Source organism: Haliotis asinina, chromosome 13 (assembly GCF_037392515.1).
Source record: "Haliotis asinina isolate JCU_RB_2024 chromosome 13, JCU_Hal_asi_v2, whole genome shotgun sequence".
Classification (NCBI taxonomy): Eukaryota; Metazoa; Mollusca; class Gastropoda; order Lepetellida; family Haliotidae; genus Haliotis; species Haliotis asinina.
This window is the reverse complement of record NC_090292.1, coordinates 15,303,414-15,375,502: the sequence shown is the minus strand read 5'-3', so window position 1 is coordinate 15,375,502 and position 72,089 is coordinate 15,303,414. Positions and strand designations below refer to the sequence as shown.

Below are 72,089 nucleotides of genomic sequence, written 5' to 3'. Positions count from 1 at the left end.
TTGTGTAGCTTCAGGTTAAAAGCATCCTCTGGAATTATAAATTTACAGGTAAACATGAGTGTTACAACTTCATCCATGGATCAAAATGTCATTTCCAATGACCCGTGAAGACTCTGGTTAGAGGTGGTCCTTAGCAACCCACGCTTGAAGAGGTGACTAACAGCTGACTCGACTGATGCATGTTATCGTATCCCAATACATCCTACAGATCGATGCTTATGATGCTCATCACTGGATTGTCTGGTATGGCTGAACCAGTGGGTTTGTCAGTTTAGTTATTGCACACAGTAATGCTCCAGCTATATGGGTGGTCTGTAAATAATCGAGTCTGGACCGGACAATCCAGTGATCAACAGCATGAGTATCGATTTGCGTAACTGGGAACCGGTGACATGTGTTAACGTAGCCAGAGAGCCTGACCATCCGATGCCGTTAGTCGCCTCTATCTCAGTTAACTACTATCTTGGGTTACTGAAGATCAATTGCTGTCTGTTTTGTTTTGATTTTGCTCACATAAGGACAGTAGTGCATTATAAAGGAATCAGCTTACTGTTTATAGCTCTCTCGCATCAGTCAGTTGTTGGTTGTTGGATATTGAATACTACATGCCTCTTGAATTCTATGAGTGTCATTTAGAAGTTGGTGTTTTGAACGAGGAGCGTTCTGTGGATATACAAATTTATTATTAATAATAAAACAGTAACTGTTGTTTATTTATAGGTTTCTCCTCGGTCACTTTAAACTCAGTAATGTCAAATTGTTATCAAATGGCCGTTCACACGACAATGAAGTCCGTTTGTATTATCAGTTCAGTTGTGCAAGGTCATTGTAATAATAAGTAAAGAATATTCCATAATGTAACAGAAAGTACATAATTTCAAATATAGGTTTTTTTCTAAATGTTTGCGCCCTGCAAGGCCTCACAACTGTTCGCATATATGGCGGCGTTTGAACACCATGCTCGTTGTTTCAAGATTATGTTCCAAGGCATCTCTTTTCTCATGTTTCTGCATGCATGTCAGAAACTTATTCTCCTTGTCTACATTTGCAAGTATAAAAGATATCATAACATGTCAAGTACACCAGGTTTAAATTCATACCTTATACATCCCTGGACGTTGACAGAAGTGTAATGCTGTTCCCGAACCATGATACCAGTGTCCCAAACACCCCTGTCGCGTCTGGCAGAAAACCCATGCAGTCGAAGTTTGCAAAGCGACAGGTAGGTGAGTGAGTGAGTGAGTGAGTGAGTGAGTGAGTTTTACGCCGCACTCAGCAATATTCCAGCTATATGGCGGTGGTCTGTAAATAATTGAGTCTGGACCAGACAATCCAGTGATCAACAACATGAGCATCGATCTGCACAAATGGGAACCGATGACATGTGTCAACCAAGTCAGCGAGGCTGACCACCCGATCCCGTTAGTCCCCGCTTACGACAAGCATAGTCGCCTTTTGTGGCAAGTATTACAGTGCATATATTTCCTCATATATTTTTATATTTTTCAAAAATAATTCTTAACTAAGGAAATCCGTATAGGAGCAATTACTGTGCATAGTGTATCTTGTTTATGACACAACTTATCAAGCAAAGCGTCAGGCAATTAGCAAACGCGTCCATGCCAGCCTTAACTAATTAATCACATATGAAATTAGTGAGCTGTGTCGGCACTGGCCTTTCTTCTCGGCTACATCCCATGGTCAAGCGCAGATAGGTAGGCCCATCTCAGCAGGAGCATCTATACCACCAACTAGGCCGTAATCGAAAATCAACTTTACCATCGTACCACTCTCTTTGTCTTGTCGTAAATGCCATGACTACGTACTGCCAGATACTCGGATTAACAGCTGACACAAACCGGCCATGCCTATACCATAAAGAAAATCAAGTCTTGTTAGGTAATCATCTCCTTACAACCTACCTCGTATAGTAAACTGTGTCAGCATAGGGTAGATAATGCATATGGAAAACTCCAACATCGGAGAAACTTGATAACAACAAACGGGTAGAGCTGTGGGTTATAAAATCCTGGGTTCTTCCATCTCAGGCACACTTGCTTGAATAAACCCAAGGAACTCACAACTCTCTCCTTTCTTGTTTCAAGGTTCGCTCCCAATAGCTAATTCCCCAGATCGAGGCTTGACAGCCCCTTTAGCCTAGTAAAGTTAAAGGTTGCCCTAACCGGCACAAACAAGCTGTCTTACAAGCATGGGTTGCTGAAGGCCTATTCTAGGTGCTCGGCCTAAAACAAAGAAATTCTGTTTTCGGCTGTCTGCCCTGTTTCATTATTTCCTATAAATCATTTTTACCAGAACTATTAAAGACTGAGTGATTCTGTTACTGAAACAGAGCAACAGAAGCTTGGTACAATACAAAATTCTACATGTATGGGGCTGCGAGTGGCGACTCACTTAATGAGATAGTGGGGCTGGGAAATCCATGTAGTGTGCCCCCAAGGATATGGGTGTGCCGTGTCCGTGGGGCTGCTGAGCGTGTGAGATGGACGGGGTGCGCAGTGTGGAGGACTGGAGGATTTGGTGAGCTACCCACTCGGGTGGGGAATACTTCATTACACGGAGCGTTGTGGTCACTTTGTGGAACCCAGGGGCAGTGTATTTACTTGCAGTTGGAGGTCATTATGGTTGTTCGGCTGACCTACACCTCCTGACATTACTGTTTGAATCAACAGATTAAACCAACACAAATTAGTTGCCAAGCTGAGTCACTTGTGGTACTGTAGGTGGCTGTATACAGAGAGTCCCAATAGTAAACACCCTCCCCAAGTTGTTATACATATACGTGGGCACCGCTAAGCAACGCTTTGGCCACCATGTTCATCTAAATTCATTTATTTCTTATTTCTAAAGATTTAGTTTTTAAGACCGAAAAACAAATAATATTTTCTTCATGGAAACAAATGAGCGCCAACTTCTTGTGTAAAGTCGGGTGAATTCAGCTGACCAATCAGTGATGACCATGGCATATATTTCTGTCACGTGTGTCTATCAATCGGTGCAGTTTTTAGCGGGACTACGAAAGAAAGCGCCTGCGTAAATGTGCCATTCTGCTCTTTCTTTCGGAGGCACAAGCATCATATCTCGAAGGTGAAATGACCTCTCAGTGGATCGGTCTACACAGTGCAAATGTCAATTCCTGTCCTGGTTTGCCAATCTGTTCGCTCTAAGCCCGGACGACAGTGTATCCCAGCCTTGGATCTCTTCACAAAGTACAAGGCGAAGGTGGCAGAATGGACTGAAGACAAGAATCTCCGGGATCTCGCCAACAGACGCCAAGCCTTCACTTGCCAGTTCCGGGTGGTCGCCATCAACTCAGACTTTGATAAGGTGATGTATGGTCGTCGTGGATATAGGATTAGACGGATAAAGATAGGTCGAACATTGGGGGGTTGGGGGGGTGGGGGTGGGGTGTGTTTGGGGATTCTTTACGGTATTCTCTGAGGGATTACAATTGTCGTAGGTCAGTGCAGGTGACGGAGAGAAGGGGGATATGTTTTCGGCACCGATTGTTGCACCTGTCTGCACGGAAACGGTGAAGGGTGTTTTTGCCTGCCAGAATTATAAAAAGGGGGAGAGGGTGAGTGTGTACTTGGGACAACTTGAGGTTGGAGGAATACGATAGACTGAATTCAACTTACAGATTTATGTACGTAGCTGGGGCTCATGGTTTTGAGGCACCTCTTTTGAATGGCCATAGAAGTAAACAGGGCGATCGAACCTAACTCAAATTTGAGCGCTACCTTGAACCACGCTTGAGATAACGCCAACTGTAAGTTTACCCAGGTAGTGGGGAGGAGGGGTGAGGGACGGCCGAGTTTCTGGGTGGTGACCAAAATGGGGTAAGTGCTGGTGCGGAGATGCGGTGAGAGAACGGGGACTTCTGGCGAGGAGTAGAGGACTTCATCAACCACTGGTATTTCGGCCACCCTTAACAACACGTGTCAGGAACCTAGCTACTTCGACTTTCAAGGCCACAAATCTCCCAAAAGAAAACTCTAGCATGAAAATGAAAACTTCAACATCAAAAACAGCTTGATCAAGAATGCGTAATTTGGTGAAAGGAATGGCCCCAAATCTCTTAAAATATATTTTGTAACTAAAAAACTCGCAGAAAGATAACAAAACAAGAACACATTTTTTCTTATAATGGTCTTGTATTGGGTTTCATGACAGCAAATTTATAGAATGAAAAATAAATGTAAACATTTATCAAATATCAAAACCGAAATTGTATGTGGACAGAGTGTTCTGGTTTGAAAAGTCGTCTCTGATGCACTAATTTCACCAGGAAAAATATGACATAAGTGACATCATTACTAATTGCTACTGAATTATGCTCCAGTAAAAACAAAAAACGATATTTCTTTTCAGTTAAGGTGAACACGGCAACTCGCAAGCTGGGTTCTGTCTTTACATGTAGCAAGTTGTCGCAGCGCACAATGACTCGGGAACCTGACCGGAAGAGAGAAGTTGGACCGTCGCTTATATCATTTTAAAAGGAGAGTTATCGCCCCTCGAAACAAAATGATCGCCCATTGTAATATTGCGAAACAAAAAAAGACCGTGTGCATATTTGGTGAGGGACTCTAAGGGCAGCTGTATAAAAAAACATTATACAGACGTATTTTACTTCAAGTGATCCAGAAGTGTACACGTTTAGTAATTCTGTACTCTCTTAATATTTGATTCCTTGCAACATTTCAGTCATTTTCATATATCAATTATTGCACAGTTTATATAATTCTTGATGTAAGTTTATTGTATATAGTATTTGTGTAAATTAGTAAATAAATTCCACAGGGGGAATAACAAGACGCAAATAAATATCCCGCCATAGCCCAAGCTCAGGGGACTTTTGAGCCATTGAGACGTCTCCATGGAGATGACCTACAAAAAGCCATCCGGTCGACAGCTGCACAAACCAGCCAGGAACTTGGAAAGAGATAACATGTTGTGGCCACAAGGTATGGAATTTATTTATTTACTTTGATAGTCTTGTCAGCAGTTGTAATTTGCTGGCTTCTCATGATGGCATTTCTGTCTGGTCCATACTTGATTATCTACAAACCACCATCAACAAAGGGTCGCTACGCAAATCAAAATAGTGTTACAAGTTTTAGGATACTCTCTCAGTGAAAATGAACCATTTTAAGACAGATGTTTAATCAGATGTTTAGACTCATAAAAAATAAACTTATGAAATCTGTACTTTGTGTTGACTGAACTGAGTAAGATGTGACGAATCGTCACATCTTTCTGGCCTGTGTCAGACGCTGTGCTGGCTCGCCGCATGGAACTCTGGGTAGGAGAGTGCTGTACGTGTTACCATTCCACTTAGCACAGGCAAACTGTAGCGCAAGTGCAGTTGCGCAGCGTAGAGAATATGACCAGTCTTCATATATGCGAGCGAAGCGAGCAAAGGTTGGCAACACACTTCCCTCGCTTCGGTTCAAAATATATTTTTCGTGTCAAAATAAAATATCGCCACCATCAAAGGTACACTCCCATTTCCTCACAAGGTTGTGCTCTCCGATTTCCAACCCCATATTTAATAATTACTCACGTGAAATATGTTTTATTCAACATTTTAAGCGCCACTCGTGGTATTCAGTTCGTTCTTCGCCTCCATTACCCCAGCCAGCTTCCGGCTCAACGGAGTGAAGGAACAAGAAAAAGCAGAAATTATAAAGATATACCATCTTGCCTAATTTTATCATGATTCTGTAGGAATGTATTTGTCTGAAGTGTCGGCGTTGTCGTTAGATTTTTTGTAACATTTATTCTACAATAAACACACTTCTGGCGTAGGGGGAGTATGAAGCATGGGAGGTTCTTTCTTTATGCATTCCATACGGAAAAATAACTTGTTCCTTCACCGCTTTGAACCGGAAGCTGGCTGGGGTAATGGAGGTGAAGAACGGTCTGAAGTACCACGAGTGGCGCTTAAAATGTTGAATAAAACATATTTCACGTGAGTAATTGTTAAATATGGGGTTGGAAATCTGCGAGGAGTGTACCTTTGATGGTGGCGATATTTTATTTTGACACGAAAAATACTTTTTGAACCGAAGCGAGGAAAGTGTGTTGCCAACCTTTGCTCGCTTCGCTCGCATATATGAAGACTGGTCATTTTCTCTACCCCACTTGCGCTACAGTTTGCCTGTGCACTTAGAGACAGTTAACCAGTATAACCTTCACCCTCACCGGTAACGTTCACGCCGGTGCATGGACAGAACATCCTTTCTCTTTCTCGGTGATATATCAAGTGTTATGTCTTAAAATATTTATTCCATGATTCTATGATAGACCTGGGATAAGCATGACAGCTTACTTTGCAAGTATGAATCGCGAAATGGCAGTTCCAAGCGGGGCGGTGGAATCAGCTGATAGTTTTCAAGTCATGTTTTGTCGTTTTGTTGACGTTTTGCAATCAGTTATTTCAGTCTGGCAATAGATGTCTCAGTATCCCACATGTAAACCTGCAGTGTATTTTCACTGTATATGTACTCAAATCGTTTTAGCATTATGGAGGATATGGCTTTTGTCATGGAATTCACAACGGTGGGGAGTTAATACGGTGCGCGAAATGTGAAACACTCAAAGTCTTTTTATGTAGATTTCATGGGGTCGTTAATGATGGGATTAAGATTTTGGACAACACACATATTTAGCAGGTACAGAGGAAAGTAAGAAACAATGGTCAAGTTATTGTGAAATAACAGTAGCGGGCGAATTATGTCAAACATCACCTACATGTAGCCAACTTTCAAATTCGATAAACATGGGTTAAAATCTAATTTTTCATGTCTGTAACGGTTTGTGACGCATGAAATATAGATTCACTGTATAGGCAAATAATACATAAAACTATTGCAAATTACTACAATGACTGAACATTAATTATCAATCAAGGGTATGCTTTAACATGTTTTGTTTTTCTTAAGTTTTAATAAAAGAAATAAAATTTAAATATTAATTTATTCAGACACAAAGGAAGCAAAACTACCATTTGGTTAAGTACATATTCAAGGGCACTTTCCAAATTCTATTTTTCATTACACAACTAAACAATACATACGTTGTCAACAGCGGATGTATTTTATGAGAAGGCTCAGATCTTTTAACATTGACAACACCATTTTGAATATCTTCTATAACTGCTGTATCCAATCTATTTTATTGTTCTCTATTCAGTGTTGGTTCGGTGCCCTCTCTCTTCAAAACCAAAACAAACTGCAAAAAGTTGTAACCACCTGTTCAAAAAATGTCGGCACGAATTTGCACCCCCTTTGTTATATGTATGAGAAGCGTGTTTTAATGTCTGCGAACAAAATCTTATCCGACCCGTCTCATGACCTACATTCTTGTTTTAAGCTTTACCTTCTGGACGTAGATTCCTCGTCCCTAAAGTGCGCACAAAGACGTCCCAATCATCTTTTATACCCGCTAGCATTAAACTTTTAAGTGAAGGTTACACCTAGCCACAACGTTAAAGACATCTGCCTACCAGTCTCTTACAATATACACTGGTTATCTTTCTCATGCCGTTTATTCATTTGTTTTTTTCTGTTTTTTTTAATGTGATCGAGTCTCTTTGCTTGAATTGTTTTAACCATGCTGTATGCCTCACTGTTGTGAAAAAATTCCCTTGTCGGGCAATAAAGTATTATTATTATCATCATATATTCATATTGATAATAAATTCCAATCTCTAATAAAATACATGGTACTGTTACTGTTGTCAAAATCAAATAGTTTACATTTTCCTACAGTGTCTACATCGTCTTGTCTTCACAATAATCAGATTATCATAAAAGTCATGAAAAAGCTCATATTTTATTTTTTAGACCTCGCTCTTTATGTTTTGTTGCATCGTATTGATTTTTCAAATTCTAACACAAATATATCAATAAAGTCAATCTTTTCCCACTTTACATTGTATCTGCACTGTTCAATCTTGTAATTCCATCTGATTCTTTGTATGCTGGTGCGTGTGTACTTTTATAGTACATTACACATGCACGATCTTATTCAGTCATTGTACATTGTAATGTTAAATTTGTAATAATATACATAAATACATAAACATATCTTCATATAATAATTGTGGGGGTTAAATTCGATTTTATATCATCTAAAACACATATTTGATAATAAACACACTTTCTGTGTTAATCCCTAACAGACACAACCTAAAATTTTCTTTAACAACTGTTGAATGAAAATCAGAGAGTTAGATAGTTAAAGTTGGATAGTAAATGGTCTGTCATGGGAAATATTTTGTCAACTTAATGTTACCAAAACAAGAAACACATGAAATATATTTCTATCATACACATCCGCTTGGGCTGTCAGAATCATATGTTGTTCGTTGACAGAAATCTATGTAAATGACTATTTATTTTAAGAGCTTTAAGTGGTGGTAAACTTTTGTAAGAAATGAATCAATAAATTCACATAATATAACATGACTCACATTACTGACTGGTGGACATATTTTGCAAGGCAGAAATATGTTATTTCAAGCTATGATGACTGGTGTTTCTGGTGCAACCGACTAATTGCTTGGATAATAACTAAACATAAAAGATATACAGTAGTGTCAGAATTTAAAACCAAAATGGATTCAGATGAGCGAGGAACTGCTGTTCAAAACGTAATATATATGTTTCTAAGTAACTGTTATATTCTATACAGAATTTCTTCAATTGTCAACGATGTGTAATAATCATAAATTCTCGGTAAAGAACTTCCAGGGTATGCAACATATGTCATATTTGGGATTTCACTTTCTTAGTAATTCTGTACTCTCTTAATATTTGATTCCTTGCAACATTTCAGTCATTTTCATATATCAATTATTGCACAGTTTATATAATTCTTGATGTAAGTTTATTGTATATAGTATTTGTGTAAATTAGTAAATAAATTCCACAGGGGGAATAACAAGACGCAAATAAATATCCCGCCATAGCCCAAGCTCAGGGGACTTTTGAGCCATTGAGACGTCTCCATGGAGATGACCTACAAAGAGCCATCCCGTCGACAGCTGCACAAACCAGCCAGGAACTTGGAAAGAGATAACATGTTGTGGCCACAAGGTATGGAATTTATTTATTTACTTTGATAGTCTTGTCAGCAGTTGTAATTTGCTGGCTTCTCATGATGGCATTTCTGTCTGGTCCATACTTGATTATCTACAAACCACCATCATATGTTGCTTGAATTTAACTGGGTGCAGCGTAGAACAAGTCAAAGTGAGTGAGTATAGTTTTACGCCGTTTTCACCACTATTCCAATGATATGACGGAAATGGGCTTCAGACATTGTACCCACGTGAGGAATCGAACCCGGGCCTTCGGTGTGACGAACCATTGGGCTACCCCACCGCTCCTAAGAGTGAAAGAATTGTGAGGGCAAATCTATAAAGCAGCTTTACTGACATCTGCCAAACATCACTCTCACTTTAAACTCAATAATTTTACAAAGTTTTAAACTACAGAATATTTTAGAAAATAGAAAGTGTTTTTAAAAAATCTGCAATCAGTGCAGTGGAAATGTTTCATGAAAATGTCCACACGTTACAGTGCTCAAAGGGCCTTGATTGTTTCCCTTGTGTGTCAAATAATGCTTTTCTAATGTTTTCAGTAAAATATTTGATAAATTTTGAATACTTGAATTGTATTGAATTTTGTGCGATGGTACTGAGATTACTGGTGGCAGTTCCACTCAAGGGGTTAAAGTAAAAGTATTGTCCCCCTGACGTGAGTCCAACTTACAAGACGTATGAAACATGAACTAGGTTTGTAATTACTCAGTTACACCTTTTTAAAAATATTGCTTAGCTCTGCATACAACTACTAGGGGTCAAAGTAATGATGTAAATCGTACTGGGAATAATGTAGGAGTGAGTGAGAGAGTTTAGTTTTACACCGCACTTAGCAATATTCCAGCTGTATGGCTGCGGTCTGTAAATAATCGAGTCTGGACCAGGCAGTCCAGTGATCAACAGCACGAGCATCGATCTGCGCAACTGGGAACCGGTGACATGTGTCAAGCAAGTCAGTGAGCCTGACCACCCGATCCGGTTAGTCGCTTCTTACGACAAGCATAGTCACCTTTTATGGCAAGCATGGGTTGCTGAAGGCCTTGTCTGCCCCGGACCTTCACGGGTCGGATCATGCACGAAGCAGAGTGAGTGAGTGAGTGAGTTGGGTTTTACGCCACTTTTAGTAATGTTCCAACAACATCACGGCAACAGGAAATGGGCTTCATACAACGTACCTATTTGGGAATGGAACCTTCCGCGTGATGAGCCAACGCTATAACTGGTGCGCAGCCCCACCGAATCAATCGTGAAGGCAGCAGAAGTATTGTGGGCAGAAGAACGGGGCTACATTCGTAAAACAAAACATACGATTCTATTTAAATTGAACCGGAACCAAGCGAGATGAGAGGAAATATTAAATTGCTTCGTTTAGGTCTCTAACATGGCAAGAACAGGAAATAATGCGATTCAGGGACTGCTCGATGGCAGCACGCCAGGATACACCCTTCACTCTACGTACATGGGGTGTGGTTCATGGTGGTCGGAAGTGATTGATTTAGTAACATGTACCACCCTGTACCTTTTTCATATGATCTTGAAATTAAACATTACAAATGTTTTCTACAAAATTAAACCTTTCGATTGATAGAGTATATAGCTACATGCATCAAAACTTATCAATTACTATTGTTTCCTTTAAAAACTTCTAAATTAACAAGAACGTATACTAATTCATAGACCCGGTATAGATGGTGATTTGAAATCAGGGTGAAATACTGAGCGAGTGAGTGTGACGAGTTTCATCTGTCATGTGTGTCTTATTCATAAATTTAATATCAGGTTTAAATTACATCTAGTTGCCTTGTATTTTAGTTTAATCATTGTTTAATTATTTCATTTTGTCTTAAAATATTTTATTTAAACCCAATAAAATTTCTAAAATTTGACAGATTCAAAACACAAACGCGCTGCAGTTGTAACCCGAATGCCTGGCCTGCTTGACAACGGTGCAAGAATCTGTACCGAAACGTCGCACAATCGTAATAAGAAGTTTTTATCCATAAAGTTTGTCAATCTTGTACCGAATGCCAGTGTATAAAATGGGGAGAGAACAGTGATGTTCAAAATCACTCCTTCCATTTCAGCGGCATGCTGGAGATTGACTTCGCGAGTGTCGGCTCTCTTGTACTATATGTTCCACGTTGTAGCGTTAGTTTCAGCTACGACCATTTCGTGCGACACAGTCGCTCCCACTCACGGGAGACGAGCAGCCTATGATGAAGCGGCCTTAGCCAGGTTATAACACTTGGACAGACGGTAGATACACGACTCAAGGTTTTGGTTCTGACCCCAATATGGTATTGAAACTTTGAGAAGCAGTGCGTTAATCAAATCGTCAGGCCTGTGATCAGACATGGCCAAGAAAGCCCATACAAATGTATATAATATGTTGCAATTCTAGATTACTGCCTGTTCTGGAAACAAAGAGAGTTTCTTGTCTTTTTTATTAAGTTAATTTACGGACTGTAGGTTATTCAGTAAATTATTGAACTTTTAGATACTACAAGTTTGTCTGTGCCAAAGGGAACGCCACTGCTCCCATTTGTTCAGGGACAGAGTGAGTGAGTGAGTGAGTTTAGTTTTACTCTGATTTTAGCAATATTCCAGCAATATCACGGCTTGGGGGGGGGGGGGGGGGGGGGGGGCGCTTTAACCACCAGGCTAATTCTCTTTTCTGGAAGTACAGATAGATGTCTCCAGAGCGAGTGTATGTCAACAGGTACATTTGGAAACGATTTCAATCAAAGACTGTTTGACACAGGTTTATTCATATAAGTGGATATGATAATCACTGTATATGACATGAATGAATCTTTGGCTAAAAGGTGGAAAACACTGAAACTGTTTCACCAAAATGTTTAACAACTGGTAATCCGTCAGTTTCGAATTTAGGTGCCTGGGGATATGCGACTGTTATACGTGGCGGGTAGATAATTGTACCCTAGTTGAATAACTGGTTAGATCGATGGTCCAGATGCTAATGACTGAGTTGTCTGGTCCGTTCCAGAACACTTACAGACGACACGAACGTTGCATAGATAAGTTCTTAGCTTAAGGTGAAATGTGGCGCGAGTGGGTGTGACTGTATTTTTCTTCCACCATGCGGGAACTGTGCCATGCACCCGTGATATGTAGGGTGGGTGAGCGAGTTTAGTTTTACGCCGCACTCAGCAATATTCCAGCTATATGGCGGCGGTCTGTAAATAATCGAGTCTGGAACAGACAATCCAGTGACCAACAGCATGAGCATCGGTCTGCGCTATTGGGAACCGATGACGTGTCAACCAAGTCAGCGATCCCGTTAGCAGAGTCGCCTTTTGTGGCAAGCATGGGTTGCTGAAGGCCTATTAAACCCCAGGACCTTCACAGGTCGTGATATGTAGGGGTCCTGGCAGAAGTAAAAATCTCTACCCAGATGGACTTATCAGAAATGTACCTGCCTTCTGACGGCCATTTACGTTGAGACTAACTTTTATTACTAATGTCACGCTCTCGCGATCTCCGTTAAAATGACGCAAATAGATATGAATATATCAGTGTCGGTGACTTTTCTGAGACGTGAATTTGCAACATGCATTGGCTTCAGGGGGCCTCAAGACCCGGTCGTGGAGAATGGCCCTGGGAGCATGGCGTCTCAAGCTGTTTTCTCGGCGTGAGAGTTCGGCGTGAGAGGCTGCTAAATGAATCGAGAGGCTGAGTGAGTTGATCGTGGTGTTGATCACAGGAATATCTGGTCTATACTCGAATATTTACACAAGACCGCTGGATGGAGCCTCAAATTCAGTATGTTAGTTTGATATGAAAGTTAAAATGATATAGATAGGTGGACGTTTAATTTTGTTTGGCTGGACATGTTTTGCGTCTATAGGTACAGATGTGTAGCGTTATATTGCCACGTCAAATGGATGCCTAAACTCTACTCTGAGACCGAGTTGTATGTATCTATAAACTACAGGGTCTCCCCTTGGAGATCTGGGTTATGATGAAAGGCGATTAAAGTATGGTGTGATCAGGTCCGATGCTCGTAATCACTGGTGTGTCTGGCCTAGAGTTGATTATTTTACAGACCGCGCTATATAGCTGGAATAGTGCTTGGTGCGACCTTAACCAATAACCTGGTAACTAATTAGAAGGTGACAGCTTCATGTTGTGTTGAGACAGCCAGTTTCCCTTCACTGGAGACATATGTTATTTACTGACCCGTCAAGACTTGGGTTAGAATTGATGTTGAACACCTCATACTTGCAGTAACCATATCCCGTGTTCAAATGTCAATCACCGGTTTGTCCGGTCCAGACTTTGTAATTTGCACATATCATGTGCAGTGCCATTACACTAGATTATTGCCGAGAGCGGCGCTAAAGAAATAACAACAGATCAATAAAGGACGCGGTGAAATTTTGTAGTGTTTAGTGAGTGAGTGAGTTAGTTTAAGTTTTCTTCTATTGCTCCCGTCACATTGCTTCCTAACAGAAACAGCTTGCTCACACAGTGGCCATACGAGCTTTATTGGTCATGTCTTGCTTATTCCATCTTGGGGTCAAAGTGGATAAAGTGCGGGATAATAAATATTGAACTTATATTAGCCAAACTCAATGAACCTGCATGTAGAATATGACGTAATTATTTCAGTATCGTTGGTTGCATGCAAGTTTCAATGTGTCTGCAGTTATGATATTCTAGTTATTTTACTCTCCTTTATTGACAGGTTTTCATATCTTTAAAGACTGAGTTTCTTATTAGTCTATAGGTTTCACATTCTGAAATATTGCCTATGTGACTTTGACTGTTCACTCACTTGTTCAAAACATAGTCTCTATAAATATATAGTTGCCAAAGATAAATATGTTTTTAGATTTAATAGACAGACGTCGGGTGGTCAGGCTCGCTGACTTGGTTAACACATGTTATCGTATCCCAATTGCGTAGACCGATGCTCATGCTGTTGAACACTGGATTGATTGGTCGATTATATATTTATAGGCAATAAGATTATAGCTTACCGCGGCTTGTATAGTTTTATTAGATTACTTAACATCAAAGCTTGGCAGGATTTGATCAGATTTTGTTGAGACCATGGTTAAATATTTCATTCTGCCTTACTTATTTAAGATCAACAAGAATACCTATGGGCGCATTGCAGGGGTATGAAACAGTGAGGATTCAAAAGTTTGATAATGTTCCAAGTGATTGCCAGAGTATACGATGGGGAGAGTACAATGTATGCAACTGTGCCCCTACCGTTTCTGCGGCTTGGTGCGCATTGTACTCAGACCACACTAGCATACAATTTAAGGCTTTATCTCTCCAATGCTCTCTGTCCCGGTGTGTCGTGTCAATTTCAGTCACGTGAATTTCGTGTAACACAGTCACACCTACTCAGGGCGGACGAGAACTCCTATGTTGAGGAGGCGTTAGCCAGGTTATAGAACTTGGACAGACTGTAGACAAAAGCTGTTTGGCTCCGATACCAATGTTGAGGTGGCCTCAGCCACGTAATGGAACTTGAGCAGTTTGTAGCAATTGGTGAATGCAAGTCCTCAAGCAAATATATCAACGAAAGCCCATGCATGTTCATAATATATGACAAGTCTAGATTGCTACAGTTTCTGAAAATGAACTAAGTCTCTTTATTAGCTATTTTTTACTCTATATTATTTAGTTAGTTTAATTAACGATAAATTCACAGACTCGCTAAAACTGCACGTTTAATCGAAGCTGACTATATTTTATATCATCACTATCGGCCCGTAAAGACAACGGAAAGAATTGATCTTTAGCAGCCAATTTGTGTCATGGAGGCGACAAACAAAACGTGTGTTCTCGCTCGCTGACTTGGGCACGGCGCTGACCAACGAGCTTAAGGCTGCATCACACTGCAGCAACCACACAGTTTTCAAACCACATTGAAGCAGTCTAGGCCGATGCTCATTGGATTGTCTGGTCCAGACTCGATAATAGAGCACCACCATAAACGTGCTGAGTGCCATATAAACAACAAACAAACTTTAATGACACGGAAGAGATGTTACATTTCCCAATGCGACGGGACAGCAAGCAGCAAACAATCAGTTATTTCACTTTTTTAGCTGTTGCGTGGTGCCTTTGAGGGTTACTTCCAAAAATATAAGAGGGCCGGACTTTTTTAACTGCTACCGTCCCACGCAGCTTCTGTGTGGCTGCGCTTTCTTGTGGTACTGCAGTAGAGTCATGCGGGATTTGTGTTTAAGATGTAGCACTGCAGATTGTACAAGTTTGAAAGTCCGATAGTTAGCCGTCAACTCTGGTGGTCACAGCACAGATGACTAACTGACAAGGTTGGTAAGCCACTTCCCCAGGACGAGGTAATGTTGCCTGGTCATTCGAGCATGACCCCTATTAGGAATGTTCTGGTGCAAGTTGAACACCAGAGTTTCAGAAGGGGTGTGCCCCTGAGTTGGTGAGAGTGGGTTTGAGTGAGTGAGTGAGTTTAGTATTACGCCGCACTCAGCAATATTCCAGCAATATGGGGGCGGCCTGTAAATAATCGAGTCTGGACCAGACAATGCAGTGATCAATCTAAGTATGAATCTTCGCAACTGGGATACGGTGACACCTGTCAACCAAGTCAGCGAGTCTGACCACCAGATCCCGTTAGCGTATCACTGAAGTTTGTAAACTCAATTTCATGATGAAGAACGAGGACTATAGAATAAATTTTAGAACTTGCACAATTTGTAAGTTTGTGCTCAGTCTTAATAGTTATTTTTATAAACTTGACATGATGAACGTTCTCCAAAATTAGGCATTGTTAGAGAAAAATAACATCTCCTGACAACAGCTCACTGAAACATTGAAACCCCACCACCACCCTCCTTTCACACCTTGTCCAGTCAAAGGAAAGATCTTCAGTCCAATACATTGCTTACTGTGTTCTGCAACTGTAGATCTTCATACTGACATCATTGTGTTTTCATTAGGTCACTCGACCCATATCGTGTCCAGCCCCATGAGATAGTTTATCTTCATTGATAAAACACTATACTGCAGAGCCGCCAACAAATTTACTTAAAAATTCAGATCAGGGACCATCAGTATATCGGGAATTATATTTTAATTCTGTTTTTCATTTCATTGTTCATTTTTAATATTCAATATCCTAACTCTATTTTTAACACGTGAAACAATATTGGTGCACAAAGCGGTAACGTCGGCATGAGACACTACATGTGTATGTATATTTCTGAGGAATGTTTACTCCGAACCAGACAATCCAGTGACAATGTCATTAACAGCTAGCTCTATCTATGCTTCTACAAAGATCTATCCAGGAACATTAAATTTATAAAGTTGCGATACACGTAAAGCTGCTTCATTTCATGTACAGGATATGTTTAAATGTGTTAGCGCCTCTACATATGCAACAGTATTAATCGCTTGATTGTCGCAAACATAAAGTTTCATTTTAAGTTTAGGGTCAATAAATTTTCAGTTGACATTCTGATGGCTGTTCATCTTGCTCTTCGACAGCACCCGGCTGGCATTATAAAGGTTCGTGACATCGCATGTATTTCTTTTTCTACATAGTGCAGAATCCAGTTGGCGTGTTAAAGGTCAAATTTGCTAGTTAAAAAATTCGTAGATTTCACTGAAAGGAATCTATGGTATTACTGCAAATCCAAAACCAGTCTTTGAAACAGTCACCCTTTAGAAAACACGATTTCAAAAATGTCCCGATTTTCAGGCCACATTGAGATTTGACGTCTGCCACAGTCAGCTGAGTCACTGCCAAGTTTACAACATGTGAGGACAAAGGTAATGACGTCATGTTTATATATCTGACGTCACCGACTTCAGGCTGCCTGTCGAAGGTTAGTTATGCCAGAGACAGATTTTCATGTCTTGTTCAACTGGCCAGAAAACAAATGATGACTCTGACTACTAACGACCTGTGTAAAGGTTTGATACTATACCACAGTTAGACTAACATCAAGTCTCTGAAATGGGTGCACTCAGCAATATTACAGCTATAATTATGTCGCCGGTCTGTAAATAATCGAGTCTGCACCAAACAGTCCAGTGATCAACAGAATGGGCATCGATCTGCGCAAATGGCAACCGATGACACGCGTCAACCAAGTTAGCGAGCCTGGCCACCCGGTCCCGTTAGAGTAGAGTCTCCTTTTATGGCAAGCGTGTGGTTGCTGAAGGCCTATTCAAACCTAGATCTTCACAGGTCGGGGAGGATGGGTCACCTTATGGGGATCTGCCGTCTGGGGTAGGCTGTGCCATCTGGGGGAGGGTGTGTCACCTGAGTATAACTACATGGGTCACCTTATGGATCCGGAGGTATGTCGTCTAAGGGAGGGTGTGTCACCTGGGGCTCTGTCATCTGTGTGAGGGTGTTTCTCCTGTGGGTATATATCTACGTGGCCTGTTCTACCCGGAACCTTTAGGGATCATCTCGTATGTGTATAAAGAGTTTATTCCTTCAGTATAACAAGAGCCCTAAGACTTCCTAATCTAGACTTGCTACAGCACATATTTTTAACCTGCATGGACTGCACTGGTTCAGGGTTTTTACGCATGCCAGACTATACCGGGGAAGTGATTTTCATAAACATTGCCGATGTCATAGCATATTATTGAATCTACAGCATGAATCTCATTCCATAAATTATATATGTAAATGATGAACACATATGTTTTACAATATCATGTTAATTGTGCCGTGCAACCCTGACAGGCACTGGAAGTAAATGCTGATAAACATTATTTTTAAAAAAGAAAGAAAAGGAAGCATGTATGTTCTACCCAAAATATACGATAAGTGACGCTCACCTCGATTCGACCAATCAGAATATTAATGGATTTTTTTTATCCGTGGTACGCTTCCTGTCTGGCACGACCTTGAACTTTCTAGAAATAGAAAATGGCGGCAAGGAAGAGAGTTCTGGAAATGATCGCGTCGATTTTTGCAGTTTATGAACAAAATCCGATATGTCATGAGATATCCTCGCAACATGTGGATACATAAGGTAGTGTTTTAACTGTTTATACCTTTCAGATATATTTATTTATGTTTTCATTACGTTGTAGAGAGATATAGCACAAGAGGCACGTGACTGCGCCATCATCCACTGTTGCCAGTGTTCAGAGCGGCAAAGCGTCAACAGGTCCCAACTCCTCTCGCGAAAAAGGCAGTGGTTGCTTTTTAATATGACAGCAAAATCTGACCTATCAAAAGTCTTTCATCCATTTATACATCGTAAGTGTACGCGATGTAAATTTGTTATTTGTTTTTAATTTTCTTTAGTAAATGCTGTGAAAATTGGGAATTTCTTCTGCAATTTGTTGCTGACTTGGGGCTGAATATTGGCCTCTGAACAGGTCTGAACATCAGCATTCAGTATTGTTATGTTTGTTGACAATGTTAAAGTGTTAGGCAGTGTTTGAAAATAAGGGGACACTGGAGTCCTTGGGTTATGGGTGAAATGATGACTGCCAAGCCAATGGTTTGCTGTGATAACCACCTGCAGGGGACCTTGAAGTGGTTTTTAAAGCGAATCACAAGCATAGGTTATGATTTTGCATATACCACAATGTCAAAAACATGTGTATTTTAGTTGTCAGTCACTATTAAGGACAGTGTGCAGATGTACTAATATTTTTTTTAAAAAAGTTGAATGGTTCTGTATTTATTGAAGATATTTCCAGTAAAACATTGAGATAGAGGCATATGAGTGGCAAACTTGATATGCCAAGGGAAGTGTTCTTCTCTAGGTGCGATACCATGAATAAGGTAAAGCGAAGTTGAGCCTTGGTCCGGTATCTCACAGAGAGATGGTCAAATAACCGCTCCAGGGGTTTATCATTGTTATTTCACATGTCATAAGTTCTAAAAAATACATGTTTCACTTGAATTATTGTATATTGTTCTAGCCATGATTATATATATTACTCTACAATGATATTACACTCAGTAACTCAAAACTAACAACTAAATTCTGTGTTAATAGCGTACAAGAAGAAGAATTGTCTTTATCAACAACACAGAACACAATATACAGAAAATACGCTTTTGGCGTATTTTGTTCAGAATTTCTAATTTTGTCCCCCAAATTTGACATATACTGTAAACAATGACATGTGAACACTATATGTTTCCTACATACGATACAGTATATGGAAAATACACTGTTGGTCAAATGTGTAATGAAATGTTAATTTTGTATCGTTGAGTACAGATATTTTAACATGTGGATTAATTTCTAAACCTAACAGATGAGAGACGACAGACCCCCAGGTGATCACCATTCACACAGATGACAGACCCTCCAGGTGAACACAGTCCCTGCAGATGACAGACCTCACAGGTAAACATTGTCCCCTCAGGTAAACATTTTGCCCCCAGGTGTCAGACCCCCATAAGGTGACCCAAGTAGATAACCCCAGGTGACATACTCTTTCCCATGTGACAGACCCCTATAAGGTAATACACTCTGTTCCAGATGACACACCCTCCCAGTTGACAGACCCCCATAAGGTGACCCATGTAGATAACTCCAGTTGGCAGACAAAAGAGATATCACACCCAAAGATAGTAGATCCTGATGTAAACATCATTCCCTAAGTCGACAGACAAACTATGAGGTGACCCATGTAGAAAACACCAGATGAAACACCCTCCCCTTGATAACAGACACCTAGAAAGGCGTCCATGTAGATATCCCAGGTGACACTGACCTCCCATAATGTGACCCATGTTGATCCCCAAGGTGGAACAGCCTTCCCAAGGTGACAGACCCCATAAGGTGATCCATGCAGATAACCCAGGTGACACACCCTGCCACAGATGACAGATCCTCCAGTGATACACCCTCCCCTAGGTGACAAACCCCCATGAGGTGACCCATGTAGATCCCCCAGGTAAAACACCCTTCCCCAGGTGACAGCCTCCCCCTTCCCCTGATTATAAACTGTCCCAAATGACACACCCTCCCCCAGCCTGCAGACCCTAATAATATGACCCATGTAGATAACCCCAGGTGACTAACCCTCCCCCAGATGGCAGACCCCCATAAGGTGACCAGTGTAGATACTAGGGCTGGGTATTGCTCCTCATTTGCATATTGCGATATATTGTGATACAGAAAGGCGTATTGCGATACGGATTGCGATATATTGTCAATTTGAAACATGGCTATTTTGCAAGCAAAGCCTGGCAAAAATCAGCTATTAATAAATGATAATGAAACAGAGTTTCAATTTAATGGTTTATTAACAAGAAATAACAAATGTAAAAAGAACAGCACCTGGCATAAAAAAATAAATGAGGTTTTTGGAGATGACATGGTTCATCTTCATCACCATGAGCATGGACATTGGACAGTCAGGTAAGTATCATCACCATCTTATTCAAAATTCTTGTACCTACTATTTAATACTAAAACTATTACCAGATTTGGTATAACTCTAAACTCTGTATTTTTGTTATAAGATATTGGTTGTGAGCTTGTTATGTAACGTTAATGTCAAATAATACATTTTGGTTGTTCAAAGTTAGTTGTTATGAAAGATTTGTGAAAGCTAAATAAAAGTCAAAGTGTTTTACTAATAGCACAGTTTTACTAAAAACACTTATTCAATATTCAACCAACTAACTGTTGGGGAAAGTGAAGTTCCATAAGTAATTATTGTCTCATTTAAATCAAAAGATACCATAACTTTTGAAACAGCTACATTTCTCAAAATGCAGTCACTGACAGTCTGACACTGAATGACATCAATATCACTTAAAAATTCACTTTAAGAAAAAGGAAATCAGACATGTGTCTATGATGTTAGAAGCACAGTTCAACACACTATCACAACTTTGGTTCCAACACAGAAAACTGTTTCAACTTTCAACCAGTAAATGAGATGTCTGTTATGTAACTTCAACGGTCACGCTCAAAACACTTAAACAACTTGCCGGTTGCCATAACTGTGGATAAGTTGATGTCAGCTGTCAAGCATAAAACACCTCTAATGTAAGGGAACCAAAAAAGGCATTTTCCTTGAAAAGAAATAAATAACAGTTTCAACTAACTCTGAACTTTGGCACATATTTATGAAAAGGGCTTGTGCTTGATAAAACTTCAAACAGTCATTTTCAGATTTTTCTTCAAAAACACCAACATGTCAACATGTTCTGGCTTAAGACTTGCTCTTTGCTGTGTAACAATATCACCAGCAGTTGAAAAAACCCTTTCAGAGGGCACACTTGTAGCTGGCACACAAAAAACACACTTTGCAAATCTAGCCAAGAGAGGATATTTTTTATCTCGTATCTTCCACCAGTTACGGGGATTTTCCCTCAAAGGGACAGGCAACTCACTCTTGTATTGCTCTGTTTCAGCCTGTGCAAGTTCAAGGGATGATTTTGCAGGCTCTGACCTAATGTAAAAGACATCTCCCAAGAAATCCTCCAATAAAGAATCCTTGGTTTCATTCTTTGCAGGAGGGCTGGACTCTGTTTTCACTGTGACTTTGTGATCATCCTCTGGCATGTCACTTGTATCAGTCTCACTTTGAAGCTGAGGAAGAGCTGGTTCAGCGTCTGGTTCAGTCTTCACCTTTACACCTTGTGGAACACTATCCCACATGGCTGCAACCTGCGTTGTGAGCTTGCTGTACACATCAAACCTCTCTTCTGCATTGAAGTAGGGTAAGATCTTGAATCTTGGATCAATAGCTGAGGCAAGGGACAGCATGTCCTTCTGCACAGTATACCTGTTGCTCAAGTCATCCATCATGATCTTTTTCATGTCCCTGATAGGAGGTGAGTCATCTTCCTTTTGGATGAGGACAGACTGCAGCAGCCGATGCTGGATGGGTTGAATGATTGAAATGATAGGGCAACTCTCATAGCACATCAAGACCGTTATTTCCTTGATTGGCTGAAGGAAATTCACAAGCTCCTCCATCAACGTCAGATCCTCATCACTGATTGTGTTCAGATCCTTTGGGGGCCCCAGCTCCTTGGACCGCAACGTTGTTATCACAGCCAGCTGCATTTCCAGGTATCTTTGCAGCATATCATAGGAGGAGTTCCATCGTGTCACAACATCAATCACCAGCTTGTGCGAAGGCAATCCAAGCATATGAGCTTTGCTTTGTAGAAGTGAGGAAGCTTTTGCACTTCTGTGAAAAAACGCTGCAAGTTTTCGAACTTTTGCCAGGACATGGGAAGTCCTCTTCACCTTAAGTGCCTTTTGTATGCTGATGTTAAGGGTATGCGCGAAGCAAGGCATGTGTGGCGCCTCAACAAGCTGTACAGCTTTTACAATGTTGGCGGCGTTGTCAGTGACAATTGTAGGGGGGTATTTGTATCTCCAACTTTCCATTCACTCATAACTTCCTTCAGTAAGTCAGCCAAGTTGTCAGCTGTAAAGAAGTAGAAAGAATAAAAAGTGTGCATCTAACATTTTCTATCAAGTAAAGGAAATATTTCAAATGAGTGAGTGAGTGAGTTATTGTTTAACGCCGCTTGGGCAATATTGCAGCCATTAACGGCAAAATATTTCAAATGAAGGTGGAATTTAAAATTCAAGGGCTTTCGCTTGAAACTAACTGAAAATAAATTTAAAGGTTAAAATTAAAAACTACTTTGATTTGTTTAAATAAAGAATACACTAACTGTCAGTGACTGGAATTATTTGAAAAATGTTGTGAGGTTTTCAAATAACAAAGCAATTAATATTTAAGCAGTAACTAAGTTTACAGGAAATAAATTAATTCAAATAATACATATAAAAATTATTTAGAAATTAAATCACCTGTGTGGCTCTCTCCTAGTGACCTTGTTTGGAGTACAAACGTTTCCAGTTTCCAATCATCGTTGACCAAGGATGCTGTTAGTGTAACATAGTCATCAGCTGCGCGGGAGGTCCAGCCATCAGTAGTCAATGAGACCTACAAATAAAAGAAAAACAAGTTGGTTTAAGCCTTACGATGAGAGAATATTTCAATGGAAAAATGGAAACTCTACAGAATTTAAAAATTAAATATGTATTCTCAGTTTTTCATCATCATATAAACTTTCTGCTTGAATCTGTAATGTAATTTTCATTTCAAATAAAATAGCTTTAATTTGGAACACAGCTCTTCAATATTTTTGAATTGTATTGTTTTTAACAAAAAACATAAATTCTTTGGAAGATTTGCTGATAAAATTCTGAACCTAACTCAAATAATGTTTTTGTGATTATTGACCATATTTCATTACTATTTTACTTTATTTTTGAGTGTTAATATTGAAAACTGAATATATTTGAAAACATCAAAAGCTAAAAAGCTGAAAATTTGAAATTATTAATTGATTTATCTAATATTTATTAATTCATTGCTAGTTCATTATTCTAGTTACAAAATAAGTGATATTAGCCTTACCTTTACTGCTTTCTGCATTTTACTTGCTATTTCACTTCTAACTTCATGGTAGAGTTTTGGGACAATCACTTCAGCAAACTGTTTTCTCAATGGGACAGAATCGCCTTGTTGGAGTAAAGACAGAAGGGAGCGAAATTCGCTACTGTCAATGAAGGAAAAGGGGTGCAGTCCTTTGACTAGAAGCAATGCCATTTGATGTGTTATTTGTTGTGCTTCGGTCGAATTCGATTTACACTGTTTATTCCTGTTGGTAAACACATGAAGACTTTGTTGACTCGTAGAAGATGTAGTTAAAGAGAAGTCCTCAACGCTTCAATCACCAACGCTGGCTACAGGCAGCTTGCTCGTTTTCGTTGCTATGGCCATGGGGTGATGTCGGCGAAGATGTGTGGTTAAATTTGTCGTACCCCCACTTGTTTTCACAATAGATTTGCATTCATAACAAACGGCATAGCTGGAATCAACCTTTCCGTCGACAGATTTTAGACCAAAATATTTCCAAACACTTGATTTACTATGCCAATTCGGCACAGCAACCCACTGTTTATCCGCCATTTTGGAAAGGGATGTAAGTTACTTTGACTAGTTACGAGGCTGTTCATATTTGCGCTACTTTGATTTTAGGACATCCTGGTTTATTTACACTTTTCACATAGTTTTTGCAGGTGTTTTTAGACTGAAATGGTTACAGTAGAAACGTCCAATATATTGGAAAATTACACACGTATGTACCGGTACATATTGTGTTGTTTCTGTATTGCGATATACCGATATACCGATAATACCGCCCACCCTTAGTAGATACCCTAAGATGACACACCCCTATGAGGTGACCCATGTAGGTATCCCCAGGTGACAGCCCCCCATAAGGTGACCCATGTAGATACCCCCAGGTGACATCCCCTCAACCAGGAAACAGATCCCTATGAGGTGACCCATGTATGATACACCCAGATGACACACCCTCCCCGAGACGACAGCCCCCAATAAGGTGACTCATGTAGATAACCCCTGATGACACAGCCTCCCCCAGGTGACAGACCCCATAAGGTATTATTGATAGATAACCCAGGTGACACACCCTCCCAGACAGCAGACCTCCATAATCTGACCCGTGTAGATACCCCCAGGTGACACACCCTCCCAGTTGACAGACCTCCATAAGGGGACCCATGTAGATACAGCAGCACTGAGGTGACCCACCCTCCCAGTTGACAGACCTCGATAAGGTGGCCTGTGTAGGTAATCCCAGATGACACACCCTTTCCCCAATGACTGATCCCCAGAAAGGTATCCGTGTAGATACCCCAGGTGACACATTTCCCAGGTGATAGATTCCCCACAAGGTGACCCATGTAGATAACCCCAGATGACAGATCCCAAGAAGGTAACCCATGCACATACGCATAGGTGACACGCCCTCAGCTGGACGGCAGACCCCCATGAGGTGACCCATGTGGATACCCCCAGGTGACACACCCTGCCCCAGACGGCAGACCCCTATGAGGTGACCCATGTAGATACCCCCAGGTGACACACCCTCCCCCAGACAGCAGACCCCCATGAGGTGACCCATGTAGATACTCCCAGGTGACACACCCTGCCCCAGACAGCAGACCCCCATGAGGTGACCCATGTAGATACCCCCAAGTGACACACCCTCCCCCAAACAGCAGACCCCCATGAGGTGACCCATGTAGATGCCCCCAGGTGACACACCCTGCCCCAGACGGCAGACCCCCCATGAGGTGACCCATGTAGATACTCCCAGGTGACACACCCTGCCCCAGACGGCAGACCCCCATGAAGTGACCCATGTAGATACCCCCAGGTGACACACCCTGCCCCAGACAGCAGACCCCCATGAGGTGACCCATGTGGATACCCCCAAGTGACACACCCTGCCCCACATGGCAGACCCCCATGAGGTGACCCATGTAGATACCCCCAGGTGACACATCCTGCCCCAGACAGCAGACCCCCATGAGGTGACCCATGTAGATACCCCCAGGTGACACACCCTGCCCCAGACGGCAGACCCCCATGAGGTGACCCATGTGGATACCCCCAAGTGACACACCCTGCCCCAGACAGCAGACCCCCATGAGGTGACCCATGTAGATACCCCCAGGTGACACACCCTACCCAGACGGCAGACCCCCATGAGGTGACCCATGTAGATGCTCCCAGGTGACACACCCTGCCCAAGACGGCAGACCCCCATGAGGTGACCCATGTAGATACCCCCAGGTGACACACCCTGCCCCAGATGGCGGACCCCCATGAGGTGACCCATGTGGATACCCCCAGGTGACACACCCTGCCCCAGACGGCAGACCCCCATGAGGTGACCCATGTAGATACCCCCAGGTGACACACCCTGCCCCACCCCAAACGGCAGACCCCCATGAGGTGACCCATGTGGATACCCCCAGGTGACACACCCTGCCCCAGACAGCAGACCCATATGAGGTGACCCATGTAGATACCCCCAGGTGACACACCCTCCCCCAGATGGCAGACCCCCATGAGGTGACCCATGTGGATACCCCCAGGTGACACACCCTCAGCTGAACGGGAGACCCCCATGAGGTGACCCATGTAGATACCCCCAGGTGACACACCCTCCCCCAGACGGCAGACCCCCATGAGGTGACCCATGTGGATACCCCCAGGTGACACACCCTGCCCCAGACAGCAGACCCCCATGAGGTGACCCATGTGGATGCCCCCAGGTGACACACCCTCAGCTGAATGGCAGACCCCCATGAGGTGACCCATGTGGATACCCCCAGGTGACACACCCTGCCCAGACGGCAGACCCCCATGAGGTGACCCATGTGGATACCCCCAGGTGACACACCCTGCCCCAGACAGCAGACCCCCATGAGGTGACCCATGTGGATACCCCCAAGTGACACACCCTGCCCCACATGGCAGACCCCCATGAGGTGACCCATGTAGATACCCTCAAATGACACACCCTGCCCCAGACAGCAGACCCCCATGAGGTGACCCATGTGGATACCCCCAGGTGACACACCCTCCCCCAGACAGCAGACCCCCATGAGGTGACCCATGTAGATACTCCCAGGTGACACACCCTGCCCCAGACGGCAGACCCCCCATGAGGTGACCCATGTAGATACTCCCAGGTGACACCCACTCCCCCAGATCATGTTTCCTGAATCCTGAATCCTGATGGCATCATCCGCAAAAACATAAACAAAAAGTCAAATGTGTATTGTTACAAAATACTATCTAAATTGTAAGCAAAAACAGCGTCATTGGTATATACCTTGGTGGCAGTGAAAAAAACAAATAAGCAAAATTATAAGCGTACAATTGGGAATCAAATGTGCAATACTTTTTACTTGGATTTACTTCCCTCGAAACCAAGCCCCCGGGAGACTGAACCCAGTCAGAGCGAGTGGGTGTGCATTCAAGGGTAGTGAATACTTTCCAGTGGCTGGTTCATTTGCAGATACACTGAGGGTTTATTGTGTGTTTATAGAGATGACCTGTTTGGTTGACAAGTTAGAAATATGTTGAGTAATAAGAAGGTAAGATTCTTTATGGATAACAAATTCTTGTATTGTATGCAATGCACGTTTTGGTATGGATTCATATACAGTTGTTAAGCAAGAGTGATAATGGTATAAGAATCCATACCAAAATGTTGCATTACATAAAGTGGAAGAGGGTGTCATCCATAAAGAATGCATATATAGAAAAACTGAGAATCTGAGTTTGCACCGGTTTCCATTGGATCAAGTCATCTGAGAAAAATAGATGCTGTTCGTTCGCAACCCACCGATGTAATAACATGTCATGTGTACAAGTATCACACCTGCCTGTCTCTGTAATTACATAACGAGACAGAGACTCAGGTACACAAGCCATAAGTCAATGTATCTGTTTATGGTGTATAGCCTGATAGGTGTTCAGTTGAAATTGCATGTGGTCAAGGATTGAAGTTGTGTATTGTATATTGTCAATAGCAGGCAGGCAGACAGACAGACAGACAGACACAATGAGCTTTGTCTGTGACAGAGACTGCTTGTTACACTTAACATATTTTTCTATGCTTCCCCCCTTCCAGCACCCCCCCCCCCCTCCCACCCTCCCAAAAAAAATAGATAAATAATAAATAAAGTACAAGGTAAGTGATGTCACTGCTTGTCATACTTGTCATATACTATAGTGTGACCCCACCCCCAACACCCTCCATCGCCATAAATTATGAATGGTCACTTGTAATCACAAGAAATATCCCTGCATGCATCACTTGCTGTGTTTTTATAAGTCACCTTTCCAGTTCAAGCTGCGTGAACCTAATCCCTACACATGCACTACGTGTGCACTGCAGCACAGCTATTGAAACCACTTTTCATGTCGGTGCTGTGGTGAAGTTGGGGGATATTACTTTTAAGGTTGAATTTTAATTATTGATAAATTGTTAGTGTATATCCAAACAAAAGGTGTCAGAATCTGCAAAGTTGTGTTTTGCGTTACATGTGATTTTTAAGATAATTTAATATGAAGATATTTATCACTGGCATTGTGTTTTGCGATATTAAAATGGACTCAGTCTGTGCATGTTTGACTATTGCCGAGCAGGGCCCTTATTCTCAAAATGTTCATAGGCCCAAGAATTCTGAACTTTGATCGTAGCCAGTGTGTTATGAATTGGCATAAGAAGTTTGTTGGGCTTTGAACGTTTCAAGACTAGCTAGCTTGATCTTCCAATATTTCCATACCAAACTTGGCACATAGATAGGTCAGGTGGTGTACTGTTGCATTTTGGTAGATTGAGCATTCTGAATTGAATATTTAAAGCGTTCCCATGGCAACAGATTTGCCTTTGACTCAAATTGGTTCATTCATTGTTTCTTTACCAAATGTCAAACTTACACATATGAACATATGCACGGTGAACTAGTGCCTTTTGGCAGTTTTTGAATTCTGATTAAAATAATGTTTGTGTTTCTATGGCAACAATCCTGGCTTCAACTGAAGTTTGTGGTATTGCTCCTTTATGGAGTAGAACTTAAAAACCTTCACTACTCTCCGTCCACTTATCCAAAATACGTGCCAGAACAGCTGACTTAATCATGGCTTGTATACATATTCATGAAGAGTATTTTGCCATTGAGTGTGATGTTGATATTGTCCTCTTCTTTGAAAATGTATGGATATTCATAGAGTATATCCCACCAATGGCAGAGGCACAGAGTTGACAGTTTGAAATGATTAATTTGTGACATGAATACTCTACCTTTTCTTGTATCCGCTGTTTTGTTGTCTAAAAGTTATCATGAATTATTCGGGCTAGTAACGTGTCTGATGGGCCCGTGACATCCTTGGGTCACTAGCCTGCCTGCCTGCCTGGCTAGTGACAGTTTGAATCTATTTCTAATGCTGCCCATGTATAAACCAGGTGACATACCCTCCCCCAGATGACAGACACCCATGAGGTGATCCTCATGGATATTAACATGGGTAGATCACAGGATGTCTTGAGGGTTGTTTGTGCATCTTTAGTACAGATGCTCTTCTTTAAGTGATCAAGTGGTGTTTCGTTAAACTGTACAGCCACCAGATGGATACTAACACGGGTAGATTACAGGGTGTCTTCAGGAGAGTTTGTGTACCTTCAGTATATGAGCTCTTCTTTAAGCGATCAAGTGGTGGTTAAGTAGACTGTGTATAGACAGCAAATGGATACTAACATTGGTAGAGTACAGGGTGTGTTGAGGGTGGTTTATGTACCTATAGAATAGATGATCATCTTTAAGTGGTCAAGTGGTGGTCAAATATACTGTGTACAGCCAGCAGATGAATACTAACATAGGTATGTTACAGGGTGTCTTCAGGGTGGTTTGTACATCTTCAGTTTAAAGCCTGTTTTGGAAATAACTGAGTGAGTGAAGAAATGGCGTACCATCACCAGATTACAGAGTATCTTCAGGGTGGATGGGTTGCACAGCCTCCGGTTAAAGGTATTCCCTGAAAGTTGTGGTCACCCAGACTGTATACAGGTGAGATAGATTGTAGTTTGAGTAGTTTTGGATAACAGAGGCAAGAAATGGATGCTAGCTTGGGTAGAGTTTTATTACAGGTTGTCTTTAAGGTGGTTTCTGGAAGTCATCAAGTATAAAGGCCAGATATATGTACGCTTGGGTAGATTTTGGATTCTAGGGTGTGTTCAGGGTGGTTTGTGTAGCTTCACGTTAAAGGTATTTTGTGAAAGTCATTAAGTAGACTGAGTGTAGATTCCACATACATGCTAGCTTGGGTAGATTTAGACTACAGGGTGTGTTGAGGGTGGTTTTTGTAGCTTCAGGTTAAAGGTATTCTCTGAAAGTCAATAAGTAGACTGAGTGTAGAGGCCAGAAACATGCTGCTTGGGTAGATGTAGACTACAGGGTGTGTTGAGGGTGGTTTTTGTTGCTTCAGGTTAAAGGTATTCTCTGAAAGTCATTAAGTAGACTTGAGTGTAGAGGCCAGATACATGCTAGCTTGGGTAGATGTAGACCACAGGATGTGTTCAGGATGGTTTGTGTAGCTTCAGGTTAAAGGTATTCTCTGAAAGTCAATAAGTAGACTGAATGTAGAGGCCAGAAACATGCTAGCTTGGGTAGATTTAGATTCCAGGATGTGTTGATTGTGGTTTGTGTAGCTTTAGGTTAAAGGTATTCTCTGTAAGTCATTACGTTGACTGAGTATAGAGGCCAGATGCGTGCTAGCTTGGGTAGAGTTAGATTCCATGGTGTGTTCAGAGTGGTTTGTGTAGCTTTAGGTTAAAGGTATTCTCTGTAAGTCATTACGTTGACTGAGTATAGAGGCCAGATGCGTGCTAGCTTGGGTAGAGTTAGATTCCATGGTGTGTTCAGAGTGGTTTGTGTAGCTTTAGGTTAAAGGTATTCTCTGTAAGTCATTACGTTGACTGAGTTTAGAGGCCAGATGCGTGCTAGCTTGGGTAGAGTTAGATTCCATGGTGTGTTCAGAGTGGTTTGTGTAGCTTTAGGTTAAAGGTATTCTCTGTAAGTCATTACGTTGACTGAGTATAGAGGCCAGATGCGTGCTAGCTTGGGTAGAGTTAGATTCCATGGTGTGTTCAGAGTGGTTTGTGTAGCTTTAGGTTAAAGGTATTCTCTGTAAGTCATTACGTTGACTGAGTTTAGAGGCCAGATGCGTGCTAGCTTGGGTAGAGTTAGATTCCATGGTGTGTTCAGAGTGGTTTGTGTAGCTTTAGGTTAAAGGTATTCTCTGTAAGTCATTACGTTGACTGAGTATAGAGGCCAGATGCGTGCTAGCTTGGGTAGAGTTAGATTCCATGGTGTGTTCAGAGTGGTTTGTGTAGCTTTAGGTTAAAGGTATTCTCTGTAAGTCATTACGTTGACTGAGTATAGAGGCCAGATGCGTGCTAGCTTGGGTAGAGTTAGATTCCATGGTGTGTTCAGAGTGGTTTGTGTAGCTTCATGTTAAATGTATTGTCTTAAGGGTGGCGTTTTTCGATTAACACCAGTAAGAGAAAGGTTGTTCATTTTAGACCTGCAAATGTGCCTTTAAACCTTTAGATTATTGCCATGCCTTACAGTTTACTGCATCTGAGCTGGTTAAGTCGGCCAGCTGAGCCCTAGGAGTTATCATTTGTAAATGTATAGTTGTGAGAGGATTTGCTTTTATTGTTTATAAAACACTGTATGATAATCTAGTTCAACCAATTCTTTCTTATGGCAGTGCCATATCGGGTACGCAGGAATTTAGTTGCATCAATGCAATACAGAACCGCGCCTGTCGCTTACTTATATCGGTTGGGAGTAAAACCCCAAACTTAGCAGTGTGGGATGGACGTCTCTCTCCGTTAAATAACCACTTGTTTGAAATTTTACAAGTTTGGTGTAAGATACTTGTTAGGTGATGTTGGACCATCAAGAATGTCTTACTCAATTATGGAACAATAGAGGCCATCTAAATGGCAATAAACTTTGTACATATCGTCTATTTGAGCATTAATTCAGTACTGAGCCATATATAAGTACTATCATGGATAGATATCAACTGAGTGAACTGCGGTGTGGGACCCTCCCCTTACTGGTGGAGTTAGAAGGTTTGCTCTCCTCAAGGTTGCATCAAGCGATGTATGCAAACCGCTTGCCACTCATATAGCTCACATGTTCCGGTGCAGACAAAGCATAAAAACCTAATTAAGTTCTGGTGTCTCTCCATGTCACCTTCTTCCGCTCCCCCAGATCCCCCCTCCAGAATTCACCATTTTCAGTAACTTTTGTTTTTCCGGATTCACATTCATCAATACATGTTACTATTACACCTTGTTGAGACGCATTAGCTGATTTATTTTCATCACGATATGGCTGAGATATTGCCAATGTGATGTTAAATATCAACTCACTCACAATTTATTGAGACATAACATTTTCAACATAGTCACATTTGCTACCAGTTTCATGAATGTAGATAATTACCCTTAGTTTGAGACAAAATGTAAAAGTCCAGCGATCTATTGATAAAAGTCACCTTTTAGTGGCAGGCAAATCTTTTTGCAATTATATGAATATTCAAGTTACTATTTCTACAAACTGTAATAAAGTCTTTTGATACTTGTATACGTTCGTATGTTTTTGTATTGCCATGTCAAAGGGAAGTAACCCTACTGTAGCTGTGTTCATAAAAGTTCGTTTCAGTAGTCCGTACGTTTCACTATCCGAGCATTTTTGATGAAAAACAGAAGTGTCTGGATTAACGCGGTCTGACAGTAGATATATTTAGATTACAGGGTGTGTTCAGGGTGGTTAGTGAAGCTTCAGCTTGAAGGTATTCTCCAGAAGTCACATGCAGTCACATAGACTCTGTACAGAGGCAACATACATGCTATTTTAGGTAGAATTTTAATACGGGGTGCTTTCAGGGTGGTTTGTGTAGCCTCAGATGCATGGCTTTCTCTGGATGTCATCAAGTAGTCACATACACTGTGTATAGAGGCCAGGCACTTGCAAGCTGTGGTAGATTTGGGTTACAGGGTGTCTTAGGGCTAACTGTACTTTTGGTAGTCATCTAGTAGTCTACATAGAGCCCAGATACTTGCAAGGTTGAAAGATGTGTGTTGATTATCAGGTAAATACTGGAGTTATTAATTTTTGTGAACGACCTCTCCAGGGGTTGGTTATCAGATAACTAACCCACTCAAGAGGTTGGTTACCATATAACCCCCCTAAGGTGCTTATCCCAACAAATCCCGGTTGAGAGAAACTTTTCCCTCGGCAGATCGGTTATGATAACCCTATGCCTGTACGTCCGTGGTTTTGTCTGAAACATCTTTAATACATAAATAAGTTCAAAACCATTCAAGCAAGTTTATTTTCTGCAGTATCTGCACATTGCAGTTAATAAATTGGAACCCTCGAGACCTTCCCCTTTTCCCATTTTTTCAGGTTCATTTGAATCACCTGAAATATAAAATAGTTATTTAGAGTTGTCAATATCACACATATTTTACTCAAGTCTAAAATAAATTAAAGACTTAGGGGGTAGCAGAAAGTCATGAGCAATTGAATGAGAGGTCGGTTGGCTCCGGACCAATAATTTTAAATGTGATTATCAACGGGAATGTTCAAAGGTTTTCCTTGAAATTTTGATTCAGCTGGGACAAAGAAAACATACCAGGTGTCTCCTCAGAAGATGCTTTTTCTGGAGCTGAAGTCTTGGGATCAGCTCTACATAGTACTTACTCTAGTTTTGACTTCTTACTGAGGATACTGCTGACCATCTTCATTTGTTCTCATTAACTCTTTTATACATCCGCACACCTGCAATAGTTGTGTATTAGTCCATGGTCCATGTCAATGGTCCATGTACTATTCAGATAGATAACAAAAAGTATGTTGTGTAAATTTTCTTTTTTCATATATCAGCTGTGGTATTGCTTGAATTATTGCTAAAAAAGGTGTAAACCACACTCACTTATTGAGTGTAATAAATCATAGAATATATAATTATTGTTATAACAATATACAATAATTCATCTGACTAACACTCGGTGCGATACCGGGAACAAGGCTCGGCTTCGCCTTATTTTTTCCCAGTATCCCACCTGGAGAAAAACTTTCCCTTGTCATATCGGGTTTCACAACCCTGTGCCTCCACCTCAATGTTTGTATTTCAGTTATTTTCAATAAATAAATACAGTACCATTTCCACCTCAACCCCCGCCCCTTACACCCTCTCCCCCAGAAAAATAGAATTGTAACACCTGTGTAAAATGTAATTTCATTTTTAACATCTATTCATTGCAGTTAATGATCATTAAGTTTAATTCAGTATGTAGTTGACCGTGTGGTATATGCGAAATAACAACATTAAGCTTGTGATTTGCTTTGATAACCACTCGCTTGGCAGTTATTATTTCACCCATAGTGGTCAGATATATACAAGTGTGGATATATCGTGAATACATTGTGTCTTGTGGATGGCTCTTGTAACTTCAGATTATGGATATGTCTCTTGCAGTATTTACTGAGTCTAGAGCAGTTTGTGGGTATTTCCCCTGAATAGCTCCAGCTGCTCAGTTAGCATGGTGTTTTACATGTGAATTGTGTAGTTTGGGTCAGTCAAATGGTGAAACCAGATATACGTTACATGAATATTGCACAAAGAGTTTAGATGTTTTCAGTTTCGATTGAGGTTATCCCCTTACCTCATGACCATACCCACCAACATGACAAGATTCACCCAGATGGCCAGGGATACTCTGATATTGAAATCCACCCAGAGATCAACCCCATGACCAGATCCATCCCCCATGACCAGATCCAGATCCACTACCCCCCCATGACCAGATCCAGATTCACTACCCCTCCATGACCAGATCCAGATCCACCAGCCCCATGACCAGATCCAGATCCACCCCACCCTATCCCCCATGATCAGATCCACACCCATGACCAGATCCACCCCACCCCACCCCACCCCATCCCATCCCATCCCCCATGACCAGATGCAGCTAGCTCTACTTAGTTGTACCAGATAGTCAGGTTTTTTGATGATTACATGGCCAAGATCATTGCTCTTGATGTCATTCACTGGATTAACTTTGAAATTCAACAAAATAAAATCAATTAGGAAATCATTATTTCATTACAGCTTACAGTCACCATGTCAGTGAATCACATGATGTAAGGTCAAGGTTAAATTTAGAGATAAGATGTCAGGTTAGTTTTTTGTAATTCTAAGAGATGATAATTGTGGAAGTTGTAAAATTACTTTTTATACTGTCTGAGTATTTCATCTTGTATGAGTGATGATATATTCTCTGGATGATGTTTGACAGACCGAAGATTCCGGCATCTATTCAAGATTTATTCCAATAGAATATATCAAGACCAAGATGGATCCAGGGTGCTGATTTCAAGTGTTCAAGTGTTTCAATAGTGTTATGTATAAAATAATAAAGTTTTTCAGTGTGGATGTTTGAGACTGTTGTCAGATTGTCATCATGGGCTAGGTGGCTGAGGATTTTCTGACTGGAATGCTGTCTTTATTGAGCTGTGCAGTCAGTGACGATTGTGTTCCAATGCTGTTTGGATTCACATAGAATTAAGGTCTGTGGATTAGCCTAGTGGTTAAAGGGTCTGCTTGTTTCACCAAAGTCAAAGGCTCAAGACATAAGACAACGTCCCACATGGGTACAATTTCTGGTATCCCCTTGCTCTGGTATTGCTGGAATGTTGCTAAAAGCAGTGTAAATCTAAATTTACTCACTCACGTCAAATTTTGGCTACATTTGCATGCTTTCATCAGTATTTGGTTTGGTCCAGACTTCATCACATAGTGAAAACTTTGCATTCAACAGGATTCCAGGTTTAAGACAGCAGTGAATAAATAATGGAATTTGCACCACACAATGCAGTGATTGACATCTACATGTTTGGGTTCAGCAATGTCAATGGATAAAGTGAGCAAGGGTGACCACATGACTCATGTGGTATTTGTTATCCCCCCGGCATGTAATGTGGGGGTATATAGTCGACGCCTCGTCTGTCCGTCCGTCCATCCGTCCATCCGTCCTTAATCATTTTGTTTCTGGAGCATAACTCCGAAACCGTTAAATATTTTTAGACCAAACTTGTTAGATATAGTAATCTCACCCTATGGTTGTGCCTTTTGCTATTTACAGATTTTTGGCATTGATATTTTTTTTGTTTTCCATGGAACATGTTGGTGTTAGTCTTATGGTGGGGTGGGCTTCATTTCCGGAGCAGAACTCAAAAGCTGTTCAATATTTTTCTGCAAAACTTGGTAGATACATCAGTCATAAGCAGAAGTGGTGCCTTATGCTATAAACAGGGGTTTTTGTGACTTATTGTTTTCTCGGTTTCCATGGAAATGTTTCGGACATAGTCTAAAAATGGAGGTAGGGGCATCGTTTCCGTAGCAGAACTCAAAAACCATTCAATATTTTTGTACAAAACTTGGTAGATATATCAGTCAGATGTTGAAGTGCATTTTGCTATGTACAGGTTTTTGTGATTTCTTATTTTTTTTCGGTTTCCACGGAAATGTTTCGGACCTAGTCTGAACAGTGAGAGGTTTGTTTGGTTTCCAGAGCAGAACTCAAAAACCATTTAGTGATTTTCTACAAAGCGTGGTAGATATATCAAGCAGAACCTATAGTGGTGCCTTTTGCTATTTCCAGGTTTTTGTGAGTTATTATTTTCTCGGTTTCCATGGAAACGGTTTGACCTAGTCTGAAAAGAGAGAGGTGTGTTTCGTTTCCTGAGTAGAACTCAAAAACTTAATATCTGTCAGTAAAACTTTCTAGATATGAGTGGCAGACCCCAAAGTGGTACCTTTTGGTTTTTAAAGGTTTTTGTGATGTATTATTTTCTTGGTTTCCATGGAAACATTTCGGACTTAGTCTCAAAATGGGGGGATGAGCTTCGTTCCCAGAGAACAACTCGAAAACTATTTCATATCTCTCAACAGATCTTGGAAGATATATGAGACAGATCTTGAAATTGTGGCTTTCTTGGTTACAGATATATGACATTTATAGGTTTCATGAATTCCATGGAAACAATTCAAACGTGGTCTAAAAAATCAATGAATAACTGTCAGATGATTTGTCCTTTCAAACATGAGGGGGCCGGGTTGATATGTCATCTTCAGATGATTCTTGTTTTATATACACATAATTTGCTCCATGTGTGTTAAGGTGACATTCAGATCACAGCAAACAGCTTTCAGTGCTCTGATTTTCCATGCCACCCATCGGGGGAATGGTGTGCGAGCTGGCTAAGGCGCCAGGCTAGTGAATCTTAATGCTTGCAATGGAGGTTCACATGTTTTGGGGGTGAACATTTCTAGGGAGAATAACGTCTTGGTCTGCCACTGATGAATCTGTACTTGAATCAGCCATTACTGACACAAATCTACATTGTGAAACAGTGTTTTTCACTTCATATCTTATGACATCAGAGATTGCCTTAATGAAATCAACACAAGCATCTCTGCCTTGGTGGTCATTACCAAGATCTACACCAATTTTTTTTTCTGAACCTGACAAAGAAAGTGGTAATCAGCAAATGATCTGCTGTGGTTTGCAACTGCAAACGCTGTTTTTTCATAATGTTCCACCTCACAGGAACCAACATTAGCGAATGCTTTATCTAAGCCCCAAACTACTTTTTTTGGGCGTAAACTTCATATAGCATGCCATATGTTTTGCTGATGTTTCATGTGAAGTTAAGGTTTACCTGCGATCAACAACTTTTCCAAGAAACAGACTTGATGTTTTATCAGCCAACTGTGGGTAGAGCGGACACGTCTTGCAGTAACATGAGTCATTGTTGTCTGCTGCTAACCACGGAAAACACTTACATTTTTTATTCATAGTCCTTATCCTTTTCTTCTTGAGTTTTCTTCTGTTTAACGTTATCAGAATGTTTAGTTACAGTGATGAATTTCTCCATTTTTATTGATTTGTGATCATCTTGTAACGATACCCACAATCGGTACGAACATGCAAGGGAGAAAGCCTAGCAGCCTATACTACATGTAACGTGATTGGCTGAGCAGAGCATGTGTCAACCCCTGGCAGTGTGTGTAACAGATGCAAAATGTCGGAGTGGGGCGCTGTGGCTATATACACAACGTCGTGTATATATTATGATCTTATATATATCCGACAATACAATGTCGTGTATATAAATCATTTACTGTAAACTGTCTTATTTCCGCGTGTTTGAATTTTCATGAGTGACGGTCACTAAATCTTTTCGCGCCTTCTTATTTTCGCGAGGTGCTAGTTGACAAATATATTGACAAATGCAATAGAGTATAAATACCTGAGATGTAGGCCTACACAGTGGTATGCAGAGAAGGTGACCGTCAGTTGCAAGACAAACACCAATGAAACAATAGACTTGTGAATCAGTGTTATGAAGCCTGTACATGCACGGTGGATAGTGAAATGTCTGGACAAGCTCTCCAGACAGAAAGACATTGTTCTGAGGGGTTGGCAAAAAGCTAATCTCTTGTGAAAACATTTAGTAAGAGGATCAGTAAGTGACATGTTAATTAAACGGTCGCGAAAATTTGGCTGTTTACAGTATATGCACAACGGTCCTTTTATCGTTTATATAATGCTGTCATTCACACAAAAAGTAATTTAAGTTTATGTTAACCTTAGGATATATTTATAACTGGTGAAATAATTCCATAATGACATATTTACAATAGAGAACTTTTTTGCGCAACACCCAGTGCGGATTCAAAATTTGTATCTTAAAAAAACGTTATGCAACAAATGTTATTTGTAGATCTATTTGTAATATATTTTCATTCTTTCTAAAGCAGTCGTTACAGTTTATACATAATACGAGGGAACAGGTCAAGATGGCCAAAATGTACCAGTTTTATTTTCAATGTGTTTGTACAATCGCATACATTTATGGGAATATGTCTTTGTAGCAAATAATATTTTTTTCTCGTAAATATTTAATGTTGTATTTGTCTTTAGAAAGACAAAGCTGTGCAGGGTAGCAGGTGATCAGTAATGTGTTTGGAGAGAGCAGTGGCTACCTCGATATATATGTGTTACAAAATCACCCTTTACAAAGCAGTGTGTCAGTGTGTATTAAGAGATGAAACTCAACAAAGCAGCGGGTACTTCTATCATGTGTTAAGAAATACAACTCCACAAGGTAACAGTTAGTGTGAACAGGGAGACTATATATGTTGTAGATTATCCCTGGTGTGAAGAGTCTGTACATTTTTAGTGTATCGTATGTAAATAAACTGGGTGGCCGTCAAATCACCTGAGTTACAAAATGCCCCTCCAAAGTGGGTCAAAATCCCCGTTTTTGGTCAAATTTCCCAAAGGGGTTGTCATAATGCTCAACTTTATTTGAAATGATTAAATATATGCCACAAATACATAGTTTCTGTCAATTATGTTATTCATATAATATTATACAGTAATGTTTCTGATTATTGCTCCATCAGTAAACTGATAAGAGGAAAAGTAATATTCCGGTGTAAACAACACTGTAATTCCATTACAGAAGAAGTGACCGACGTACCCGACGACGATTTTAGATATTTAAAGTCGGCTTCTGCCTGTGCCAATTTCGCCGACGGGGTAGGTGCACCTATGGGTAATTTATTAATGATAATGTGATAGGTAATAAACCACCGTGATGATGTTCTTATGGGAGTAAACCGATAGCGGATGCCTATGATTGTATATTTGAGTGCGTGATTACCTGATTGATAATATGTGTAAATGCTTGATTGCATGTATGGGTGAGAGAGTGTTTGGGTGAGAGAATGTATGCATGGGAGAGCGTATGGGTGAGAGAGGGTGTAGGTGAGAGTGTGACAGCAAGAGAGTGTGAGAGAGAGTGCATTGGTGAAAGCGTGTGTAGGTGAGAGAGCCTATGTGTGAGAGTGTGCATGGATGCGAAAGCGTGCAGGTGAGCGTGTGTAGCTAAGAGAATGTATGTGTGAGAGAGTGTGTGTGTGAGAGAGTGCATGATTGTGTGCATGCATGGGCCAATGTGGTTAAAACTTCTGTGTGATTGTTTTCTCTTATTTTACTGTACTGCTGTGATATGCTGTGATTTTAGTATCTCATATGCCAATGTGTTTGGAGATAAAACTACCAAAACAATGGGTAAATGCGTGTGTTAGGAGATAAAACCGTTCGAAGCAATGGATACCTCCATATGTATCGCGCAATAAAACTCTACAAGGCAGCGGGTACCTATGAGTGCATTAGGAGATAAACTCTACAAAATAGTGGGTACCTACATGTGTATTCGGAGAGAAGCTCTTCAATGTAAGTGACCGACGTGGGTATTAGTGGATATACATTCTTCAACGCAGTGGGTACGTGTGTAGGAGCAGGGACACTATATACGGATTGTTGTTGATTATGCTCCTCAGTACATCTTATTTTTATCCCACGGGCATGTAATGCCTCGTCTGTCCATCCGTAATCATTTTGTTTCCAGAGCATCACTCAGAAACCGTTCAATATTTTTATACCAAACTTGATAGATGTAGTAATCTCAATCTATAGTTGTGCCTTTTGCTATTTACAGAGTTTTGGCATTTTTTTTTTTGTTTTGTTTTTCCATGGAACATTTTGGTGTTAGTCTAATGGTGCAGTGAACTTTGTTTCCGGAGCAGACCTCAGAATCTGTTCAATATTTTTCTGCAAAACTTGGTAGATATATGTGGTAGACCCCAAAGTGGTGCCTTTTGGTATGTACAGGTATTTGTGATTTGTTATTTTCTTGGTTTCCATGGAAATGTTTCGGACTTAGTTTCAAAATGGAAGGATTGGCTTCATTTCCGGAAGTAGAACTCAAAAACCGTCCAAAATGTTTCTGCAAAACTTGGTAGATATGTGTTGCAGACCCAAAAGTGGTGCCTTTTGGTATGTACAGGTATTTGTGGCATATTATTTTCTCGGTTTATATGAAAATGTTTCGGACTTAGTCTCACAATGGAGGGATGGGCTTTGTTTCCGGAGCATAACTCGAAAACCGTTCAGTATTTTTCTACAAACTTGTTACATACGTCAGTCAGAATCTAAAGTGGTGCCTTTTGGTATTTACAGTTTTTTGTGTTATATTGTTTTCTCGGTTTCAGTGGAAATGTTTCGGACTTTGTCTCAAAATGGAGGGATGGGCTTTGTTTCTGGAGCACAACTCGAAAAGCGTTTCATATCTTTCAACAGATCTTGGCAGATACATGAGGCAGATCTTGAAGTGGTGCCTTTTGCTGTTTACAGATATATGGCATTTATATTTTTCATGACTTCCATGGAAATGATTCAAACTTAATCTAAGAAAACATCAAGTAACTATCAGATGATTTGTCCTTTCAAATATGTGGGGACTGGGGGGATATGTCGTCTTCTGATGACTCTTGTTTATCTTTGAGTGACAGGTGAATGACAGGAAATGCCGAAACATAAAGATATTTCATTATAAAAACAGTTCCTAGTTATTTGATATTCACGCTATTGTGTCTCGAAACGCATTGACACTCACTTAAGGTGGAATCGCATAGTTCGGATTGTGAATATTCTGATTAACCCTGAAAAGAATTGGAATGAAGTCATTATAACGTTGAATGACAACAATCTGACACAGTTTATTCCAAATAAGGCCTCATATATTACACAATACACTGATGCAATATCACATATTTCTAATTTAATATAATACACTAACGTGGTGCAGGTGTGACAACACCTAAGCAAGTGGATTGATAAGTCATACGAGTGGGACAACACATATACAGGTGGAATGACACTCGTACATGTGGAATGACACTCATACAGGTGGAATGACAAGTCATTCAGGTGTGACAACAACCATACAGGTGGAATGACAGGTCATACAGGTAGGATAACACTTATAGAGGTGGATTCAAACCTTTACTGGTAGAATCACACTTGTACAGGTGTGACAACACCGATATAGGTGGAATGACACTCATACAGGTGGAATATCCTACTGGTGAAATGCTTATGGTATCAACAGAGACACAGTACATTAAGTACATTAAATATCAATATCTGTAATATGTTTTTGTTAAATAATCATTCGGGGCTAAATTCAGGATGAGATAAAACCCATGGTTGAACCATACAAATTACTAGACACCCTGATTTCTAATTATGCCATGGAGACCCAATGCTATGGTGGATACCCTTAATACCTATACACAACGTATAGTGTTAGCGGACATCGTTTCAGTGCCAGTTGCCTACTATAGTTGACATCCTTGTACTGTACAAAATGACTCTGCATGGCATATATTGGTATTGTACCTAAGCGTACCTTTGTACTGTCCAAGATTCCTTTCGACGAGAAAACCCTTGCATTGTGTTAGATACCCTTATAATGTATCATATACATATTGTCATGGACACCCTTATACTGTACTAGAAATCTACTTTAGTAGATACCCTTATACTGTACTGAAAACCTACTTTAGTAGATACCGTTATACTGTACTGAAAACCTACTTTAGTAGATACCCTTATACTGTACTGAAAACCTACTTTAGTAGATACCGTTATACTGTACTGAAAACCTACTTTAGTAGATACCGTTATACTGTACTGAAAACCTACTTTAGTAGATACCGTTATACTGTACTGAAAACCTACTTTAGTAGATACCGTTATACTGTACTGAAAACCTACTTTAGTAGATACCCTTATACTGTACCGGAAACCTACTTTAGTAGATACCGTTATACTGTACTGAAAACCTACTTTAGTAGATACCGTTATACTGTACTGAAAACCTACTTTAGTAGATACCGTTATACTGTACTGAAAACCTACTTTAGTAGATACCGTTATACTGTACTGAAAACCTACTTTAGTAGATACCCTTATACTGTACCGGAAACCTACTTTAGTAGATACCCTTATACTGTACTGAAAACCTACTTTAGTAGATACCCTTATACTGTACCGGAAACCTACTTTAGTAGATACCGTTATACTGTACTGAAAACCTACTTTAGTAGATACCGTTATACTGTACTGAAAACCTACTTTAGTAGATACCGTTATACTGAACTGAAAACCTACTTTAGTAGATACCGTTATACTGTACTGAAAACCTACTTTAGTAGATACCCTTATACTGTACCGGAAACCTACTTTAGTAGATACCGTTATACTGTACTGAAAACCTACTTTAGTAGGTTCCGTTATACTGTACTGAAAACCTACTTTAGTAGATACCGTTATACTGTACTGAAAACCTACTTTAGTAGATACCCTTATACTGTACCGGAAACCTACTTTAGTAGATACCCTTATACTGTACCGGAAACCTACTTTAGTAGATACCCTTACACAGTACCGGAAACCTACTTTAGTAGATACCCTTACACAGTACCGGAAACCTACTTTAGTAGATACCGTTATACTGTACTGAAAACCTACTTTAGTAGATACCGTTATACTGTACTGAAAACCTACTTTAGTAGATACCCTTATACTGTACTGAAAACCTACTTTAGTAGATACCCTTATACTGTACCGGAAACCTACTTTAGTAGATACCCTTATACTGTACCGGAAACCTACTTTAGTAGATACCGTTATACTGTACTGAAAACCTACTTTAGTAGATACCGTTATACTGTACTGAAAACCTACTTTAGTAGATACCGTTATACTGTACTGAAAACCTACTTTAGTAGATACCGTTATACTGTACTGAAAACCTACTTTAGTAGATACCGTTATACTGTACTGAAAACCTACTTTAGTAGATACCCTTATACTGTACCGGAAACCTACTTTAGTAGATACCGTTATACTGTACTGAAAACCTACTTTAGTAGATACCGTTATACTGTACTGAAAACCTACTTTAGTAGATACCGTTATACTGTACTGAAAACCTACTTTAGTAGATACCGTTATACTGTACTGAAAACCTACTTTAGTAGATACCGTTATACTGTACTGAAAACCTACTTTAGTAGATACCCTTATACTGTACCGGAAACCTACTTTAGTAGATACCCTTATACTGTACTGAAAACCTACTTTAGTAGATACCGTTATACTGTACTGAAAACCTACTTTAGTAGATACCGTTATACTGTACTGAAAACCTACTTTAGTAGATACCGTTATACTGTACTGAAAACCTACTTTAGTAGATACCCTTATACTGTACCAGAAACCTACTTTAGTAGATACCCTTACACAGTACCGGAAACCTACTTTAGTAGATACCCTTACACTGTACCGGAAACCTACTTTAGTAGATACCCTTACACAGTACCGGAAACCTACTTTAGTAGATACCCTTATACTGTACCGGAAACCTACTTCAGTAGATACCCTTACACAGTACCGGAAACCTACTTTAGTAGATACCCTTATACTGTACCGGAAACCTACTTTAGTAGATACCCTTATACTGTACCGGAAACCTACTTTAGTAGATACCCTTACACAGTACCGGAAACCTACTTTAGTAGATACCCTTATACTGTACCGGAAACCTACTTTAGTAGATACCCTTACACAGTACCGGAAACCTACTTTAGTAGATACCCTTACACAGTACCGGAAACCTACTTTAGTAGATACCCTTACACAGTACCGGATACCATCTATCCGGTACTGTCTAAGGTATCATACCATGTACCATGGCGATGTAATGTAAACCTGGTAAATTGTAGTGAACTGTAACGGATTTCTCCTCTGTTGGATGTCATATACTGTACCAGATGTCAACTGTAATGGATGCACGTGTCCTTGTTTTGTGTAGTAACAGATTCCTTCTGTAGCGGTTAGCATTGTACTGTTACAGTTTTGTACTGTAGATGATACTATAATAGGGATTGTACCGTACCAGAAAACTGTCCTTTTGGATACATTCATACTTAAGTGATCACCCATATACTGTACCAAATACCTCCTATAAAGGATATCTTTAAGATGTACCAGATATCTGAATTGATCTTCAGTAGCCCATGCTTGTCGTAAGAGGCGACAAACGGGATCGGATGTCCGATTTGCTGACTTGGTTGACTCGTGTCATCGTATCCCAGTTGCATGGATTAGTGGTCATGATGTTGACCACTTGACTGTCTTGTCTATACAGACAGCCAACATATAGGTTGAATATTGCTGAGTGTGGCGTAAAACTAAACCCACTCACTGAGTACCTCAAATCTACTGCAGGGGATACCCTTATACTATAAATATTACATACCTACTGCTGAATGTCTTTCACTGTTCCAGCTCCCCACTGCAGCAGATGATCTCATACTGTAAAACATATTTAATTCAGTGGGATATATATCGTGCTACATTAATATTTATATAAAGTCATAATGTACATAGGCATCTGCATAGTTCTTAGCAACAAGGAAAATCAAAAGACTAATAATTTACTTTTGAATATGTCCAAATATATTTGCAAATATCTTCTTTAAGAAAATAAAAATGCATGAGATAGACCAGCAAGTTGAATTCAGCAAAAAGATACATGTAATTGTTTCTTTTGTTTCAAATCTTGTATCCACATACTTGGAGTGATATGTATATCCCGGGGCATATCCTTCTGGAAAAACATCCTTATGATGTCATGGGGGGGGGGGGGGGGGGGGGGGGGCACCAGAAAGGGGCTTCAGACATTATACTCATGTTTGGAATCGAACCTGGGTCTTCAGCGTGATGAGCAAACACTTTAGCCACTAGGCTGCCTCGCTGCCCACATATACTTGGAAGTATTTTGTAATTTGTAAACAACATTGCTAGCAATCACATGCTCATTTGAAAAATAAGTATTGTGATTTGAATCATCATTTTACGAGATATCTTTATGATGTTGCATTTATTGATTTAACATGACAGAATTTTCCCACTAGCCCACGGGCAAGCAATCTTGAAAATTCGACTAGCCGGGCGAATTCAAAATGCAGGTCGGGCAAGGCAGGCACAGTATTTCCACACCCCTGATCAAGTAGTCACATAGACTGTATCTTCAGGGTGGTTTGTGTAGCTTCATGTTTAAGGTATTCTCTGGAAGGCATCAAGTAGTCACAAAGACTGTATCTTCAGGGTGGTTTGTGTAGCTTCATGTTTAAGGTATTCTCTGGAAGGCATCAAGTAGTCACATAGACTGTGTCTTCAGGGTGGTTTGTGTAGCTTCATGTTTAAGGTATACTCTGGAAGTCATCAAGTAGTCACATAGACTGTGTCTTGAGGGTGGTTTCTGTAGCTTCATGTTTAAGGTATACTCTGGAAGGCATCAAGTAGTCACAAAGACTGTGTCTTAAGGGTGGTTTGTGTAGGTATGTTTAAGGTATTTTCTGGAAGTCATCAAGTAGTCACATAGACTGTGTCTTGAGGGTGGTTTGTGTAGCTTCATGTTTAAGGTATTCTCTGGAAGGCATCAAGTAGTCACATAGACTGTGTCTTCAGGGTGGTTTGTGTAGCTTCATGTTTAAGGTATACTCTGGAAGTCATCAAGTAGTCACAGAGACTGTGTCTTCAGGGTGGTTTCTGTAGCTTCATGTTTAAGGTATACTCTGGAAGGCATCAAGTAGTCACAAAGACTGTGTCTTAAGGGTGGTTTGTGTAGGTATGTTTAAGGTATTCTCTGGAAGTCATCAAGTAGTCACATAGACTGTGTCTTCAGGGTGGTTTGTGTAGCTTCATGTTTAAGGTATACTCTGGAAGTCATTACGTAGTCACAAAGACTGTATCTTCAGGGTGGTTTGTGTAGCTTCATGTTTAAGGTATTCTCTGGAAGTCATCAAGTAGTCACATAGACTGTGTCTTGAGGGTGGTTTCTGTAGCTTCATGTTTAAGGTATACTCTGGAAGTCATCAAGTAGTCACATAGACTGTGTCTTTAGGGTGGTTTGTGTAGCTTCATGTTTAAGGTATTCTCTGGCAGGCATCAAGTAGTCACATAGACTGTGTCTTTAGGGTGGTTTGTGTAGCTTCATGTTTAAGGTATACTCTGGAAGGCATCAAGTAGTCACATAGACTGTGTCTTTAGGGTGGTTTGTGTAGCTTCATGTTTAAGGTATTCTCTGGAAGTCATCAAGTAGTCACATAGACTGTGTCTTTAGGGTGGTTTGTGTAGCTTCATGTTTAAGGTATTCTCTGGAAGTCATCAAGTAGTCACATAGACTGTGTCTTCAGGGTGGTTTGTGTAGCTTCATGTTTAAGGTATTCTCTGGAAGGCATCAAGTAGTCACATAGACTGTGTCTTGAGGGTGGTTTGTGTAGCTTCATGTTTAAGGTATTCTCTGGAAGGCATCAAGTAGTCACATAGACTGTGTCTTCAGGGTGGTTTGTGTAGCTTCATGTTTAAGGTATTCTCTGGAAGGCATCAAGTAGTCACATAGACTGTGTCTTGAGGGTGGTTTGTGTAGCTTCATGTTTAAGGTATTCTCTGGAAGGCATCAAGTAGTCACATAGACTGTGTCTTGAGGGTGGTTTGTGTAGCTTCATGTTTAAGGTATTCTCTGGAAGGCATCAAGTAGTCACATAGACTGTGTCTTGAGGGTGGTTTGTGTAGCTTCATGTTTAAGGTATTCTCTGGAAGGCGTCAAGTAGTCACATAGACTGTGTCTTCAGGGTGGTTTGTGTAGCTTCATGTTTAAGGTATTCTCTGGAAGGCATCAAGTAGTCACATAGACTGTGTCTTCAGGGTGGTTTGTGTAGCTTCATGTTTAAGGTATTCTCTGGAAGTCATCAAGTAGTCACATAGACTGTGTCTTGAGGGTGGTTTGTGTAGCTTCATGTTTAAGGTATTCTCTGGAAGGCGTCAAGTAGTCACATAGACTGTGTCTTCAGGGTGGTTTGTGTAGCTTCATGTTTAAGGTATTCTCTGGAAGGCATCAAGTAGTCACATAGACTGTGTCTTCAGGGTGGTTTGTGTAGCTTCATGTTTAAGGTATTCTCTGGAAGTCATCAAGTAGTCACATAGACTGTGTCTTCAGGGTGGTTTGTGTAGCTTCATGTTTAAGGTATTCTCTGGAAGTCATTAAGTAGTCACAAAGACTGTCTCTTCAGGGTGGTTTGTGTAGCTTCATGTTTAAGGTATTCTCTGGAAGGCATCAAGTAGTCACATAGACTGTGTCTTCAGGGTGGTTTGTGTAGCTTCATGTTTAAGGTATACTCTGAAAGTCATCAAGTAGTCACATAGACTGTGTCTTGAGGGTGGTTTGTGTAGCTTCATGTTTAAGGTATTCTCTGGAAGTCATTAAGTAGTCACATAGACTGTGTCTTGAGGGTGGTTTGTGTAGCTTCATGTTTAAGGTATTCTCTGGAAGGCATCAAGTAGTCACATAGACTGTGTCTTGAGGGTGGTTTGTGTAGCTTCATGTTTAAGGTATTCTCTGGAAGTCATCAAGTAGTCACATAGACTGTGTCTTCAGGGTGGTTTGTGTAGCTTCATGTTTAAGGTATTCTCTGGAAGGCATCAAGTAGTCACATAGACTGTGTCTTCAGGGTGGTTTGTGTAGCTTCATGTTTAAGGTATTCTCTGAAAGGCATCAAGTAGTCACACAGACTGTATCTTCAGGGTGGTTTGATAGCAGTTATGGCTGAAAATCTGTACATCCGTTACTTTCAGCCTGTACATCTGGTACTTACACGTCGTACATCTGACCCTTTCAGCCTGTACATCCAGTACTGATTTCTTGTAATTCCCTTGCTTATAGCCTGTTCATATGGTACTAAAAAGCTGTACATCTTGTTCCTTTTGGTTTTGACAGTCAGTACATCCAGTACTGACAGCCTGTACATCCAGTACTAACAGCCTGTACATCCAGTACTGAAACCTGTACCTCCAGTACTGACAGCCTCTACATCCGGTACTGACTGCCTGTACATCCAGTACTGACGGCCTCTACATCCGGTACTGACAGCCTGTACATCCAGTACTGACAGCCTGTACATCCTGTACTAAAACCTGTACCTCCAGTACTGACAGCCTCTACATCCGGTACTGACTGCTTGTACATCCAGTACTGACAGCCTGTACATACTGTACTAAAACCTGTACCTCCAGTACTGACGGCCTCTACATCCGGTACTGACAGCCTGTACATCCAGTACTGACAGCCTGTACATCATGTACTAAAACCTGTACCTCCAGTACTGACAGCCTCTACATCCGGTACTGACAGCCTGTACATCCAGTACTGACAGCCTGTACATCCTGTACTAAAACCTGTACCTCCAGTACTAACAGCCTGTACATCCGGTACTGACTGCTTGTACATCCAGTACTGACAGCCTGTACATCCTGTACTAAAACCTGTACCTCCAGTACTGACAGCCTCTACATCCGGTGCTGACAGCCTGTACATCCAGTACTGACAGCCTGTACATCCTGTACTAAAACCTGTACCTCCAGTACTGACAGCCTCTACATCCGGTACTGACAGCCTGTACATCCAGTACTGACAGCCTGTACATCCTGTACTAAAACCTGTACCTCCAGTACTGACGGCCTCTACATCCGGTACTGACAGCCTGTACATCCAGTACTGACAGCCTGTACATCCTGTACTAAAACCTGTACCTCCAGTACTGACAGCCTCTACATCCGGTACTGACTGCTTGTACATCCAGTACTGACAGCCTGTACATACTGTACTAAAACCTGTACCTCCAGTACTGACAGCCTCTACATCCGGTACTGACTGCTTGTACATCCAGTACTGACAGCCTCTACATCCGGTACTGACTGCTTGTACATCCAGTACTGACAGCCTGTACATCCGGTACTAAAACCTGTACCTCCAGTACTGACAGCCTGTACATCCGGTACTGACTGCTTGTACATCCAGTACTGACAGCCTGTACATACTGTACTAAAACCTGTACCTCCAGTACTGACGGCCTCTACATCCGGTACTGACAGCCTGTACATCCAGTACTGACAGCCTGTACATCATGTACTAAAACCTGTACCTCCAGTACTGACAGCCTCTACATCCGGTACTGACAGCCTGTACATCCAGTACTGACAGCCTGTACATCCTGTACTAAAACCTGTACCTCCAGTACTGACGGCCTCTACATCCGGTACTGACAGCCTGTACATCCAGTACTGACAGCCTGTACATCCTGTACTGAAACCTGTACCTCAAGTACTTACAGTCTGTACATCAGATACTTAAAGCCTGAACATCCAGTACTGAAATCCTGTACATCCAGTAGTGACAGCTTGTACATCCAGTACAGCCTGTACATCTGGTATTGAGAGCCTAGCTGTGCTTCCGGTACTCCTGTTCTGTGCATGCGGTATGGCAGCATATCCATCTGATACTTACTGTCTGTTCATCCCATGCTGACGGACTGTATATCCGGCACTGAAAGCCATTATTTCTTATACTAACAGCCAGTATACCCAGTACTGACAGCCTGCAGTATATCTGGTACTGACAACCTGTACATCTGGTAGTATCAGTCTCTACAGCCTGTACTGGGCAAAGTCTACTTTTGGCACTGAGAAGTTCTACTTCCAGTCCTAACAACTGCCATTTCTGGTCCTGAAGAACTCAACTTCCGGTGCTGTCAAATTCTACTTTCAGTTCAGACATGCTACTTCCGGTATCAACGAATTCTACTTCCGGTTCTGACGAATTCTACTTCCGGTGTTGAAAAATTCAATTTCCGGTATTGACAAATCCAACTTCCGGTTCTGATGAATTCTACTTCCGGTCTTGAAAAATCCAACTTCCGGTTCTGATGAATTCAACTTCTGGTTCTGATGAATTCTACTTCCGGTCTTGAAAAATCCAACTTCCGGTTCTGACGAATTCTACTTCCAGTACTGAAAAATTCAACTTCCAGTTCTGATGAATTCTACTTCCGGTCTTGAAAAATTCAACTTCCGGTTCTGATGAATTCTACTTCCAGTACTGAAAAATTCAACTTCCGATTCTGACGAATTCTACTTCCGGTGTTGAAAAATTCAACTTTTGGCTCTGATAAATTCTACTTCCCGTTCTGACGATTTCTACTTTTGGTATCGAGAGATTGTACATCCAGTCTTTCAGTTCTTATAGATTGTACTTTTGGTACCACAGGCCTGTACATCTTCTACTGACAGCCTGTACATGCGGTTTTGGCATGTGTGTACATGTTGTATTTAAAGCCTGTACATCCTGAACTGCTCGATGTACACTGTGGATGTTCAGACTCCAAACAACAATGAAATGTGTCGTGAAGATAATGAATAGTTTGATTGTTAAGAATTTGCCTGTCCGACACAGTTAGGAAGTTGGTGATATCACCACAATAGCTGTTAGAAGACCACCTTAAAACAAGCTGCTTGTGTGCACCAGAGTATGTAGGTCTGTCACACAGTCTTGGCTGAGAAGTTTTTTCACTATAATTCCATTTTAAATGGCTACTCTGAAATTTAAGAATGATTTCTTGATAAGCCTATCATTTGACACATCAAGTGATATGAATACACAACTTTGATTGTCAAATAGTAACTACTTTTTTACCGTATGGAAGATATAAGGTTAAAAAAATGAATGTGCCTTCTTTGATCACAGGGTGTGTGTGCATGCATACTTGTGTGTATTCTGTATTTCATTTTATTAAATAGATGGTAAAATGAACACCACCACAATCGGAATTGCGAAAAGACAAGAGTTTATTTAAGAAGTAAACTGTTTGCTTATATGTTCATCTAGAAACATGGGTGGTAGGGTAGGGAAGCCTAGCCTAGCCTAGCCTAGCCTAATGGTTACAGCTTACGATCATCATGCCCAAGGCCCAAGTTCTTTTCCCCACATGGGTGCAATGTGTGAAGCCCATTTCTGGTTCCCCGTTGTCATAATTGCTGTAATTTTGCTAAAAGTCGAATAAAACCACACTAATCCACTTACTCACTCACTCACTCACTCATCTGGGATCAATCATATACAGAGACCAAGAAGTAGGACATGCCACTGACACCCACTGTTATCTCTCTCTCAGAAGTGAAAACAGTCTCTCAGCAGGTTCACAGCTGACAGATCTGCCCCAGGTATGCAGTAAGAGCTGAAATATCCAGACACATTTGTTTTTGCTTAAATCATTCAGATAAATGAATATGCAGATATCTGGATTTTTGTCGTCAAGGCTTCATTGTTGAAATGGTAGTGAGCATACACTTCTCGGTTCAAATCACTTCAAAAACAGCATGGTCCTTTTGATTTGCCAGTTACAATGGGTGATCGTTTTTCTGCATGGGATGATAACACTCCTTTTAGAATAATATAAGTGACAGTTCGACTTTTGGCTTCTGGTATGGTTCCTGACTCAATGTGTGCTGCTACAACTTGCTACATGTAAAGACGGAACCCAGCTTACACGTTGCTGTGTTCACCTTGGCTAGACTACAGTTTACCACCGGAACCCGGGGACTACTGAGCGCTCGCTAACAAGTGTGCTATGGCGAGAGCGCTCTGTAGAGCTACTGATCTGTCTCACTGTGCCACGCTGCTGTATCCTTAGCCCTTGGGCACCCCCTTTCTAGATCCTTAGGGTTAGGGCACCCCCCTCTATATCCTTAGGGTTAGGGCACCCCCTTCTAGATCCTTTGGGTTAGGGCACCCCCCTCTAGATCCGTAGGGTTAAGGCACCACCTTCTAGATCCTTAGGGTTAGGGCACCCCCCTCTAGATCCTTAGGGTTAAGGCACCACCTTCTAGATCCTTAGGTTTAGGGCAGCCCTTCTAGATCCTTAGGGTTAGGGCACCCCCTCTAGATCCTTAGGGTTAGGGCACCCCCTTCTAGATCCTTATGGTGAGGGCACCCCCCTCTAAATCCTTAGGGTTAAGGCACCCCCTTCTAGATCCTTAGGGTTAGGGAACCACCTTCTAGATCCTTAGGGTTAGGGCATCTCCCTCTAGATCCTTAGGGTAGACGTACCACCTTCTAGATCCTTAGGGTTAGGGCACCCCCCTCTAGATCCTTAGGGTTAAGGCACCACCTTCTAGATCCTTAGGTTTAGGGCACCCCTTCTAGATCCTTAGGGTTAGGGCACCCCCTCTAGATTCTTAGGGTTAGGGCACCCCCTTCTAGATCCTTAGGGTTAGGGCACCCCCTTCTAGATCCTTATGGTGAGGGCACCCCCCTCTAAATCCTTAGGGTTAAGGCACCACCTTCTAGATCCTTAGGGTTAGGGAACCACCTTCTAGATCCTTAGGGTTAGGGCATCTCCCTCTAGATCCTTAGGGTAAACGCACCACCTTCTAGATCCTTAGGGTTAGGACATCCCCTCTAGATCCTTAGGGTTAGGGCACCCCCCTCTAGATCCTTAGGGTTATAATTAAGGCACCACCTTCTAGATCCTTAGGTTTAGGGCACCCCTTCCAGATCCTTAGGGGTAGGGCACCCCCTTCTAGATCGTTAGGGTTAGGGCACCCCTTCTAGATCCTTAGGGTTAGGGCACCACATTCTAGATCCTTAGGGTTAGGGCACCCCCCTCTAGATCCTTAGGGTTATAATTAAGGCACCACCTTCTAGATCCTTAGGTTTAGGGCACCCCTTCTAGATCCTTAGAGTTAGGGCACCCCCTTCTAGATCCTTAGGGTTAGGGCACCCCTTCTAGATCTTTAGGGTTAAGGCACCACATTCTAGATCCTTAGGGTTAGGGCACCCCCCTTCTAGATCCTTAGGGTTAGGGCACCTCTTTCTAGATCCTTAGGGTTAGGGCACTCCCTTCTAGATCCTTAGGGTTAGGGCACCCCCTTCTGGATCCTTAGGGTTAGGGACCCCCCCTCTAGATCCTTAGGGCTAAGGCACCCCTTTCTAGATCCTTAGGGTTAGGGCACCCCCCTCTAGATCCTTAGGGTTAAGGCACCCCCTTCTAGATCCTTAGGGTTAGGGCACCCCCTCTAGATCCTTAGGGTTAGGGCACCCCTTTATAGATCCTTAGGGTTAGGGCACCCCCCTGTAGATCCTTAGGGTTAGGGCACTCCCCTCTAGATCCTTAGGGTTAGTGAGTTAAGGTTAGGGTTGGCTTACCTTAGATGTGATTATATCCATATATATCCATCCATTGTGAATTTGAAACACGTTTCATATATCATTGCTTGATTGGCTGCATGACATCTTGAAAACAATGGCTAGGTGTGGCTTCTCGCTTTGATGAATGGGTAGGCGGGACCTAGCTCTGCGCATGCGCAGTAAATGAAAACAAACCATAATAGTTTGTTTTCATTCACTGCGCATCCCCTGACCTGTGTGGTAATGACTCGTTAAACGAGCACTAACTAACTGTGATCGCACCAGTGGTCCCGAGTTAGCGTGTCCGTTCGAGCCCCACCAGCACAGCGAAAAAATCAGAGAAAGTGCGCCCCGTAAAGAGCACTACTCCCTTCACCTTCACTGAAATAACTGTGGTTTCTGATGAAAAGCTGTTAACTGGCACATATTTTGCTTTGACTTTTAGTTTAGAAAAGCATCGTTTGTTTAAATTCCAACTGCAGTATATATCAACACGATATGGATCAGGATGGAAAACACAATGAAAATACAGTGTATTGTCATGGCATTTCCTACGACAGAACTCGAGGTAGTGCAAGTCTTACGTGTCGTAGCATCTATGAACATTTTTTTTATACATTATCAACCCGTATGTTATTTCCATTGGTAATTCTTTAACTATTGCCGCATTAAAATCTTACATAGAGTTCCCGTACAATCAGCAGCCACCATGTAAGAAATGAGAGAAACCTCCAACCAACGAGTTTATGAGGGTCTGTCACCTGGGGGAAGGTGTGTCAGCTGGAGGTATATACATGGGCCACCTCCAACCAACGAGTTTATGAGGGTCTGTCACCTGGGGGAAGGTGTGTCAGCTGGAGGTATCTACATGGGCCACCTCCAACCAACGAGTTTATGAGGGTCTGTCACCTGGGGGAAGGTGTGTCAGCTGGAGGTATCTACATGGGCCACCTCCAACCAACGAGTTTATGAGGGTCTGTCACCTGGGGGAAGGTGTGTCAGCTGGGGGATGTGACATCTGTGGAAGGGTGTGTCACCTTGCGGGGGGTCTGTCACCTGGGGCAGGGTGTGTCAGCTGGAGGTATCTACATGGGCCACCTCCAACCAACGAGTTTATGAGGGTCTGTCACCTGGGGGAAGGTGTGTCAGCTGGAGGTATCTACATGGGCCACCTCCAACCAACGAGTTTATGAGGGTCTGTCACCTGGGGGAAGGTGTGTCAGCTGGGGGATGTGACATCTGTGGAAGGGTGTGTCACCTTGCGGGGGGTCTGTCACCTGGGGCAGGGTGTGTCAGCTGGAGGTATCTACATGGGCCACCTCCAACCAACGAGTTTATGAGGGTCTGTCACCTGGGGGAAGGTGTGTCAGCTGGGGAATCTGACATCTGTGGAAGGGTGTGTCACCTTGCGGGGGGTCTGTCACCTGGGGGAAGGTGTGTCAGCTGGAGGTATCTACATGGGTCACCTCCAACCAACAAGTTTATGAGGGTCTGTCACCTGGGGGAAGGTGTGTCAGCTGGGGGATCTGACATCTGTGGAAGGGTGTGTCACTTTGCGGGGGGTCTGTCACCAACGAGTAGCCCCTGGAAGGTCTTTGTCACCCATTTGTGATTATTATACATCCCTGACAATTGAAGAAATTCTGTATAGAATGTAGCAGTTAGTTAGAAGTATTTTAATTACGTTTTGAGGAGCAGTTCCTAACTCATCTGTATCCTTTTTGGTTTTAAATTCTGACACTACTGTATATTTTTACATATACTTATAAAAATGCTATACACCTGCTATCCAAGCAGTTAATCGATTGCATCAGAAACACCAGTCTTCATAGTTTGCAATAAGACACATATAATTTAATAGAACTTAAACAGATGTAAGCTATAACAGAACTTAAAGCTCTTAATATAAATAGTCATTTATGGAGATTTGTCTCAACAAGCAACATATAATTCTGACCTCCCAAGAGAATGTGTATGACAGAATTACATTACATATGTGTTTTGATAAAATTACATTGACAAAATGTATATTACATAATATAAATATTAATATTTAGTATTTCCCATGACCTACCATATATTATCCAACTTTAACTTTGTATTCTGATTTTCAGTCAACAGTTCTTAAAGAAAACTTTAGGTTATGTAGGTTTGTTAGAAACTATCACAGAAAATGTGTTTAAAATGAAATACATGTTTTTGATGACATAAATTCGAATTTATGTCATCAAAAACATTTAGTTTATTGAAATGTGTTAATGTGTTTCTGCATTTATGTATATTTTGACCAAATTAACAGATAATATGTACAATGGAATAAAGTCCTGCATGTGTAATTTAATGTAAAACAACACACACGCCATGATACAAAAACTCAGAGCTAAAACATTGTAAGTGCAGCTATAATGTAAAGTAGGAAAAGATTCTGCCTTTTTTTATATATTTGTGTAAGAATTTGAAAAATCTATATATTGCAGCAAAACATGAAGAGCCAGCTCTAATAAATGCACTGTCATCTTTTTCATAACTCTTGTATGTAGACACTACAGTAAAATGTCAACCTTTTGCTGTTTACAACACTTAACAGTGCCATTTATTTTACTAGAAATTTAAATTTATAATCAGTATGAATATATGTATGTTTTTAGTTATGTAATGAAAAAAGGAATTTTGAAAGTGCACTTATCCTAGAAGTAGTATTGTTTCTTCTGTGTCTGAGATAATAAATGCATATTTTCATGATATTCCCTTTTATTAAAAATTAAGAAAAAAAATATTTGAATTATACCCTTAATTCAGGATAATTAAAATGCAGTAGAAATTTGCAATGTTTTTATGCATTATTTAGCCAAACAGTGATTATATCATGACATCACTGTTGCAGGCCTTAAAAAAGTAGATTTTAGTTATGCCCATGTTTATCGTACTTTCAACATTGCATGGCTACATGTAGGTGATGATTGACATTATTCATCCATTACTGTTATTTTACAATTACTTGACTATTGTTTCTCATTTCTCTCTCTACCTGCTAAAATATCTGTGTTGTCAAATTCTCAATGCCATCTTGCATGACCCGATGAAATTTGCAGAACAAAACTGTCATTGTTTCACATTTAGCGCACAGCATCAGCTCATTGCCGCAGTGAAATTCATGAATGCAGCCATATCGGCCATAATACTGAAGCAATTTGAGTGAAAATAATACAGTGCAGTTTTAAATGTGTGATACTGAGACATCTAGTGCCAGACTTATATCACAGATTACAAAATCTCGAGAAAACAACAAAACATGGCCTGAAAATTATCAGCTGATTGGACACCGCCTCACTTCGAACTGCTATGTTGTGATTCATTCTTACAATATAAGCAGTCCTGCCCATCCCAGGAGCATCACAGTATCATGTAATAAATATTTCAGGACATAACACTTGATATATCGTCATAAAAGGGAAAAGATATACACTCCATGCATCAGTGTGAACGTTACCTATGACAGTGAAGGCCATACTGGTTAACTGTCTCTAAGTGGAATAGTAACACATATGGTGCACATCGCTCTTACGACATGCACTGTCAGTTTAAGGTTGTTCCATTCAGATCAACCCACTTACTGGATTAGGTAAGGGAAGATAAATTAAAAATATCGCCCATTCACTCAGTGTCAGATAGGCCCACTTATCACCACCAATACACTGCTGATAGGTCATTAATCCAGATTAGCAGACCTTGTCTCATGCCAAAACACGTGGACACTAGCACTTCACTCGTACATGGTCAGCGGTAGATCAAAGCTTTGTTTGGATGATTGTATCAGTTCTGTGTTGAGTTAGTGAGTTCATTTGAAAAGTTTACCGCCTGGAAATGGAAACGGAAACAGAATATCAGAGACAGTCACTTTTATAGCCTAAGAGATAAATGTTTTAGGGGACTTCACCAGAAGTTGAGTTTTTCGGATATTTGTTGTCTGGGTATCTGGGGTCTTACTGTACATGCAGCCTAACCCATGTTAGACTCGCGTCCCCTCCCGACTACCCCCACCTCCACCTTGCCAGTTGACACATCTGCCCCAGGTATACATGTAGACTAACCCATGTTAGACTCGCGTCCCCTCCCGACTACCCCCACCTCCACCTTGCCAGTTGACACATCTGCCCCAAGTATACATGTAGACTAACCCACCTCCTCACTCCCAGTCGAAGATCTGCCCCAGGTAGACATGTAGATAATACACACAAAAAAGATGCAAGGGGTGTTGCATGGTTTAACTCTTTATTTTTGTACTTTTGTACAAAGTTGAAATTGATGCATTAAATAAAATCAATTCATAAGGAGAAATATATACAAGGATATTATATCTGTATCTTCTTTCAATAAAATGAAAGTGTATTTCATTGACACATTTTCAGTTTGTATTGGTCTGGGTTGTTAGTGTTGTGGGTGTCGCTGGTAGGGCTGGGATGGGTAGAACAAATTGGAATCGAGTACCTGCATGGTTTGTAGTAGATTTATGAATGATTTATCATCATGTTGGGAGAATGAGAAGATAACCATAAGAGTGTCAAATTCAGCTGCAACAAGTGCATCCCTGAATTCCCCATACATTTTAGAATCAAATTATAAATGGTCTCTTGTCACCAATACCAACTGTGTAAATAAAACAAAACAAAAGATTCTGTGTGTAAAAATAAACACTGTGCTTGAGAAACTGTGATCCTTTGAAATGTAAACAACGAAAAGTTCTGATTTTACACTATATAGCATTTTCTGAAAATTTCCGACATCCAGCTGTCTATTCATTGCTTGTAATGAGTCAATACCTTTTAGAATATGCATGGCAAGAGTATCTCTATGTGATCTGAGTTACGTTGACTTAATGTTGAACATAATGGAATTATGCCCCTTATCTTTGTATGTGCATAACCTCTCTGTTGTTATTTGGCGTCACAGAAGAACGTGGCAATTACTGTGAGTCATGTTTAATCTTGAGCACACAAACCTATTTCATGTATGCTTCTGTCGTTCAGATAGCAGCCTGTATTTTCATGGCTAACGCTAAGTGCTTTTATCGGTGCACTAAGAAAAACAGAGGAGTTGACTGTTTTTTATTACATAACAAAATTTTGTCTGTTTCTCAAACAACTGTGGTAGTTGCAGTTATATCTGTACGAGCAGGCAGGAAATTTACTATTCTACATTTGTGTGTACTTTTATGGTTGTATGCAGATCCAGGACCAATTCTCGTACAACAGTCAGTTTTCAAGTCTAATGAAAGTGTGCGCCTGAAAAAACCTCAGCAACCAGGGAGTTAACCCAGGTGACATATCCTCCCCTGAGATTGCAGATACTCCCTTACCCAAACATGTCATATTTCCTTGAGGTGAGCATGTTGTTTCTTGAGTTCAGCTGGTTATTTAGGATTTTCCCAATTTGACATGATATGGTTTCATAAATACACCATACATATACCATTTAGCTACCAAATGTCGTTGATCAGTTTTCTTTATTGTAGTGGATTATGCAACAGGGGTTGTATCTGATCGGTAGACAAGGGGAGATAATTTAAAACATTTGGTGGAAGAGTAAGCTCCCTTGGTGTGCTTTTTGTCTGGTTCAGCATAGTGAAACATCAGTGCCCAGTGGCCAAAAAGGACAGAAATTGAGTGACTGCATACTTGATTGCTGTATCATGAGGAAGCCATTTTATGAAAAGGACACCAAATATTTTGTGGAATAGTTAAATTGTTCATGATTATTAATGTGTTTGTTGAAGAAAATCTTCCGAGATGTCATATAGTGTAGAGAGAGCTACTTTTAGTAGATGAGGTAGCACTACAGTGTCACTCAGTTCAGTCAAGATATTTAATACCTATGTAAGTACATCAAAGTGGATCCTTTGCTCGGGTCTTTTCTTTATCTGTATGCCGGCATGTTGTGAGGATAATAACCCTGCAACAAGTTGAGTGTTTTCAGTGGTTGTCCGGACACCTGTGCTCTGAGTGTGTCTCAGACGAGAAGTGTGATCCCTGAGTAGTAATTGTACCAACAGCCAGTAAGATACAGATGCTGTTTAAGATGAGGGATGTCATTGTTTGAAACCAAACTTAGTCACTGACCTAAGAAAGTCTTTCATGGACTCTCTGAACGTTAATATTATGTCAGCAGGTCTGTCAGTGTTGCTCAAGCACAAACTGACCAAGCAAAACATTGTCTAGTATTCATTTGTAGCATTTAGATTTAGTTTATAAGTCAGGGTTCTTTGTCATAGCCTACATATTATTTATGTCTCCAAGGTAAGGCTGTATTATTGGGTTAAATGAACACCTCTGTCAAGCATTCTCTGACTGGAAGGGAGATAATCCAGTTCCTGAATCAGTTTGATGGTGATGTAAGAGGCAGGTGAAAGGGGGAAATGTGGAGATAACATAACTCTTGCTTGAGCTGTAGGGAATATTGAATTCATGTCGCAGGAATGAGCTGGAGTTCACTGACATATGAGTTCTTGTTGCTCAAACACTATCTGACCAAGGAGAACCGTCTTGGAATTATTTTACATCGTTTCAGGTAAAGTTTTAAGTCAGGGTCTTTGTCACAGCCTGAATATTATGAGTTAAAGACTTTGGCTCAATCCTCTCAAATACTACGGTTAACAAATCTGATGGCTTGCAGAGACTTCCTCCATTCTAAGCACTGCTTCTAGGTCAGTATTGGTTTGAAATTGAACTGAAACTGGTTGGCTTGACATGACATGACCTTACATGAACGTTACTACTTGCATACTCTCCCATGTTACTCAATACCAGGTTTGAGCCTTGTCACCTGCATAGGGTTCAGTCATGTATCATCTATACTGTTTTTCTTCCTCAGACCTAGAACACGTTAGGGCTGGAACACGTTAAGCTATGGTTGGGTTACCCCTTTAAGGTCCTACAGTTAGGGTGCCATGCTCTTGGTGGGGAACCCCGTTAAAGGTCTGAGGGTTAGAATGCATTGCTGTGGGTTGGCAGTCCTTTAAAGATAAGAGATTTAGGACACCAAGCTGTAGGTGGGACACCCCTTTAATGACTTGTGTTAGGGTGCTATGTTTTGGGTGGAACTCCCCTTTCAGAGTCTTAGAGTTACGGTCCTGTGGTATGAGTGGGACACCCCTTTCAGTGTCTTAGGATTAAGGTGCCATGGTATAGGTGGGACCAGTGTTTGCAAAATTATTTTTTAAATTACCAGCTGGCGATAAGTGCCTGCAGGCTTCACACATTACTGGCCCTGAATGAAATCTGCATTTGGTTAAAGTCAACCCCACCCCCCTTCCCCCTACCCCCCTCCCCCAAAACAGAAACAAAACAGACTACATTATACAGTCTCATGCTGTTTCTACAAAATCAAGCTAAGCCTATGGCACAGAGGGGTTGATATTTGTTAGAGTGGTGTTGACATCCCAACGTCAAAGCACTGACATACCAGGAAGTGAAACTCTAAGTTATCGTAACATGATGGATGATTCCCAGACATTAGTAAAGAACACGTCCGGAAACATTCCAGTAGAAAGATGGTTCACACATAATTTACCCGCACATATTTGAAACTGCCGACCCCATACAATAACAACGGGCGAGGACCACCGGGCCGGCGGTTATTTCAAGTGCAGGGTAAGACATCCCTTTCAGAATCCTAGGGTTAGGTTGACATGCTATGGGTGGGACACCCCTTCCAGAGTGTTAGGGTTAGGGTGCCACGTTATGGACAGAACACCCCTTTCAGAGTCTTAGGGTTAGGGTGCCATGGTATGGGTAGGACACCCCTTTAATGTCCATGCGTTTGGATTCCATATTATGGGTGGGACACCCCTTTCAGAATGTTAGGGTGCTATGTTATGGGTGGGACACCCCTTTCAGAGAGTTGGGGTTAGAGTGCTATGGTATGAGTGGGACACCCCTTTCAGAGTCTTAATGTTATTGTCCTTTGGTACAGGTGGGATACCTCTTTCAGAGTGTTAGGTTTAGGGTGCTGTGTTAAGGGTGGAAATTTGATAGAACAGAAAGAGTGTGTTGTCCCTGCATCTGGGCAAATTCCCAGTACACAAACATAGGGTCAACTAACAAGCTGCTGCTGATCAAGTTAAAAATTAGAAGTTCCTAAATGGTATTTTCTGAAAAAAGAAAACACATTTAGTTATTGGCAATGAAAGAGCTGTCAGCCATAATGACTAAAAACAAAAACATTGGGTCCCAGTGGTTTTCAGTGAGCTTTGGGCTTGAGAAGTGGAACACTGGGAGGGGGGGGCACCCCTCTGGTGTCATGTTATTGGTGGAACACTCCTTTCAGACTCTTAGGGTTATGTTGCCTTGTTGAGAGTGGATCCATGTTGTGTGTTGTGGAGGGGTACATCCTTTTCAGTGTGGTCGGTTCGCTCGTCAGTCTGGGATATTGATGGGATATTGCTGAAAGCGTCATAAAACTGAAACCACCCACTCCTGTTCCAGACGTAAATGTTGTCGAACTACGTTGGGGTGAATACAGCAAAGTCCTGGGATGGTCTGGGCAGCCATCACTACACTCTGAAACTTGTGGCAAAGATGGGTCACCCTTATTCATCTGCCCTGTCTTGGCGTTGTTACATGTGGACGTCCAGAATGTGGTCGATTGATGATGTCATTTGTGTTCTGGTAGCATCTCACCAGGGCAGAAATGGCAGTTGAAAGGTGCAACCAGGGCATGCCTTGAGCCTTTCAAAGCAACAGTAGTGTATGGCATTCATTTGCTCTGTTTCTGTTTTCTGGCATGCACGTGCAACAATGTATTGCATGTCTCAAGGACGAAACCACTGATGTCATGGAATGTGGTACGTGCATGCATGTTTGATACATGTCACTAATCTCTGAGTTGAAATCCTTATGTGTCTATACAGGTTTGACACATTTAGATTTTAAATATTTGTATGCACAGTTTCTTTATGTGCCTGGTATATATTTGTATATTGAGGAGATGAGGCTTCTTGTCTAGTGCGACAAGGTTATTTTTGACCAGAGGTTGCACCGAGTGCAAGAAGGTCTTAATTCAATAAAGTATGCCCTGATATACATGTGTATATTCAAGCAGCAGTTGTTGAGATGCCCTGTGATCATGAACATTGTGGATTTTTCTTCAGGTACACAAAGAAGAAAAATCCAATTATCCTGACATTTGTTATGCAAAAGCAAATGTGTCCAGTGATTGAGGGTCTCACTGTGTAGTCACGTAGTAGTGACATACACTCTGGAGCAAGTTATTGCTGTTACCAGATATGTAGGGATCAATCACTGTTGACATGCTATGTGATCTTGTTTCCATGGAGACAACATCATGTTGGCAAATATTAGTCAGGCTAGTACGAATATGACTGTGTTAAAGTTGTTGTCCACATCTGGCAAGTAACATTGGCTTGTAGACATCTCAACTTTTCTTAATGTGCCTGAAGTGTAAACATATTTGTGTAGGTACGGTCAACAGTGGACCTAACATTTGCAAGAGAAATCTGGAGCAAACCAACTTTGTACCAATGTAATGAATTGACAAGGACTTGGATCCAGGGATGGTGGCACAGTTGTTATATCCAGAACAATATCATTAAGATTGCTGAATGGCGGTTCTGTTTTTACAGCCGAGATAAGTGTCATATTATCACCTCTGAAACATTTAAGTAACCGCCTAAATACACACAGTTAGCCATATTTTCAGATTCACTCTCGTGTCTTTGTAGCAAATAAAAATAACGTCTACTTTTAGTTGAAATTATTAGTTATTTAATGTTCTTGCTACTAGCTAAGACAACATAGTTTTGGGTTTGTTTCCCTGCCATGTTGTAATTTCCAGTAACACAGGCTGATGCTGCAGCTAAAGCAGCACTCAACAGATCTGTGACACCAATTCTACTTCCCTTCACTCACAACAAACTGATCATCAGACCTTACCATTAATGCAGATGAAGTGGGACACTCCAGTGGATATGAATAGGTTAGCTACAATTAAACCATCTGGTGAATATATCTACTTGGGTTTTCAGTCCAGCTTTGAAGAAGTCATTATGCAACAGTCGTTTTTCTCATGCCAGATATACTCAAAATTCCTGTTGAAAGATGCGGTGTCTCCATTCTGTATCCCTTGTGACGAAAGTATCACAGTCAAGCCTCATAAGGGATAACGTTTAGTGTAGAAACAGTAAAGGGTATTTTCACCCATGTGAATTTCCATTTAATCATTGCTTTGAAAAGAAATATAATTGTTTCAATTTTTTTTTCATAAATATTTTATGTAAACAGATAAACAGCACAGTAGCCAGCACCTGAAGTAATAATGTAAATCCAGCTAGGGTCCATGCAGGAAGCACATGTACTGTAAGTCCCCTTGGTCCTTAGTTATGGTGATGTACCTTCAGTTGTTGATTGTCCATAGTTTATAATTTTCTGGTTGTTTTTAATATAGTTTGTCACCAGGTTTAAATATTCTTGCCAATATGACCAGAAATCTTAATTCACTCACTCACTCACATACTACTTTGATGATAATTGTTGAATAAAATACTGAAGATCCATCAGAAACATCTCTCCAGATATACAATGAATACTTAGAGTGTGTGTAATATCATGATTTCTACAATATCATGGTCGCCCTTCCTTTGATGATGGATGGATGCCACAGGATAGGTTATAAAACAAATAAAACTAAACTCACTCACTCACTCACTCACTCACTCACTCACTCACTCACCATTGTTAGACACCAACCATACCTGTACTGTGTTAAAGGACTCTACAGTTATACTGGTCAGTGCTGGACACCAGCCACCTCTGTACTGTACACAGACACAAAGGAAGGTAGGGTACACTGGTCAGTGTTGGACACCAACCACCCCTGTACTGTACACTGTCAGTCTTAATTAAAGGGAGGTAGGGTTCACTAGTCAGTGTTCAACACCAGCCACCCCTATTGTGCACCTCACGGTGACAGTCTTAAAGGAATAAACTGGTGGTGAGGACAATTGGAACTTCCAGTACTAAAAAATTCTACTCTTAGTACTTACAAATTCTACTTCCGGTGCTGAGAAGCTCCACTTCTGGTGCCACCAAATTCTACTTCCGGTGCTGAGAAGCTCCACTTCTGGTGCCAACAAATTCTACTTCCGGTGCTGAGAAGCTCCACTTCTGGTGCCAACAAATTCTACTTCCGGGTCTGACATAATTCTACTTCCGGTGCTGATAAATTTTACTTTCGGTGCCGACAAATTACACCACTGGTCACAACAAAATTTTACTTCTGGTACTCACAAATTCTACATCCTGTACACCAAGTACGAAGACTGTACAGACTGTACATGCAGTACTCACAGCCTGTACACCAAGTACTACCAGTTCCAACAGACTGTACATCCAGTACCGACATCCTGTACGTCCTGTAGTAACAGTGCCTGTATTTTCAACATGTCATGTCATATGTGTATGTCCAAACAACAATAGAACAGATTGTGGCAAAATGTAAACATGAACGGTCAAGAATGTTCCTGTCTGACTCTGTCAGAAGCTGGTAAGATCTGTACAGTAACTGGTACAACCGTAAAACAAGCTACTTGTGAGCAACCGTGCATGTAGATCGATGCCAAACAGTCGCATCCAAGTATGTAGATATATGTCAAACAGTCAGCTTTACAAGTAATAGTATAGGTGCAATACAAGCAACGACGTTTCCACTAGACACTAGGTTCTTTAATTGTCAAATAAGGCTGGGAATTTCTTCATGAGATTTCTATTTTTACCTGGCTGCTCTGAAATTTAAGACCGATTTCCCGCTAAACCTTTCATCTGACACATAAAGTGATATGAATACACAGCTTAGATTGTCAAATTGTAAATAATGTTTAGCTTATGAAAGATCTCCGGAAAAGCTGTACCTTCTTTGATCACGTGGCGTGTGTGTATGCGTACCTGTGTTCCATTTGATTGATTAGATTGTAAAATAAACTGCATGACATAATTATGAACTTGCCAGTGGACGAGATCATTTTAAGGGTAACAGTGGTTGCTTGTATTCCTAGAAATTTTCTATTGTTGGGCCTTCATTCTTCAATTGTTAGTTGCTTTTGTGTTCTCTGATTTTAAGTTTCACGGTGTTCATCTTGGCACAATAATATGCAGAGACCAAGAGTTCTCAGACATGCCACACTAAGCTCGGAGGTGACAACAGTCTCCCAGCTGAATGTCTGCCGCCAGAACTGATGTGTTCGAGGCGTGACGTCATATCTGGCGATGATGACGTCATGACTCTGTCCCCGTCTCGGCTGTGTCCGGACATTGGACTGTGTACTTGAACCCAGTTATTGTTGACTTCCGGAGGCCGACTGACTTGTTTACAAACAATAGATACGAATGGCTTTGGTCTGAAAGTCCTGTTGTTCTTTTCCATACCCAAATTAATCCTCGATGTACTGCCATAATTATTATAGTATATTATGTTTAAGACTCTATATTTCTACAGAAATACCCTGAATGCATCAACAACACATACCTAATTCATTTACGCACACATAAAATATTATTTGCCAAGTCACTTGACCGTTGTAGTGTCAAAGGTAAATTGATTGACGTTTCAGAATTTATAATTACAGTCTGTCAACAACAAAAGAATTTATCAATGTTTCACAGTGATGGTTTGTTTGCGTATTTGTTGTGTCGGATTCAACCACGGTAACCCCGGTGAGGTAAGTGAGTGAGTGAGTGAGTGAGTGAAAAATATGGTATTCAGTGCCAGACCAGACAATCCAGGCGACCTGCTGTATGCCATTACAGTTACCATTATATATGTGTCCAAAGTTTGTTTTTCGGGTAGTAATGCATGACACAGAAGCATACACATGGCACAATACACGTTTTCAAAAAGAAGAAAAATGTTTTGCTTGAGTGTCAAAAATTGTACATATTCATAGTACGTTGTCCGGTCAGAAATGGCCTACGAGACACTGAATTACAATAGAAAAGACTATTTGAGAGCGCTAAAATATAATTAAAATGTATCACATAATCATAAGAGAGGTGTAAGCACAATACTCACGGATCTTTCTTTAAATTACTACATTATAAGAGGGGTTTTTTTTCTGCGCCTAAACATAGCGCTCACTGTAGCGACAAGTGGTGTGGAGAGCTGAGGATACTTCCTAAGAGATGGTTTGATCTGTGGAGGACTGATTAAAGAATTGTGAGTAAATAGCATTGGCTTTGGGCCACAACGTAGAGATCGGATATCTAAATAAAATGGACATGAGGTTCGAAAATGTGTCATCTTCAACTTCAGAGTAGTTGCAGTGTTTACCAACTTCTACCCCTGAAAGGAGAGAGACACATCTCCCTTCCCTGAGAGCGGTCAGAGACTGAAGGAAACATAAGGAGAAGCTGCCAGAGTATTTTTGAATATTGTAAATGTTCTCCGTTTGTTACCGTTGGCCTGTCTATTATAATTCAATAAACCTTGATACCAGAAACTTATCTCTAATTACGAGAAAATCCCTCAGAGTAAGTGGAAAAACATCATCAGAAATTAATCTGCCTGAGGAAATTTAAGACCATGTTATCCCAGCATTTTCTTAACCTCAGGGACCAAGTTTGAATGCAGCTAGTCAATCTTGATACTTCATTCATATTTAATTTTCTCCAAAAATAGTTTCTATTTATTGTTTTGAAATACAGGAGAGCCACCCCATTTCACCCGTAACTGCAAGATTTGCTGACTTATGACCAACACCAAGAAACCGACAAAGACCTAAACGATCTTACAATCCTTCCATCTTGCATATTTTAGGATAATTGTATTAATTATCTGTCTGATTATCTCAAATATGCCCAGCTCACATGACGTCATCGGTCTGTCGGTGACACTATACACTCCTCAACAGTGGTCAGTACGTCCAGCACCAACTTGTTTGTTTTGACAGTGTTCCATGAAGTAACGCAACATTGTTACACAGTTATTGTCGCAAACAGGAAGCGTTACTTACGGTGAAATCCAGTTCTGGAGTATGACAACTTTTCTTCAGCAAACCTAACGCATATCTTTACAAGAAATAAATAAACAATTCAGATGTTCAGAATAAAATACAGGTTTGTTGTAACCTACATTTTAAATAGATTATATTAGCCAGATTACAAAAATAGTAAAATTTGTAATTTGATTTTGTTTAATTTCAGAGGGAGATGCTGACGAAAGAGAAAATATTGTCAGCTCGGATAATGCTTCTCGATTCTGCATATCCTTACTTGAACAGCCGCATCCATGTGTGTATTTAAAGATGAAAAGAATAAAGTTGATTTTAAATTCTGTACAAGCTTTTGTTCTTTGTGGAGTACTGTGTGATTTTGTGTCTGGTTTGTAACACCACATTCAACAATATTCCAGCTGTATGACTGTGGTCTGTGACAGTCCAAGTGCGTTAGGTGCAGGAGCCTTACCACACGATCCCGTTAGTCATCTTGTTTCCTGAAAATCCAATTGCATCCCACGTCTTCACGGGTAGCCTGTAGACCAGCCATAACACGATGGTTACAAATTATATCCGCTAGGGTGCAGCAGTTGCTCTCCTGTGGACCATGGAAGATCAGCTGGACACGCCCTGCTATCTGGGTAATCCCAGACCCTTTGGTGAACATAGAATATTTTCTTCAGTTTCCAAATCGAACTGTTTGTACCACGCTGACACTATGCAAACACCTACAAAGTGTAATATTCATATGCACTCGTAATCAGGGGAATCGGGGTTAAACACTTTTGACTCCACTGCCGTAACCTGTACTGTTCTGATTTCGGCTTTGATAACATCTAGGGTATGGATCAGTGGGACTTGTTCATACAACGATTCCTGTGCTGCTCAAACAATCATTCAGTTGTATTTCAGTGGGTGTGTGAAGACAACTGAATGGCTAATGTCGAATGCAGTCAGTGTCTGAAATTATCGTTATCTCACCCACATTGCCGTTTTCAGTCCTGCAGACCTTCAGTGGCACTTCAGTACCTTGCCATACCAACTGGGTACAAGTATGTACAGTGGTGAGTTTACAGTACAAAGGCTATGTCGTCAGAACCGCCAGGTATATGACGTAACGACGACAGCCCAGCGATGGCCCGGCGATGGTCAGGCCCGGCGACCAACCTCGCAGCGTGTCGGCTGTAGAAAGAAGGACATTTGAGTCCTTCACGGCGCGCGCCTTGTGCCGTTTTTGTACTTTCATCTTAATTTTCAAGTTCCATATGGTGACATACTGTAATTCATCTGCTATGCGTATTTTTATATTGCAGTATGTGTCTTTAAGTCAGAACAAAATACCTTGTAATAATTACGTGTTCGTTCAGAAAACATCTGATTGCTGTTATTGTAAAGCTTCCTTTACCCTTGTATAAAAACCATGGTCATTCTGATATTATGTCAAACTTACGAAATGTAAGAACTTATGAAAATGTATTGTTTATCTACAGCCGCAAGAATTTATTAGTCCATATAGATCTAGAGCACAAAGCTGCAGCGGTAATGACACAGAATTCACAATTTATCGTGGCCTCGGTGTCAGTGTTAGTTGTGTCCTCTGAATGGCTACAGGTTCCGATTATCACAAAAACACAGGCGAGAATACTTGAAACAGATAGCTATTAAACCTGACAACATCGTTACACTTAACAGTAAAAAGCAACTGAAGCGATATGCCCTGTGGTCAATGTAATCTGAAGCAGAAGCACAATTTTGCACGAATGTGTGTTTTAATGTTTCGAAAAGATCGCATATCTTGTCTTCCAAAGAATGACGATAAGTCGATGGAACAATCGTCCGTAATTTAATGGCTAATCATATATTTATCAGTTATTCTTGTGAGAATAATCGTAAAAGTTATCTTTGCTCTCTGTAAGTGTGAATATGATTCCCAATCACTGGTCTCTGTATTACTCTCTGGTTCATCTGAGAGACAAAACTGAAATTAGATGGGATGTGGTGTAGCGGTGCGGTAATGCCCGGCACTCCCACTTATAGCGGTATATACTCTGGGAAACAATTTAAGCAACTTAACATTGACTTGTACTGGTGCTATGCACTGGAATGCATATTTGAAAAGAAAATATGTTCAATAAATATAATAGTTGTTTTTGTGGGCACCAGTTTACAACACTACAAACATGTTAGGAATCTTTTCGCAGATTCATTTCTTACTTTCGTCTGCATTAAATGAACATAACGTTTAATATTGTTTATACAAAAACTACCCAGCCACTGAGTGCTTTTGAATCACCGAGTGCGGGGGGAATGGTTGATTAACAGACATAAAACGTCACGAGAAGTGGACAATGTGTCTGTACAGGTTAAGTGAAATTCGTGCATACAACACGCCGCTGTTTGCCGTCTCAGGACCAAGGCCAGCGAGTTCAAGTACAGAGGTAGTGACGTCATCATCGCCCGTTCTGACGTCACAGGTTTCCAGACGTCTGCTGTCCGTCCGAGCTGTCATGAAGAAGGCTTGACCATAAGTTTGTTTCTCGAAATATTGAAATGACCAAAATATTCTCTCGGTTCTCGTGTTAAAGAAGGAAGGAAGGAAGAGAGGAAAGAGCGATGGATATACACTAGCATTTCAGCAGCAGTGTCCTATTTCTCATTGTATGTGGGAAAACCAAGTTCTAGGCATAGTCAGCTTCTTTATTGTAAAGAATGAATATATTGATACAAGGTGTACGTTCATAAGATATCACTCAATGATTAAATGATTACTGAAAACATGAATTAAAAAATACAAAAAGACAACTAATACTCAAAGACTATACGTGTGCTGGAACATTCTACGGCAGCATAGGACGTCATGTTGCATTGCTCGTGTAAGCAGCGAGCTAATTTGTGAGGGCTGGGCGATATCAGGCGATCAGATCACTGTGTTGCACGGTACCAAAACTACCCGCCACCGCCACCCCCACCCCCACCCCATCACTTCTCCCCCGGGTATATCGTATCTTGCCTTTCATACTTTAGGTTTAGGTTTGTCATTCATTCGTGGACGCGTACGCGTAAATGTTGCAATGGTAAAGCTTTGGGTGTGAACATCCTCAAAGCAATTCTGTTGACAACATTGTTAAGGCCAGTTCTGGTGTTCCCCGCCGTGATTCTGATTTTGGAATATTACCAAAGATACGTGCTGTACCTTCACAAAATCCCCCCAGTTTTCAAACCATTCACCGCCCCAGTGCCACTATGCAATGTGACCTCTGCGGCCACAACCAGCAGCAACATTCTCCCAGAAATTCTGCAGGGCAGGGCAGGGCAGGGCAGGGCAGGGCAGGGCAGGGCAGGGCAGGGCAGGGCAGGGCAGGGCAGGGCAGGGCAGAGGCACAACAAATGATAATCGTTTCGGGCACAAATTTAAGCATGACTAGGCAAACTGTGCACTCTTTGTGACGCTGAGTGACGTACATGGACGTGTGTGGAACTGCCATCCTGAGTGTGTGAGTGAGTGAGTGAGTGAGTGAGTGAGTGAGTTTAGTTTTACGCCGCACTCAGCAATATTCAGCTGTATGGCGGCGGTCTGTAAATATTCGAATCTGGACCAGACGATCCAGTGTTCAACAACATGAGCATCGGTCTGCGCAACTGGGAACCGATGGCATGTGTCAATGTCAAGCAAGTCAGCTAGACCACCTGACCACCCGATCCCGTTAGTCGCCTCTTACGTCAATCATAGTCGCCTATAATAGCAAGCATGGGTTGCCAAAGACCTATTCTACCCCGGGACCCCTGGGTTCAAAATGCTCAAGGCATGTTCTTGGAAATATTGCTTTATAGACATTCTAATCCACGGGGAAAAATAATTCATACCTTGCTATAGACAAGGTCATCACTACAGTTGTACCGTGAAATATCATCTCGCGCATTTGTCCTCGAACGACTGTTTTTCAGATATTTGTAGGCCGCTTCATGTAGTTAGCATTGCTTCAATAAGACGGAGGATTCAGAGGAGGGAATTAGAGACCCAATCAGTCAGGTTCGGATTTGCCGACCACCCACTATTTAGACCAAAAGGGAAGGATAGCACATGAAACAATCCTCCCAATGTCAGTCGCAATTTCAGTTGATTAACCACGCTCGAATGACTATAGTAACATTTCCCAACTTGTCGCACAGTGTACAACACTATACAACGCTACACAACAAACAGCCGTACTGCCTATCTGCCCACGAGATATGTGTGGTTATTCAACCCTTCCATTGATACAGTGTCGGGAGACCTACAACAGTGTTTGACTTCACTAAGCATCCTTATGGGCAGATCAAATGAAAAAATCTATTTAAAACAACAAACAAAATGCACCAATATTTTATTTCCATTGGACTTCTCTTTGTATCAGTGTGATAGGCACACGGATATCCTTCAAGCTATTTCACGTGTCGCGGGGGTACAGAACGCATTTAGCCTGCCTGTCTGCCTGTCTGCCTGCCTGCC

The 72,089-nt window shown here is 41.1% G+C and overlaps 1 long non-coding RNA gene across 1 annotated transcript; it reads left to right on the top strand.

Moving 5' to 3' along the window:
* Nucleotides 1-18,048: 18,048 nt before the first annotated feature.
* On the top strand, nucleotides 18,049-67,938 carry LOC137260447 (uncharacterized). The gene is made up of 3 exons (XR_010954753.1): nucleotides 18,049-18,144; nucleotides 19,391-19,482; nucleotides 67,809-67,938. It is a non-coding gene; the product is annotated as an uncharacterized lncRNA (long non-coding RNA).
* Nucleotides 67,939-72,089: the final 4,151 nt, after the last annotated feature.